Source organism: Daktulosphaira vitifoliae, unplaced genomic scaffold, assembly GCF_025091365.1.
Source record: "Daktulosphaira vitifoliae isolate Bord-2020 unplaced genomic scaffold, ASM2509136v1 Scaffold_5, whole genome shotgun sequence".
Classification (NCBI taxonomy): domain Eukaryota; kingdom Metazoa; phylum Arthropoda; class Insecta; order Hemiptera; family Phylloxeridae; genus Daktulosphaira; species Daktulosphaira vitifoliae.
Genome location: NW_026099576.1, coordinates 10,724,361 through 10,796,449, shown reverse-complemented (window position 1 = coordinate 10,796,449; position 72,089 = coordinate 10,724,361). Strand labels below are relative to the sequence as shown.

At 26.6% G+C, this 72,089-nt stretch overlaps 4 protein-coding genes across 6 annotated transcripts; 1 reads left to right on the top strand and 3 right to left on the bottom strand.

Annotated features, from left to right (window-relative positions):
- Window positions 1-621: 621 nt before the first annotated feature.
- LOC126907435 (uncharacterized) lies at window positions 622-5,597 on the bottom strand. Its single transcript, XM_050688713.1, has 7 exons — window positions 5,435-5,597; window positions 4,612-4,684; window positions 3,319-3,383; window positions 3,195-3,230; window positions 3,020-3,128; window positions 1,985-2,052; window positions 622-837 (listed from the first exon to the last, which is right to left on the bottom strand). The coding sequence occupies exons 1-7, from the start codon at window positions 5,498-5,500 to the stop codon at window positions 778-780; spliced, it is 477 nt and encodes a 158-aa protein (XP_050544670.1). The 5' UTR covers window positions 5,501-5,597; the 3' UTR covers window positions 622-777.
- Window positions 5,598-15,999: 10,402 nt separating this feature from the next.
- Window positions 16,000-29,104, bottom strand: LOC126907070 (BCL2/adenovirus E1B 19 kDa protein-interacting protein 3). Of its 2 annotated transcripts, none has more exons than XM_050688101.1 (6): window positions 28,814-29,104; window positions 19,216-19,396; window positions 18,991-19,069; window positions 18,405-18,484; window positions 17,073-17,216; window positions 16,000-17,008 (listed from the first exon to the last, which is right to left on the bottom strand). In XM_050688101.1, the coding sequence occupies exons 1-6, from the start codon at window positions 28,854-28,856 to the stop codon at window positions 16,954-16,956; spliced, it is 582 nt and encodes a 193-aa protein (XP_050544058.1). In that variant the 5' UTR covers window positions 28,857-29,104; the 3' UTR covers window positions 16,000-16,953. The 2 variants fall into 2 exon arrangements, with proteins under 2 accessions (XP_050544058.1, XP_050544057.1); XM_050688100.1 differs by lacking the exon at window positions 28,814-29,104 and adding an exon at window positions 22,139-22,287.
- Window positions 29,105-31,138: 2,034 nt separating this feature from the next.
- Window positions 31,139-32,528, top strand: LOC126907073 (uncharacterized). The gene is made up of 3 exons (XM_050688103.1): window positions 31,139-31,307; window positions 31,390-31,550; window positions 32,266-32,528. Exons 1-3 carry the CDS (start codon window positions 31,285-31,287, stop codon window positions 32,409-32,411), a joined length of 330 nt encoding a protein of 109 aa, XP_050544060.1. The 5' UTR covers window positions 31,139-31,284; the 3' UTR covers window positions 32,412-32,528.
- Window positions 32,529-34,617: 2,089 nt separating this feature from the next.
- Window positions 34,618-62,747, bottom strand: LOC126907057 (dual oxidase maturation factor 1). Of its 2 annotated transcripts, none has more exons than XM_050688077.1 (9): window positions 62,478-62,747; window positions 45,318-45,471; window positions 44,875-44,932; window positions 36,788-36,922; window positions 36,173-36,398; window positions 35,899-36,113; window positions 35,637-35,832; window positions 35,296-35,559; window positions 34,618-35,208 (listed from the first exon to the last, which is right to left on the bottom strand). In XM_050688077.1, the coding sequence occupies exons 2-9, from the start codon at window positions 45,468-45,470 to the stop codon at window positions 35,139-35,141; spliced, it is 1,317 nt and encodes a 438-aa protein (XP_050544034.1). In that variant the 5' UTR covers window position 45,471; window positions 62,478-62,747; the 3' UTR covers window positions 34,618-35,138. The 2 variants fall into 2 exon arrangements, with proteins under 2 accessions (XP_050544034.1, XP_050544033.1); XM_050688076.1 differs by lacking the exon at window positions 62,478-62,747 and adding an exon at window positions 50,451-50,723.
- Window positions 62,748-72,089: the final 9,342 nt, after the last annotated feature.

The following is a 72,089-nucleotide window of genomic DNA, read 5'->3' as shown; positions in this document are numbered from 1 at the left end:
GTTTAAGACAGAGTGCGTAAGTGATTGACTGATCGATTGATTGACTGGAGCGACGATCTTGCCCTTAAATAGTCAGAGAAATCTTCTAGAGGCGGCGGCGGCCGAACATTCTAGAACATTCGACCGCCACAAAATCATGAGAATAGCAATTGAATCTTCAAATATTTAGTTTATATTATTGTTATTATGAGTGTTATTTATTATTATACAAAGATGAAACAATTATTAAAATTGATGAAGTTAAAAAATATATATATATTTGTGATAACTCCCTGATAGTTTTTAGAATTTATTCTGCTTTTATGAATAAATAGTTTATTAAAGGTATTAATTTTATAATTGTAACAATGAAAATATTTATTACTATTTATAGAAATGAATGTTTAATGAAGATGAGATAGAGGAAGACCAAAAAAGAGATGGAGGGATATTATTGAATGTGATATGAGGACAGCTGATGTGAGCGTAGATGATGTGGGAGATCGTGTCAAGTGGAAGTTTAGGATAAGGGTGGCCGACCCCAAATAGTTGTGATTAAGGCGAGGAAGAAGAAAAAGATTGTAACAATGAAAATGGCGAATTTTCTATGTACAAAAGATTTTGATCAAGAAAAAGTTTAACTAGTTTTACATAGTTCTATAATTTTATTGTTTGCAACACATTTTTACATTTGTTTATCAAACTTTATACTTAAATAATTTTGTTACATAAATATTTTAAATAATTAATTTAAGTTAATGAATTTAGAAATGCTCTGAAACCAAAAGTATTTGGAATTTATCTTTGTTTTGATTTACCAGTCACTGCATGCATTAATGAAGTTATGCGTTCTTTTATCTAAAAAAAAAAAAGTTAAAAAAAAATCAGAGAATCTTGAAAAAATATTATTTAAATCAAATGTCCGTTACTTGATTATGTAAAAATTATATATTATTTATTTGAATTATTATAAAAATATATTGTCTTTCTAGAAAAAATTCTGAATCTATTTAAAAAAAATCAATCAACTAAAAGTCTTGTAAACATTTAATTGATATTAAAAAAATTAGATAGAAAAATTGTCCTATAATTTAATTTTAATAAAGGTTGCTAAATTCAGGTCAGGATTAAGGGTCACGTCATGGGATTTTCAGATCTAAAGGACCTACTCAAAATCTTCTTCTTGTGGTTTCTATACATTTCGGATGCTGACATCAAATCAATCGAAAGGTTAGTTTGACAACAGCCCATTATATTTGAATTGACGACAAAAAATTAAGTAGAGCGAGTTCTCGTTGTTTTTAGCACTGAGAACTTTTTTTTTTTTCATTATTTTAATTTTTGGGCAAAGATATTTATTATTCTGGGACTTCCGCCTTGTGACACAACTATTTTGAGTGATTAGAGAAATAATAATTAAAAAAATATAAATAAAAGTTTATCATACATAAAATATAAAATCTGAAAATATTAAACAATTTTTTAATTTTTATTTAATCATGACTGAGACTTAAAATTTTAAAATTTGTTTGTGCCATTTCCGAGACACTCAATTTTGAGAAAATATTTTAAGTATTTACAGTACCACAATAACACTTTTTTACTCTAGTGTAGAGTAAAACACCCTTTAATCAAATTCCTATTTAACATACTTTTTTATTGTTAAAAAAAATCAATTTGTCATTGATGTACTCGGTTAAAAACAATCGGTTGATAAAAACAATTTTTATAAATGCCTTAAGTCCCAAGCGCTAGTTATATTTTTTACGTTTCGCCAAAAATATCTTAAAAGCTTATATTTTCTTCAGACGAATCAATTAATGAATATTTTAAATATTTAAATAATTATAATCAGTGGCGTACATAACGAAGTATCTTGTCTCACAGTATTTTTTATTTATTACCCTATTTCAAAAATAAAAACAAAAAATCGTCCATTCTGAGTAATAAATAAGTGTAAAACGCCACTGGTTATAACTTTTATTTATAGTTCAATATTCGTTACCGCAGGAGAGTTCTTTAATGCGCAGTTCATAAAATTTCCGGCCATAATGCATTCATCAGCGCCTTCAGCTAAAAAAAAATGTTTCATAATATAAATTTTATCTAAAAAGTTATTTACAAAAAATGTAAATGTTTATAATTTAAAAATGTATAAAAAATAGTATCACTAGCAGATTTTTCTAATAAAAACCATGTATTACTAAAACTAGTTATTTGATGGCAAATCCATCAGGTGTTTTTCGAAATTCTTTGATTGGTGTCACACTTAAAGGTTGATACCGTATGTTTTGTTTTTCATAGCCCGATTCGTTGAGTTTTAGTACACCCAATACTGATTATAAAGTTAAGTTTTAGAAGTAATTAAATATTTTGCAAGAAGTTAACAAATGGGCGGTAGAGTTATTTGCATAATTCAATTGAAATTCAATAATCCCCTTGCTATAAAGAATCTATATTCTCCAATTTTAAAAGTAAATTTTTGTTTATTTTCCTATTAAATACTCGATGTTTAATCAAGTTCAACCCTATTAAAGAATTAAAAATAAAATTATATCAATTGTTTTACTTAAATATTTTTAGTGCAAAGAGAAAATTAGTTAGTATTCCGAAATATTTCATTCTAGTTAAACCAAAATTTAAATTGAGTTAATGATTATATTTATAAAATTATAATAATTATATTATAAAAATAAACATTAAAACATACAAACATTTATTTCGATTTTATTGTGTTCACCAAATGTTCCATTGTGAAACTTAAACGTACTACTTTTAGTCCCATATTATAAAAACAAAATAAAAATAGTTATTTTAATGGAAATCAGACAATTTTTTTTTATAAATTTTCTAACAATGCTAATTTTTTTTTAGTATCAGCGTTAGAGAGACATACGAAAATGTGGCACGTAGCAAGTGCTCTTAAAACCCTCCGACAAATTCAAACCTGGCGTGGGTACACGATTAGATGAGTAAAATATGTTGCAACTGAAATGATTATCTATCTATAATATATTCAAGTTGTTTTTTCTATACGTACGATCAGGACAGGAGTCATGAATATTTTTCATCATAGCTTTGACTGTAGCGTTCTGAATCTCATCCATTATTTTAACATAGTTTTCTCGCTTTGCTTTACCTTCCTCTAACTATAAATTTGAGAAAAAAATTTATGGAAAAGTTAAAGTGAGTATATTTTTTTTAGTATTACTTACTAAGTTAAAGTCTTTTCCTACACACGCCAAGGCACACTAAAAAAAAATTAAAAATAGAAGAAATATTTATTTTATTTAAAAATAGAACGGCTAACTTATGATAGTTAATTTATATAAAACTTACTTTGCAATCTATATATTTTTGTTGTGTTTTATCATAGTCAATTTCTAGCATCTCGGCACAAGCATCTGAAATTTCATTTAATTAATGTATCACAACTTAAATAATTCATTATAAAATTATTAATAAGATTTCATAATAGAATTAATTTTAGCATTAGAACAAATATGGTGAAAATAAATGTGTTGTTTTAAATGAATTTGATACTAATAAAATAAATATTTCAATTTTAAACCTTCTTTAGTATCATTTATCGTTCTATCACGAGGTTGTTAAGAATTGAAACACTTGGTTACATTTTTTAACTTAGTGACTTTTGACATGAAAGCAACTATATCGCACTATGAGAATAATGGGACCGTATGTCAAAATTTGTGGAAGGACCAAGTGAAATATTGAAAATACAAAAAACGAATTCTATTACATCAAATTAATCTGTATACTAATGCTAATGCTGTAAAAAAAATTCAATTTCAATAACCATTTTTAAATTTAAAAAATGAGTACCTAATGATAGAATTGCTAATCACTTCTTATGGGAAAACGGAATAGTTTTTGTTAATTTTCCGAAAAAAAAAAACTTTTAGATACTTAGATTACTTGGCGTGCTAAATAAAAAATAATGGTTGAGATTTATTTATTAGTTACATGTTTTTCTTAATTTATTAACCATGAAATATAAAATATAGGTAGAGGGTAAAAACACGGTTGTTTATTTTTATCATATGAGCGTATGCTAGTGCGCTAAACCAATGCTAATGTATCTTTACACAAAACAATTTTCCCGATTTTTCTTACCCCCATATCTCTGTTTCTTCTTCAGATAGGTTTTTGAAATTAGGTTCTTGAGGATTAGAACACTATAAATAAATGAGCCTTAATATTAAGCAATTTAATTAAGAATTTTCAAAGTTTTACCGTAATTATTTTTATTCTGTAAGTAATTAAGTGGGTTATGATGAACAGATCACTCTATACATTCTTACATTCTATACATATATGAGGGTATCAAATTTAATTTTTTAAACGGTAAAAAGCATATATATATAACTAGCTTATTTATTAGATAAAGAATTAATTTAGTTATACCCTCGTTTCACTCCATATCCAAATTATAAAATAGTATTAATTTAAAAAAAAATGGAAATACTAAAAATAATTAATTTTTTTATAGTAAAAAGGTTATAACAAAATAATTAAAATAATATTTTAATACATTTAAAAAATTTAGAAATATTAATATTGTTTGAAGTATACTTAATATACTTCATAATACATTAATAATTATTTAATTACCGATGTTAACATTGCTGAAGCATTTCATTCCACTAGAGATAAATTTTGCTAACTTTTCTTTGTCATCTGAGGCCTAATAAAATTGATCAAAAATTAAAAATATTGTAAGTTGATTTAACGTTAAACACTCGATGTCTTTTAAAATAATAGTTTTGTTAAAAAAAATTATTTTTAAAAATATCGACAAACCTGCGCCTTCAGTCTATGTTTTAAAATAGCCATTTCCTAAGTACTGGTTCAGAAATTGTTATCGACCAGTAATTTTCTTAAATAGATATTTATTTATTAAATAATTGTGTATGTTGCCATTTAAAAAAATAGTTTTACATTTTTATAAGATATATATTTATAAGAAGTACATGAAATATAAAATATCAAAACGTTTGAAGTATTATACTAATAACATTTTTAATATTTGATTTGTAATGTCATGTTTAATTTAATGTTGAACATTTTTTTTCCTTGGACGCAGTTTCTATAAAACCTTAAAAGTACCCTAAAAACAAAATCTGGGACGGAATTCGGATGAATTTTTTGCCGCGCGCATCAACTAGTTTGCAGCGAAAACTATTACCGAACGATAACCTCTCTTAACTGGTTCATATTTTATAGATGATTTAAAGGACTTTCAAAGCGTTTAACTTTAAAAATCCATCATGTATAATCAGTTAAAAAATATTTAATAATGAAATATGGCATTCTTCTCTTTAAATATAAGTTTTAAATTTTTTTTTAATTATAAATATTTTGAGTGAAAATTATTTCAAAGTTAATAATAATTATCATAATATTGTACATAATTATACGAAGAAAAGACACTTACTTTTGAATAAAACATAGATCCTAGAATTACGAAAACTGCAACCAAAAATACTTTTTTAATAAACATAGTTTGTAGTTTTACTATTAATTAATGCAAAAAATAAAGTATTGCCTTTGATGTGGTATTCGTCAACAATGGAAAACTATTGTTAAGTTTTATGAGATTAGGTAGATTTATACGAAAATTTAAACGAATTTTAGTCCTTGACTTTTTGAGAATATCCGGCAATTTAACATTATTATTTTATATTGTTAACTGTAATAATGTTGTTTTTAATTTATAAAAAAAATCATTTTGATCGCTAATGAGAGATTTATCATAACTAATAAGAGTTATTAACTTATCTACTTTTTAAATCTTCATTTTTATACGAAGGACAAAATTTCCACAAGGTTCGGTTGGGTTTCTTCTAAATATAATGTAAAAATGAGTGATACAATTGAAAGCCGTGACTTTTTATCATATTAAAAAGTTGTTAAATTATCATTTTTGAATAATAGGAAAGAGTTGATATTATTATCACTCATATAATTTATAGGGTAAAGCGGAACGAGTTGTTATAGTTTGTATATTTTTATATTTATTTATTATTCCTTAAAGGTTACCAACATTTTTATGAACATATGTTATTCTATACGTTACAAACATTCATTAAAGTATAATTTACTCCGTGAATTCATATTTTTAATTAAAAAAAAATGTTTTACTGGATTACTGGTCTAAATATATCAACTCACTTCAGAACACAAATTTGGGATCTTTTGTCTACTATCAACTCTAAAAATGTTAATATCTATTTCAATAAATATTTTCAAAGGGAAGAGCAAAACATTTTTAATATTTCAAAACTAATTTTTTCCCAATTTTATCGTTTAAAATATCTCTTTTTTAGTGTTTAAAATTAAACACTATCTACAAATTTGCATCTAGGCGTTATTTTATGATAATGATTTTAATCTTTGTCACATATCATCTATACTGCACCCAATTATACCCACTGTGCCGGGACACTGCTGGTTTTTTTTTAAATAGCGATTAGTTGAAATAGTAGCAATGGGTTTACTTTAATTATTTCATTATTAAATTATGAATAGAAGTTATTGAAGATAGAGTTATAACTTTATTTGACCTTATAAGTTTTATATCATGAAAGTTATTATCCACCATTGAGTTTACTAGAACAAGACCAATTAATAAATAAAGGCTTAATACCTGCGAACATCGTCATAAAAAAAAAATTAGATACCTGTATTTGAAATCCCTCATGTGTCATACATGTATATTAATTCAAAAAAATTTGAACCTTTAAATGTTTATATCTCATAATAAACAATAACAGTTTGTTTATATATATATACAGGGTGTTCAGTAAATAAGGAAACGAATTTCTATTGTACTCATTGTTTGTAACAATTTAACTGTTTCCTAACTTACTGAACACTCTGTATATATATAATATTGATGACAAGCGCGCATGTACAGGTACGAAAACCAAAAATAAAATTTCACAGGAATAGTGTTTCCGGAGTTTGGTGTGCGGGGTGGGGTGAATGCGTTACGACGGTCTAGTCTCAAGGTCATAGACGACGAGATACGCGAGAAATTGGCGCGTGCAGAGTTACAAACAAACATACACACAGGTGAAACTAATATAAGCGTGTTAATAAGGTGATTGATTATTTTGTATTGGGTGTATAAACATCTATTATTTATTGTCAATTAAATAATTTATTATTTTCGTTATAAAAAAACAAGCACAAAGAATCGTCATTGTACGTGGATAGTTTTAAAATTTAGACGATGTCAGTACAATAATGTAGTAGCTTCATCATACTTTTAAACTTCTCAAGAGAGTAAAAACTGTTCATTTTCTTCTGTAATTCATTTTCAATACAGATAGCTAAAATTGTTTCGTATAAGTAAAAATATATTTATTTTTTACATAAAGTTTCATTATGACTTTCTTAACACGCTTATATTAGTTTCACCTGTATGTATGTTTGTAACTCTCCAAGCGTTCCGCGTTATCGCATATTCCGTCGTCTATGGCCTTGAGACTAGACTGTCAACGCATTCACCCCACGCCGTTTATACCTCAGATATAACATTAGTCCGACCCGCCCGCTCACAAAACGCGGCTATACCTAGTGAATGATACGTTTACGTACTTAAGTCGCTTTACTTGTATATATATATATTCTAATTACTATTAAAATTTTTATATTAACACGCTTTATTCTAATTAAGAGATGTAAAGTATTCATTCCGATTACGAGGGATGATTTCCTTATCGTCATTTTTCGTCACTACCTCCACGTTCCGGGAGTGAGTAATTTGCGCGCCTGCTGCTTTCCTTGGATGTGGTAGCCGTTTCTCTGACTCCCTCTCCGATATCGAACTCTGATTTCCCGTTACCCCTAACAACCAAGATATTGATAGTAACTACTATCATAACATGAAACTAAAAAGTGAAAAATAAATATTGTTTAAAAAAACTAAAAAAACACGCTTTTAAAGCACATCGAACTAAAAAGTTAAAAATAATTTTTTAAATAATTATGAACAAAAAACACTAGTATTATTGTGATAAAAGCGTGGGTGCTTTGTGCCATATTTTTCNCACTAGTATTATTGTGATAAAAGCATGGGTGCTTTGTGCCATATTTTTCGTATATTGAGCGCCCGACAAAGCTGCTACATAATTGCATTGACGTAATTTTTTGTTTATTAAATTTTGTAAATAATTCCCTATACTATAAAATAATAATTCTAATCAAAATTTCAAAATTTACATTAATCTTATGAAATATTTTAAACAGTTTACTTATCTTTTAAACAACCTAACGCAATTTATTTAATAATTAACAGCTGAATATTTTGCATTAAAATTATAATCGATTTTAAAATTAATTTAAATATTTTATAAATAATTACTGTACTGTTTTCATATATAAAAAATGGTCAATCACAGTAACTTTAATTCCCAAGCTTTACTAAAAACCTATGTTTTATCTATTATATACCTATAATAATTATAAGATCTAATGATAAAAATTGCTTGTATTGACAAATAAAATTCAATAAAAAAAAAATGCCTCATCATTACTTTAATCAAATAAAATAGTAATTGTGGAATTCTATAGTTAATGTTTAATGTATTATGATTATAATAAATAATATTCAAATTACATCAAGTATACAAATAATAATTAGTAGGTTTTGAAAAGAACTGTTTTATCTCAAAAGCACTTTAAAGGTGAAAAAAATGTACCAAAAATATGGACGAAAAATTGAATTACATTTATCCAAGGTTTAATTTAGCTTTTACTTTATTTACATAAAAAAACTTACTTTAGCGTACTACTTATTTTATCACAATTTCGCAATTCATTATAAATTGAGGCTTCTTTTGCAATAGCTCAACTTGGATTTTTTGTTAACTTTAAAATATGCTTCAATACATAATATTGAATATAATCATATAACATTTAGTTTTAGCTTCGACGTAAAGCTAAGAAGGTATTCATTTTTTAATAGTGTTGTTTTTTATTTTGTCTATCGCCACTTTTTCTCAGCTCTCACCGAACGGATTTCTTTCAACGATACGTCAAAAGATCACAAATCGTATCTAGTCGAAGACATTACCCTCAAAAATTGAAAAAAATTACCTCGTTTCCTCGTAAATGGGGGAAAACTCCAAAAAAATTACAAATTTAAAAATCGCTAATCATTTTCGACATTTTTTCAATTTTTTTCATATAGATGCTTAATGTCTTTACCTACCATTTGATGTATTCTTTTATAAATTTGACCCTTTACCTGCCCACAGGGAGGGATTGAAAATGACAATTTTTTCACAAAAAATTAACTTTTGAAAGTGTTCTGGAAAGCCTGACACTTTTATGTAAATCTTAAATTACAGCAAATATAATATTCTTTATCATGGAAAAAAAAATCGGACTTTATTTAATGAAAATAGTTACCAAATGCTATTTTTGTGTGAAAATTCTTGATTTTGTATTTAAAATGTTTAACATTCATACAATTTTTTTATGAGAAATAATATTTATATACCTCTTTCATTCGACATACTTTATCTTAATCAGGATATAAGTAAGGAAATAGCAGATCATGTAGCTTTTGGAATAATCCAACAATTTTTTTTTAATTAAACACTATATAAAGATTTGCATTGAAGCGTTTTTTATGATAGTGATTTTAATCACTGTAGGATATAATACTTAACCATGTCACGTCACCACTGTGACATGACCCCCCTGTACTGGGTTTTTATAATACGAATCAATTGATTCATATTAATCTTATCTAAATTTAATTTATATTATTTCAATATAAAACATTGTTATTTATTAATTTTTCTAATTTATTTGGAATAACCATAATATATGTATATATATATATATATTAAGGTGGTCTAAAAGTGACAAAAAAAAATTTTTTTTTTTTATGTTATACTCCTACACTTGAAAATTGTTCTACCTGGTTTTATATACAATTCTCAAGAAAAAAAACACGAAAAATTAATTTTTGAGCCATCCCAAGCTATTTGAAAATTTTTAACTTAAAAAAATAATAATGAAAACTATTTTATGTATACGTTCTTATATTTTTTTATCAATAAGTCAAGCTATATTATATAAATCATTTTTAACATTTCTAATTTTACTTACTAAAGAATTAAAAAATTATATAAAAGTTGAATTGCTTTTTTTTAAAGTGTGTTTGCTGCAATCAGGGTAAATCTTCCGATGCTCAGAAACTACTTGTAAGAGAAACTGAAGTTGATCCTCATCATGGGTAATTTTGCGATTAAGGTCTTGGATCAATGAAACTCCTCTTTCTGCCACGTCATTGGTAACTCGAAGATTCTTAAAAACTTCCTCTGCTTTTAAGTAGCTTTTAGACTCGGTCCAGTTTACCACGTCATTTTTCAAAAATTCATCGACACCAAATTCTGTGAAAATTTGTATTGTATTTTTGTTAGCTAAATCATGAAGCTGTAAATTTTCTACATCGTGTTGGTCAATTTTCGGTCTTACATTGGGAACTTCTGGAGAGGGGTTATTATTTATGGCGTAAATTATCGTATATTCTCTGTAATCCTTTGAATAATAGCCGAGTTTGCTATAACGTATGCAGAATGATCAATTTTAGACCAAGAAGATCGAAATCGTACAAACATTCGGTTATCAGGGCCTGTTGTCGCTGAAGGTAACACTGCTTGAAATGCTGCTCCAATGACTAATTCAAAAATATGATATCTGCATGCAAGCCAAAATAAGTTTTTTCCAAGTTTACGTTCTAATAGTACACATGACCCATTGTTTTTACCAGTATTCGAAAATGTTGTATCAAAACACATTGCAACGATATTTTTGTATAAATTCCATTCTTTTTCACTCAAACAATCGAAAACGGTTTGTGCCTGCATTTCTCCTGTTGAACAAGATAATTTTTTAATACTCAGTAATTTAATTTCATCTCCACCTGACACCAATACTGGGAGACAGTCCACATATTGTAAATGAGTGAGGTCCAACATCAGTTTTCCATCCCAGTGAACTGTTAATTTGCTGTTTATTGTAAATGATTCTTTAATAAAACTAGCCATTTCTTGCCTTAATTTCTTACGATGTAGTTTTATCGTACTTTGACTACATGCAAACGTATCAATATTCTCTCCAAGACTTTTTAGTGTAGCTCCAATGATAAAGGTGGCTTGCCGATCACTGACCTTAGTTCTATCTAGCACAGCTGATAATTCTGATGTGATCAAAGGTTTCAATTTCTTTTTACTTTTTGAACTTTTTTTGATTTTTTTTCATTGACAATAAAATCATCGTCGGAATTAGTATTATCACTAGAATGGTTTTCTTCTGTACTTAATGATGTAAAATCATAAAAATTACTCAAATTTTGATTAGTAACTTTTTCTTTATAGAGTTGTTGTTTTTCTTTTCGTTTATCTTTACGATTCTCTTTTTGCGTGGTAAAAACGTCCACTGTAGACATAAAACCTCTTCTCCCTGGCATCCGTTGTGCCAGTAAAAACTGTCTATCTTCATCAATTTTAATTTTTTTTAAAGCATCAGCATCAGCGATATCGAAGAGATTGGTCAATTTTATATGAAACCCACATTCGTGTTGTCGGTGAAGCTCTGTTTTTCTATTTTTATGTTTGAAAAGATTTAGCCATTGATTATAAAGTTTTTTAAACTTATTTATAGCATTATCTTTTCGAGTTGTCGGTATTCTTGCTTTATTCCAAACAAATGTAACTTCTTCGATCACTTTATTGCATGCATATTTAAACAAATTTTTTCAATACGATAAATATGAAAGAAAAACCGTAATACTTCACCATTAGACGGCAAACGATTACTTGGTACAGTTGAAATAGGCTGACCAATTAAATAAATATAAGTATTACTTCGCGTTGTCATTTTTAATTTACTGAATAAATATATGTATAATTAAATTAGCACTGATTCACATTTAAAGCACACTGACAATTAACAATTAGAGTGACACGAACATCAAAACAGCGCACTGTCAACTAAAATATAATTCTACAATGATAATAGACGTATATCAACCTTTAATATATAGTCATAGTATAATAAGTTATACACTGTACAATACATAGGAATAACCCTGTCAGAAGTATAGATAAAATGTTTTATTTATTGATATAGTAATAATACAGTCGTATAAGAAAATATTACAATTGCAATAATACTAATATTTATAAGTATAGTATAGGAAAAATACCGTAGGTTATTCTGTACAATAAAAACTTTAAATTGCTTGGGATGGCTCAAAAATAATTTTTTTTCATAAGTATAAATGTGGAAACTATTTTTAAACTCTAGAAAACAAATTTAGATGGTAGGAAGACAAAATTTTTTTAAGTAATTTTTTTAGACCACCCTAATATATATATATATATATTATATCTTTATTAATCTTAAAGAATGATAATTTTTATTAGAGAATTTCACTTATATTTTATAGTTATAAATTTAGATTTCAACATTGTGACAAAACAGTAAGGATGTAAAAGTTACTTAAGTGTAAATTTTAAATAAAAGCTTATAAACTATAATAAATTATTTTTTTTTTTAATTTTTTAGTTATTTTATAATTTATAATATGCTCAGATATTTTATTTTTAGTCATTTATTGAAGATTAAGAATCAGGGTTGTTAAAAGACACGTTTTTTTTAAAAATCTACTTAAAATATAAATAAACAATTTAAAACGTATCAACTCTTCTAAGAATTATAACACCCCCGTGGAAAAGTAACGTGTCAATATTTCAATAAGTATCAAATAAAAGTAAAATACCTATGATTTCTATTAAAAAAAACTATTTTGGTCAATTCATTTTTTAAAAAGTTATGGAAGTTTTAATAGAAAAAAAAGTTAAAATTTACTGATTATAAAAATTGAAGGATTTTCTCCATTTACAGGAAACAAGGGGAAATTTGTTCAATTTTTAAGGATAATGTCTTCAACTAGATACGATTTCTGATCTTTTGGCGTATCCTTGAAAGAAATCACCATGGTGAAAGCTGAGAAAAAGTGACAACATAAAAAAAAAAACCCAGCACAGGGGGGTCGCGGCACAGTGGTGACGTGGCATAGTTGGATCTAGTATAATGATATCTGACAGTGATTAAAATCACTATCATAAGAAACGCTTCGATGCAAATCTGTAGATAGTGTTTCATTTAGAGAAATTGATGGATTATTCCAAAAGCATCATCAACTCTTATTTCTTTAATTATATCCTGATTAGTAGTTCTTTGATTTTAAAATATAATATATGAATAAATACAAATTATAATTATTAAATTTAGTATGATATTGATATTCAATAATTTAATATAGTAATTTATACGAAGAAATTATAAAAATAATAAAAAAGTTATATTTTGCTTTACTTTTACGTGTATAAAAATTTAAAGGGCTTGATACAATATTTTTCAATAAAAACTGTTTGTTACTATAAATAAATGCACTGTACTACAAGGAACTTTCATCAGAAGCAAAAATATACTTCTCTAAATCAATTTTTGGCATTGTTTTGAAATCTGAAATTACACTTTTTCTATCACTTCTAATTTTTTATATTATTACTAATTACATATAAAAATATAATTAAAAGAAAAAAAAATTGTTTTTCAAATTATTACTGATTTGATTTTTAATATGTTAAAAATAATCAGTCCAAATTTTCATTTTTAACGTTTTTTTTGGTTCTTTAAAGTTGATGAAAAATTTTTGATAAAGTTTACAGTAAAAAAAATTGAATATGTTACCATAACTTTTAGCTCAATTACAAGTTTGAAATTGACATCATTAAAGCTATTTAAGCTAGTTCAAATTTCAAAGTTATTTTTATCGACTTAAAAGAAGCAAACAAATTTAAATAAGTTTAACTTTCTATGCTATTTTAATTTTAATTTGTATATTTATGAAAATCTGTACTCCCCTTGTCAGGTATTTTAAAATAAAATAAAATACAAAACCCAGAATTTTAACACAAAAATAGCATATTTTTGCATACGGTACTCATTTTTACAATGAAGACAAATCCAGAGGTCAAATTTTTTTTTTTCAAATTAAAGTATATTACATAAGCTTTAATTTAGTATATATATAAAAGTGTCAGTATTTTCGGAATACTTTCAAAAATTAAATTGAAAATGTCCTAGTTTCAATACACATGTTTAAAGTTTTGACCCCCTTTGTATAAAGGGGTATGATCCGATTTTCAAAAAAAGCGTGTCAGATGAAAGGGGTTATAAAAATTTATTATAAAAAAATAATAATATTGATCCATATATTTTTCCAAAAGTTATATAAAATATATATTAAATATAAAATCGAGAATTTTTTCACGAAATCGTACGTTTTTCTTAACTTTCTTTGATGTCTGTTTTCACCATGAAGATAAAATAAAGTCCGAAATTTTTTTACCATAATACTTTATTATGGTAAAAATTACTATATTACATTAGTTTTAATTTAAGATATATATAAAAGTGTCAAACTTTCCGGAACACTTTCAAAATTTAAGTTGAAAAAGTTCTACTTTCTACATGCATTTTTTAGATTTCAACCCCCCTCGTATATAGGGAAATGGTATGATTTAAAAAAACAGTATGTCGAATGAAAGATGTATATAAATACTATTTCTCATGAAAAAATTGTATTGATCCATACATTTTTAAAAAAGTTATAGCTTAATAATGTTAAAAATATAAAATACAAAATCGAAAATTTTCATACAAAAATAGCATTCGGTAACCATTTTCACAGTGAAGATAAAATAAAGTACAAAATTTTTTTTTTTCATGATAAAGTATATTACATTAGCTTTAATTTAAGATATATATAAAATTGTCAGACTTTCCGGAAAATTTTCAAAAGTCAAGTTGAAAAAATTAATTTTTTGTGAAAAAGTTGTCATTTTAAATCCCCCCCTGTGGGCAGGTAAAGGGTCAGATATAAAAAAAAAATATACCAAATGAAAGTTAATAATATCATGCATCTATATAAAAAAAAATTATATTGGTTTGGTTTTTAAAAAAGTTATGGCACTTTTAAGTAAAAAAAATTTAAAAAATTTCGAAAATTAGCGATTTTTAAATTTGTAATTTTTTTGGAGGTTTCCCCCATTTACGAGGAAACGAGGTAATATTTTACAATTTTTGAGGGTAATGTCTTCGACTAGATACAATTTGTGATCTTTTGACGTATCGTTGAAAGAAATTCGTTCGGTGAGAACTGAGAAAAAGTGGTAACAGACAAAAAAAAATATAAAAAACACATCATAGTAAAACCAATACCTTCTCAGCTTCGCATCAAAACTGAGAAGTAATAAAAAAATTACTACGACTCATATTATTTTTAAAATTATCGATGTAGTTCATGATAAATATGCCTTATAATCCCCCAATTTTAAATTTTTCATATGTCTATGTAAAGAAAAACAGTTAAAACCAAATAAATATTATTTACATGTTAATATTATTACCAAGTCATATTTCTCAACTAGGGGGTAAAACCATTCTTTATAAGTTACTCGAAATATAGCTTTTGAAGTATTCTTGTTATGAACAAATTAGATATGTTATAAATACATTTATTAATATAAAAACAAATTAATTTATGAACTTTTAAATGATAAAACTAAGTTTATTATATGTGTGACATATTTACGAAAGTAATAAATAAATGAACAATTAAAAGTAAAAATTTCAAATAATTATCTAGATAATGGGATTTTTAAAATATATATATATAAAATTTATAAAACTAATAGAACAAGTAATAATTTACACAATTACATTTGTAATAAAAAATTTTTGTTTAATTATTACATAAAGATTGTATAGTGTATTATAGATTATATATGAAGATAATTTAAAATTTGTAATTGAAAATGTGAAAATAACCCTAAAAATGTTTGTTTTGAGTTCGATGGAATGATTCAAGATACAACAGTGAGTAAATTTTTTTTCTTAAATCTTAAATATATAAACAACTTAAAATTTATTGAATTTAATAGCAAAGCATTAACATAGTGATTTGATGAATTATTTCACAGTTATTTTCATTAACATATTAATGTTTGATTGATTTTTAGCTGTCTGATTTAAATTAATTTACAATGAAAAATAATATTATGAGTGTCCATGGTTAACTAGTCAAACTATAAATTACCATTGAACATATAATGCAAATCAGCAAGTAATTTTCCATACACAATAAAAAATCTATATCTACAGTATTAAAAAACATACAAGTATATAATATTTTGTTGTAAAAATACATAGTAGTTGAAGATAATAAAAAAGTCTAAGAAAAATTAACAAAAATAAATTTCAGATACTATATACTTATCACATAGCTAATAAAAAAAAATAGTTCCATACAATATAAGTAAACTAATTTTATTTTTACAGCTTTTATTTATGACTGGATTTATTGGTCCCATGGACGTACAATTGTTTTAATTTTCAGCTTTCTGATTTTACAAAAAGTTCATATATAAATGATATTAGGAACTAAAAAATTATTTTATTTATTTATATAAGAATTTAATGATGATTAATTATGAACATAGCTATGGAAAGTTGAAGTTTGTAAAATTTATAATATTTAATTATAGGAAAAAATAATAATAATTTGAGTTATCATCAACAGAAAGCAATTTATTAAAAATAAATAATAATATTGAGTACTTGAATTATAATATTTAATAAATATTGTTATAGTACACCACATTGCTTATACTAATTATTCTTTAGGTAATATTAATAATTACATGAAATAAAAAATTATTCTATAAAATAGACTTACAAAAAAAAAAGGAATTTATACTTATGAATTCTTAAAAAATTGATATCCTGATTTAATTATCAGATTCAAAAATAAATTGACTGATTTTTAAAAAATGTATTTATTTAGATTATATAGTAACACAATTAATCCAAAGTTACTCTAGACATCATGATGCCACCTCTTTTATACAGCCATGCCCTGAAAGCAATATAAAAAAAATTACAATTAAAAATAAATAATTTTAATAAGAAATCTATCATACCCAACACCAGCTCCTAAAATCATGGAGAGGATATTTGTCAGAAATAAAGTATATAAAACTTCTTTAGAAAATAGTCTGTCCTTTCCAACCTTTGCATTGCGCATACTAAATGTTTTCCTTTTAGGATGAATAAATTTCCAATTTCTATAAATCATAAAATAAATAAGTTTTGTTTGATTATTTAAAACATTAACTATAATGTTTATACAAATAGTCTCATTATTAAGATAATTCCTATGTAACAAAAAAGTAAGTTCTATAAAACTGTAGTGAGATCAGCTATAATGTATGGTTCAGAGTGTTAAGAGATTGATAAGAAAGTAGAGCAGAGAATGAGTGTAGCCGAGATGAGAATGCTGAAATGAGTGAATGGAGTGAATAGACAAAAAAAAAAAGATAAGGAACGAACATATAAGAGGGAGTATAGGAATAGTATCTATTGTGTATAAGATGAGAGAAAATAGACTTAGATGGATTGGTCATGTTATGAGGAGAAAGGAATCGGAAGCTGTAAGAACAGTTATAGAAATGAATGTTGAAGGAAGAAGAGGTAGAGGAAGACCAAAAGAGATGGAGGAATGTTATTGAATGAGATATGAAGATGGTTAATGTGAGTGTAGATGATGTGGGAGATCTTGTCAAGTGGATGTTTAAGACAAAATGGCCAGCTCCAAGTAATTAGGAATAAGGTGAGCAAACGGAACTTAAATGTTTATACAAATAAAGTAGGTAATTTTTGTTTTATTTAACTATTACTTTTAATAAAGAATGACAGAAAATAGTATAAAATGTTTTTTGGATATCTAGAGATCAAACTTAAGACAAGACAGTCACAGAAAAAAATTACAACAATAAAAAAAAATCAACTTAAAAACATCTTTATATTGATACCATGTAATGTTTTTATATAATAAAAATACTAACCATTTTGATACTGGTAAGTTATTCAGGAAGGGTAAAAACAATTAAATGGGTTGAATTTTATTTTAAGTTAACATAAAAACATTTAATCAAATTATGATCATAATGGTGGTTATCATACAGTGTAAATATAGAAAATTAGTCTAAATCATATTAAATATTTATGACAAGAATATTTGTTTTTGATTTTAGTTAGATGTTAAACTGAATGCAAAATGACCAAGGTTAAAAATTTATTATTATAATCACATAATCATTATTTTAAAAACAAAAATTTATATCTATCTTTAATAAAAAATTGTACATTTGTGCAATTCATCACCATTAACTAATAAAATTGTAAAATATCCATCAGTTTAGTCTATTAAAAAAAAATCTTATTAGTCAAGTATTATGTGTTTAAGTTATTACTTTGGGGGTGCTTGGTCAGGCCGGCTACTCCAATCCCATATCCAATCAGTACTTTTGTCTAAATTATATAGCTCTCCACCCTAACACATATATAAATAAATATATTAGTATGTAACATACATTTTTTAATATTGCTACAAATTTATCTGTTGTACTTTTATTTTGAAATATTCCAATTATTGAATAAATAAAATTTTAATTCACAAGATTTTAAGTTGTTTTTAATTAATATAATAAACAATATAGTGCAAGTAAATGTAAAAAAAAAAATCAGAATAATTATTTTAATGTATTACAAATTAAAATTATTAACAAAAAGTCACATTTAATTTTCTTAAAAAAAAAAAAAAAAAAAAAATATATTTCAGTAATTCACTAGAATACATATAATTTTAACAAAGGAAAATACACTTGTGTTAAGGACATTAAAAAATAAAAAAAAAACGTGTAAATTAAAAGATATGCAACTACAAGTTGCAGATATTTTATTATAGAATGTTAAGTTTTTAACATTTCGTGGTAAGGTTTATATATTTCAATTTCATAAAATTAAAAATCCAAACAACAATAAAGTAATCAAACTTACCTTGTTCGAGTAGTTAATGTACACACCACCGAGATCATCTTCCAGCTCATTATTTGGACTATTGGGTGGCGATTTAGGACTAAAAATAATTAAATAAATTAATAACAATGAACTCCACTTTAAAATCAATATATTTAACATAAGGTTATCTTATGGAGATAATTTTTTTTATTAAAAAGCTTACAGCTTACAGCTATACCTTTTAGAATAGTGTTATAAACTAACCTTCCTCTTCGCGAAGATTCTTTGGACAATACTCTTGATGAAGAATTGCTTTCTCTTTGGGCTTCTTTCAATAGTCTAAGATATTCTTCACCAGATGATATAAAAGGAATCGGAGTTACTCTTTCTGAGCTATGAAATGATATTGGGGAGGCCCATCCGCCAGATACATCTACCCAGGATTCTGCAAGTTAAAAATAATTTTAAATAATTATAAAATAACACTTTTATTTTCAATTAAAAAACTAACTTGATTCACCTCTAACTATTAAAATTCAAGTCATTTATTTTTAAATAAATACTTGAAATTAAATTACATTTTATTTAAAGGTATAAATTTTGATACATTTATTAAGTGATTTTATTAACATAATAGTTTTCACGATTTTTTTTAAATGTAGTAAGGATGGCTGTATGGTGTTATATCGGAAGAGTAGAATATTTTAAATGTGTACAAACAAAGGTACTCATAATTTGCCAGCGTTAAATAATATAAAAGACGCATCAATTTCAAACAAAACAATTATCACCCACTCAGATGTAATTCAATCAGACGAAACCTCTACTACTTTGTTCTTATAATTAGTAATTGCGTCTTGGTCATACATTTCTTCACAATGATGATACATAATATTCGTATAGTTGATAATACCTAACGAAAAATACAAACTACTGCAATTGAATATTTGTCCTTGAATTTAGTCAACATGATCATTACCTACGTTTATCTATATCTTAAAACGACGAAGTGAGTGAAAATGACAACAGTTATCCCCTCTTCAAATTAAAATGCACTTAAATAATTTATTTCCTTAAGAAAAATTTGGTAATACTGTAAATTATAATTAAAATTTGAATAAAAATTAATATGTATATAAAAAATTAAGAAAATGGAGTAAAAAAATAATAATAATATTTCATCAGTTAGTTTGATAGTGATGTACTACAAATATTTCATTTCAATGTATAAAACTATAAAATTTTAAAATTGTTTAAAAAAAAAATTCAAACAAAACTCATGAATAAATTAAAAATAAATCTGAAAATAAGAATTATTTTAATTTGTAGAGAAATCAAAGTTGTTTAGTGTTACAACATAACAATAAATTGCAAAATAAAAATGCACCTAGAATAGTATGGAAATAATATACAAGGTATAAATAAATGTACGATATTAATTCTCTTACAATGATATACATTAATAATTTTATAAAATATATGTATATTGGAAATAAAAATAAAGAAATTAAATTAAAAGATTACTAAATTAAACCATTTATAAAAAACACTTTAAATAATTAATTTGAATCATGTGTACGATTGTAAATTAAAAAAAATTGAATGATAGATAAAATATTTGATATACTGTAATGTCATTATAAAACAAAAGGTAGATAAATAAACAAAGAGACATTAGAAGTATCTTTGCCAATAAGTTAAAGGTCAACTACCGTAAAGATATACGCGAAACAATAAGAATTTTCGCACTGATTATCACATTTAAACAGAATTCTATCTATTCATTTTTCAACTTGTTAATCTATTTCCTTTTCAAACATCAACTTTGAATTACATAATATTATTTGTATAAATTTAAGACAAAAATTTGTTTACAATTGACAAAGAATTTTTTTTATAACTATAAAATTAAACATTTTTTTAAAATAAAAAAATCTTTATTGTATTACCTATTAGATAGTGATTTAAATTCTGATTGATTATATTTTTAATAATATTATTTTATATATATTTAATTTTCAACAAATTTTTTAGCTTCGATGCGAAGCTGAGAAGGTATTGGTTTTACTAAGATGTGTTTTTTTTTTATTTTTTTATTTTTTGTGTCTGTTACCACTTTTTCTCAGCTCTCACCGAACGGATTTCTTTCAACGATACGTCAAAAGATCACAAATCGTATCTAGTCGAAGACATTACCCTTCAAAATTGAAAAAAATCCCCTCGTTCCCTATAAATGGGGGAAACCTCCAAAAAAATTACAAATTTAAAAATCGCTAATTTTCGAAATTTTTTCAATTTTTTTTACTAAAAACTGCCGTAACTTTTTCAAAAATGAACATATCAATATAATTTTTTTTTATATAGATGCTTGATGTCTTTACCTATCATTTGGTATATTTTTTTTGTAAATCTGACACTTAATCTGCCCACAGGGGGGGATTTAAAATGACAACTTTTTCACAAAAAATTAACTTTTTCAACTTAACTTTTGAAAATGTTCCGGAAGGTCTGACACTTTTATATATATCTTAAATTAAAGCTAATGTAATATACTTTAATTTGAAAAAAAAAAATTTGACCTCTGGACTTGTCTTCACGGCGAAAATGGCTACCGAATGCTATTTTCGTGTGAAAATTCTCGATTTTATGATTTATATTATATTTAACTTTATAATGCTATAACTTATTGAAAAGTTTATGGATCCACACAATTTTTTTATGAGAAATAATATTTTTTAATAAACCCTTTTTCATTCGACATACTTTATCTTAATCGAGATATTAATAAGGAACCAGCAGATCAAGTAGCTTTTGGAATAAAACACCAATTTTTTTAAAATTAAACACTATCTAAAGATTTGCATCGAAGCGTTTATTTTTGATAGTGATTTTAATCACCGTCAGATATCATTATACTTGATCCAACTATACCACGTCACAACTGTGCCGCGACCCCCCTGTGCTGGGTTTTTTTTAATAAATAAATATAAGATTTCCTCTAATTTTAATATATCATTAATAATAGATACTCGTCAGTTATTCTACACTATTAAGAATTGAAATTCTATTTTACACATTGAATAGCGAATAAGCTTAATGTATTGAATATGCTCATCGTCATTAAATAATTTATATATACACGATTAATATAATATATTATATAATAGTCTTTCTAATGTTTCATTACTTGGTTTTTCGACGATGCGATTTTTGACTGAACTAGATGCTGAGTCTCTTGCTTGCTTCATGTTATAAGTTGATATGATACGAGAGACAGAACAAATTCACTACACAATTAAGTATGAGCGCACTTGGCATACGAACATTTGGATGGGATTGTTGTTAACAGGTAAAAATGATGATATATGATTTTATTTTCTTTATATAGGGATAACAATGTTAATATAAATAAGAGTTGCATGTGGTTCACTGTTCAAAATAATGGCCTATTTATAAAATGTATAAACATGGGCCGGTTTATGCAACTGAAGTGGCAAAGTATCGACCATATAGTTGCCAAGTCACCACGTGCGTTGTACCTACGAGTTCAAAATTTTGGCATCAGTTTAATGAAACAGATGACGTCCGTTATTATTATAGTAATATATAACCCGAACCATGAATATTAAGACTTTGGAGTCAGTCGGACTTTTTTATTCATAAGTTTGATTGGCCATAAAATAACGCGTAGACAATTCAAGGTTTCTCTGAAAAATTCTACGACTGCTACCGGTACAGGTTAGGAACAAGGTAAATAAAAACAAAGGTTGCTTTATTTTTTATATAGTAAAAAGCTATATATTTATAAACTATGATTCACTGTAAAAAGACCATTTAGAAAACTTAACATATAAAAATCAATTGGAAAACTGACAATTTTAATAACAACTACGTCAAATAAATAAATGAATTATGGGATCAGGTATTTTCTACAGGATTTTATTCTAATGAGGAGTACGAAATTAAGTAATTTTTGTTTTTATTTCAGGGGCGAAAGGTTCAGATTTTTATGGACTTGGATTTTGGTTACATAGCTATTTTCTATGAATTATGAAGTTCAAGAAGAATTTAAAAGTGGGTTATAGTAAATAACAAGTCAGCATATAAAATCATGAACTGTATGCTATCAACTATTACAATTTTGCATGTTTCATATAAATAAATGTATTATATTATTATTTAATGAATTAAATTATTGTTGTAAATAAAACTAACTTAAAAAAATGTATAGGAGTTAATTTGTCGAATATATTTTGTTTTATAAATAATTTGTCTACGTCATGGACATGGTCTTAAAAACATTTTTATTATCAAACGTTATTTACATATGAGATAAGTCAACAGCAATGCGTTTTTAATTAAAAATTTCTTCTTGTCTATATTATATACGCGACGAATACATTGTAGTAATTATCTTATATGCATGATATGCACTTTTAGATTAATCGCTATTGGATTAAAATGAACTACAAAGAGACGCATTATTATAATTGTTGTTAATTTTTGTCAAAAAAGTCTCGCATGGGCGTACATTTTTTTGACGGTTTACAATTTTTAAAATTGTAAGCTGAGGAATGCTAAACCCTTAGTCACTAATCCTATTCCTTAAGCCGTATTGGTTCTGCTTTTGTTAAGTAATTTAGTACAAGTAGTTTAAATACATTATTGGACGTTCAATACTATTTAAATATATTCAAAAAGTATTCCTAATTTTATTTGTAACAAATGATTTTTTTAATTTCTAAATTGCTGCAGATGTATAAAAACATCAATTAGTTATATGATGTGATAATGTTAACAATAATTTTGGTTTGATTGCTCAATATATCCAAAATTCATTTTGTAGCGATTTGCATTAATTTTTGTTTTAAAAAAATTATACGAAAACTTTTTATTTTACAGATTAATTTAATAATAAAAAAAGAAAAATTCTTATCGTGATTTTGGAAGCATAAATTTTGTAACCGAATTTTAAAAAAACTTTAATAAATATTACTACAAAAATATATTGTAATAATCAAAAAGCCTGTTCACAAAATGACAAACAACGAAATTTGATACAGTAACATTTTCATGAATATATAATTTGTTTAAAATATATACTTAAAATATTAATAAACAATAAAAAAAATAGTTGTAATAGTTATTATACCAATGTAAGCTATCAGCATTGTATTTATCTACGAATAATTACTAATTTTAAACACCACGCTTATTACAAACCTAATACGCAGATACTAGATGGATGTTTGTTTAGAGAAATAAGAAAGCAAAATTTGCATAGCTAACGACTAATGTTATACTAGAGAGAATTTGCAATTATTTATAATTGAAAATAAACAATACACCCCTCCTAATATAGCATAAAACTAAATTAATAAAAGTAATAACGATTTCATTATAATGCATCAGAGAAGACCTACTAACAACACGCTTTAAAACATAATTAAAATGAACCCACTGAAATTAAATATATTTATTATTTATTTAAATAGAAGTCGTTTTTGATATTTGAGTTAGTATAATAATAATAATATCGATGAATTTTTTTTTATTTAATCAATAGTTGATTAATATTACTTGGGTTAGAAACAAATAATACAGTTTGCACAATTTTGTTACAATGGCCATATGAAAATTACTTTAAAAATTACCAATACAAAAAGGAAATACTCAATAGTTTAGTAATTATTGTAACAGCAGAATTATTTTCATAACAGCGTAGGTCTCATATAGTAAGATATAAAAAAAGAACTGTGTTCTTAAATAAGGTGTGTTGAAAATTGAGTCGTAGGTAGGAACGAGTGATGGGGTTGATGACGCTTTCACTGATATTTCTGCGGTAATCGAGTATATACAACACATTACCATCTGGCGAACCACACAACTTTCAAACGAAGCCTACGTGACCAAATGCACGAGATCAGCGAATGAAAGCCATAGATTATACTAAACAAAGGAGAGAACCGACGACATTGAACAACAACGCCATACCCTGACATGATTTATAAGCAAATCGAAAAATTGAAAACAGATCATTCAATAAAAATCGTCATCAATTGAAATATTTTTAACTTGCATAAAGACTAAATCTGTAATGCTGGACATTTTTTTTTATTAAAATTTATTGGACTAGTTTAGCAAAAAAATTACATTTAGTTTAAAATAGTAATGATGGAATATTCAAAACACTAAAAAATGTAAATCATCAAAATGAAAACAAAATTTTTACGTAAACGTACATTTTTATAATTATCTAGAATTTAAACTCTCCATAAATTTTAGATATTATCGGTACAGTAACAACAAAATCAGAAATGTAACCAATATTATTTTTATGTTTCAGTGTACTAAAATATTTATAAGCTAACTGCATTTGTGGGCGAACCGGTTTTGGTGTATTATGAATATAGTGTTCTACGTGTTGTGATTCAGTTACAATGCAATAAGAATAAAAGAAAATTATGCAACTGGTAGTCTAATTTTTCTCTATAGTAATATCTATCAAAAGAATATAAATCTAAAGAAATCAAACTAGTCAATAATACGAAATACACTAAGATAAATCTAGAATATTAAAACTAAGAAAAATAAATAGGTTATAGCAAATAGTTCATCAGTAGCGTAATTGGGATTTGTGTTGGCGACTACAAAAGAAAAATTTTCACTTCCCCCTCCAAAAAAAATTGTATCTTCGTTATATGATTACTTTTGTTGCAGTTGGTTACCCATATTCTACAATACATTTTACGCCATGCAGTTGGGCGGTAGGCAGATTAGACAGAAAATACTATTTGGTGAGACGATTCGCAGTTATATTTTTCCCTAATAATTAAATATAAAAAACTTTTCCTTAAATAATACAATACTTCGTTTGATTTTTTTTTATTAAATTATGATTTTTAATATATTTTTCTAATTAAACTTTTGCGCCCCTTTAAATGTTTCACCTTTTGTCCCCCCTCCCTTGATACATATTCCCGAGTAAAAATATACATCATTGCTTCGGTACAATACTAAAATAGTTTTTAATAAAAAAAAATGATTCCAANTCCCGAAGCATCATTGCTTCGGTACAATACTAAAATAGTTTTTAATAAAAAAAAATGATTCCAATGAAGTGTATGAGAGGTTATTTAAACAATTGAAACTGTAAATAGTTATCATTCAATTAAAAGGACGTACGAGATAAAGTTTATACAATAAAATATTTATTAATAAATCATCATTATTGAACGATCTTTCAAATAATATAATTATACTGAAATTGCTGAATAATTGTGAATGTTAGTTGGTCACTTATCACATAATACATGTATATGAAAGGAATAGCAAAAAGTGATAAATAAATGAGAAATAGGCAGAATATATTAAATCAAATAGTATTTGCGATTGCTTTCAAATAGCCATACTGCGAAGACGTTATCTATACTGATATTAACTTAAAAAATGTTTAGGAATAATTAAAATGGGTATTAATAATTTGTTAGACTATTAATAAGTTATTCATTTAAAAAAAATTAGATAACTCAGCCGTCAAATCCGTTTTATATAACTATATAATAATGACATCAAAATTAATAAAATTGATTTAATGGTGGATTTAAATTACCAAACTTGACGCTCAATTAAATTTAATCTCGAAGACAAATATATTACAATTACAATAATAATAATATACAAAGGAATTGTGATTACTATATACGCAACCAAAAATTAAGTATTAAAAAAGTAACTCATCAATCAATCGGATATCAATAAAATAGTGATATTTATTGTTTGACTAAAATGTTTATAATTAAAAAAAAATTGTCTATTAAGAAGAAGTTGGCTTTAGAATATGGACACATCGTAATACGTTATTGTCAACAAACAACATATATCAAAACGTAACATAATAATTACTGATCATTTGCCCATGAACTTATTTACTAACCGAGGTGAAATTTTACAATTATATGCGTGTATAAATTCATTAACGGAATAATAAAAAATCTAGAAAAAAAATACATAGGTACTAAAAGATTAATTCAGAATGCATGATGATAAATATATCAACAACTGAATCAGCAATAACAACAGAGATAGCAAAAATATCAACATACGGGAACGACCCGAATATTATGATGAAACTGTGTACTAAACAGCTAATAGGTTATACAAAAAAAAAAACTAATTTAATATTGCGCATTTGTGCAAAACAGTAAACAAAGATATTAGCATAAGGATAGAGGCAAATTTACTCTTAAATATTTGGTAAATACATTATATTGAATAAGAAAAATAGAATGTATATTTTTTAATTATTTTGAAATACAAATTAATACAATTCACAATAAATAAGTAAAAATATAATTTTGGTTATATAAAATTTTTCTTTAAGTTGGTGTATATGTACATTGATAAAACAAATGTTAACGACCTGTATTTTTAGTAAAGAATTGTCATGAACGATAATTTGACCTAATATATGTGTTAACACGGGCAAAAGAAGTTTGAAACGTGACCTTGAAGAATAAGCGCGTGCAAAATAAAATTGAAAGCTAAAAATGAACATACGCGGTAACTGACCTTTAACTTTAATACACACGGGCGACAATTCAGAAGTGTTTAATTAATATATACTATTACAGTATGAATATAATAATTTTCAAAAATATTCAAGTAATTACAAAGGTAAAATGACATTAGTTATTTATTATATAAAACAATTGTAAAAAGACAAGATAATGGTACTATAAATATTTCTACAATAATTGGTAACAATAGACGAAAAGAAGAAAATACTATTACTAATACTTAATGATTATTTACGTCAAAAAACTGTCAAGCTATAATCACAACAAAAATAAACTCGAACAATATAATCATGATTGTTTCAAATTGTAAACAAAAACATAACATATAGTAAAAATTTTAAATTGTAAATATCTTGCGGTCAAACGGATGCTTTATTCTGTGGTGCCGGGTACAGGGCACAAGTACAAAAATTGCGTTAATACATAACATGTAAAAAGAAATACTCTTTTTTGTGGTATAAACATCTTTGAAATGATTAATTTTGAACTTAAGGCCTTTTTACTAATGTACCACAATATTATAAATATAATAATCTATTTTTAGAAAATTTGTTATTATTATATAGCACATTAAACTTTTAACTAATTAGACTAAAATAGAGTACTGGATTGCTATATACAAGCTAGCCCGAAACTAAAAATATATAGAATAAAATTTATTTATTTTTTTAATTGTGTATCCTTTCTTTTAAATATTATTTTGTGATAGCATTACCTTATATTGAAAATTTTCGTACTAAAATAATTAAACATTGACAAGTGAAGAGTGTGACATAACTCTCTAGTGACGACCCTGTCTATGTAACTTAAAAGTTATTTGAACATCATTAAATCAAGAAAAAAAAAGGTTCAACATAAAAATCTGAGGCCCCTATAAACGGAGGAACAGGCAGCTGATTATTGTACCTAATAGAAAATATGGTATATGCCATTTTGTAACTAAGAAAATTAAAAATAATTTATCTGCCATTTGTAATAATGGTTAGCAGTAAAAAGTGATCTATATTAGTTATAATTATAATTGAAATTTAGAGCGTTATAACATCGTACAATATCATCGAATAAAGTAATAATATTAATAGTCGTAAAACCATTCTTTAATTACAAATATATGGTACAACTTATGAGAAAAACAACTTTTAATTTCCTATTACGCTGTGTAACAGGTACTGTGCAGTTAACACAGTCAATACGCACACGTATGCATTGTATACATTAAACAGCTGTACTATACAGATATTGATAGTCGAGGGGGTTACAATTCGTAATAAATTTATACTTACCGCCAAGCGATTCTTCTGGGAGAGATTTTGGTGTAGTAGTCATGATTAGCGTTTAAAACGCTCAAAAGAAAAAAGTACTTCCACAGAACTTACTACTTTCTTCGATGGAGTTTATAGACACAAAGAATCACTACTGATAATACTAACAAAAAACGAAACGACTTTTATCGATTTTCACAGTGATACCAAAATTAACAGTTGAATAAGCACGTACGCACACACCGAAGTTTTGCGTACGAATGAACAACCGACGGCGCGCACAAAGAGGACGGAGGATCGAATCGTCCGTTGTTTTTGTTATGATTTCGACGGTGGAAGGGAAGTGAGACACGCTTCTAACATCGTGTGTTGAGCGAGTCAACAAACTTGATGACGTCATTTTTTCGCTCCTGCGCCCTACCCATCACTAGTAACGAACAATTGGTTCGGCTTGTTACGACTGAACAATAAGAAGATATTTGCGACGCAGAGTTACCTGAATATACTAGTTGTTGTACGCGGCTTCAGGCACGTACCCAGTGGTATCAAAATAGTTTTTCTATACTGCCTTAAAATATATCATTTTTTTATTGACTAATGTTTAATAAATGTAGGTTTATGAAAAATTTATTTAAAATGTTAATTAATAAAATCTTTTACTATCTGGTTAAAAACGTAATTAGAATATCAAGATAAAATAATCTCTTCACGCTTAATAATTATTTTAATTAAGCTCTGTGGATACAAACGATTACTATTTACTACGATTTACATTTCCTTCGCTACTTATAATACTGCAAGAAGTAAAACGCACTTATAAATTGTATATTACTGTTTTATGCCCATTAGTGTGATGAAAGAAGTTAAGAAATTCTTTAACTTAATTTGTAGGTATAAGTGATATTGATTAAATTGTATATCAACACAATGTTTAAAAAATTATAGTAATTCAAATTTTGACTTGTGTTGCGCACGAACTTATAACAATAAAATTCTTAAAAAAATATTGTCAATGTTTATTTTTATTTATTAAAAAAAAAAAATTTAAGGAGATAAGAATCTAGCTTAATTATTAACAATCACTGGTATAATTATAAGGGTATAGGTGTCATATTTCCCCAAGGCGAAACTTTTATTATGCCAATGCTTCCAATACAGAATAGTACTTGTAGAGTTTAATTTTACAAAAAAATTTTGTAGATGAAGATGTATTTTGTCAAATATGTTTTGTAAAATTAAACTATCAATATAGAAAATTATTTTTATAAATTAAGTATTCATAATATAGATCACTTAATATTTTTTAGAGTAGCCCAACATTTCATGTCCTTGAAATTGGTGATGGGAAACATAGGCATTTATTTTGTTTTGTTAATTATACTACAACATTTTTAATTAAATAAATCGTTTGTGAAAGTACTAAATTTTCATAGTTAAATTTTTCGATGTTGCTATTGTTATAATTTTTTTATTTGTATAATCAAATATAACTATATGCTTCTCGTTTTTTATAATTGTCAAACAACTAAAATTTGTTTTTCTCTTAAAAATTATCAATATTTTTATTATGTCGTTTTTTTTTTTTGTTATTATAATAACATTAAACATGATACCGCACTGTGTTTCGCAAAGTCCTACATCACATCACATTAATAAAAATAAAATAAAATTACGTTATCAACCAATATGGAAGTGTTTCGGGATCTGAATCATATATGGTAGGCTAATAGTAAGGTTTCTCTAGTACACCTTAGATCGAGGATTCTAATTCTATATTGTATCTCTCTTTATATGATTTTCAGTAAACTTTCAATGACCTGTCGTCAATCTTAGTCGGCTATGTCAATCACGTATACTTTTATCCATAATATTTGTCATGTTATTTTGGTGAATTAAACAGAACAGCTGAATGTGATTTGTGATAACACATGAGTTATCATAATCATGTAGACAGATTATATATAACAGAACAGCGAGAAAGGAAAGTAATTTGAATTAAAATTCTTCCTCTGGAGGATGGAAAAAGTACGTCAGACATTTTTTGAAATTAAACGTACTGTCATTTAGTGAAAAAACTTTATATTTTGTAATACTGATAATACTTTTATTATTTAATTTTTAATTATCAACCTTATATCTTACAAAATCTACATTAATTAATATTTTACTATAAACCCACAAACCACATAAAACTTAACAATTAAACAATATCTATTTTCTAGTATAACTGCTAATTTAAGATATGGCGGTTGTATTTTTTGACGTGCCTCAAATTTCACTTCTGATAGTTATCTGTGTATATTATCTATTACTGATAATAAATGTTTTTTTTTTGATAACATTTATATGATTTACATTAATTATTGTCGTCATTACTAAAAAAAATGTATGGAACTTATCTAAACAATAGCGTAAAAATACATATTTATTATCATTTAACTACATTTTAATTTTATGACTTCTAGTTCTTATATCACGTTTTATCCTTCATTATGTCTACTGATTATGAAAAACTGTAAGTTAGTTTCATTAAGTATTGCCAATTACATTTTTATATGGTTAAATGTCTATTTATTTACTATTTTTCTTACATGTAGCGTAAAAGATCATTTACGTATGAGATTAATAGAATCTGGCTGGAGTGAAAATCTCAATGAAATTATCAAAAACTCTGTCAAAGAACGTTTAGCTGGTGGACAATTTATAAATGCTATAAAATTTGAACAACTGTATCAAGATGTAGCTCTTAAAGCTCGTGGTAAGTTTTAAGTACTAATTGAATTCTTTAATCATTACTTACATACTTACTCACTTGAAAATTTTCTACTAGATAAATTTGTAAGATATAATTTTTCAAGATATTATAAAATATAATATGCAGACAGCACAATAATTTGTAAATTAAATGAATTATATTATTCTTTATAAGAAATCTTTTATTTCAAAAACAAAAAAATATCATTGTAGGCCTTTGTAATTGTAAATATGTAAGTGAAAATTTGCGATAATTCCAGAGTCGCTTAATTTGTATGTTATTTTTTTTTTTATTATGTTTAAGCTGCTGTTGTTGTTTGTAATTTTGTTATACTTAAAATTTCTAACTTTAGAACTTATAATTTAAATTTAATATTAAAAAAATTGTTTTAATTTTAACAAGGACATAAATAGTTAAATTACAATTTTTAATTTAATGCTTATAACTTTTACAAAATAATAACAAAGAAATGAATTTAAACCTTAATATAAAATAATTTAATATTATTTTATCGTCCTAATTAATATATATACGATACAAATAATATAGCTATATAATTTCCAAATAAAATAATTTGAGTGCATTAGTTTAAAATTAGAAAACTAAGGGTCATATTCATAGTTAATTTTTATTAATAAAATTTACTTAACATATTATTAAGATAGCTTATACTAATTAATTATAAATATGGCTCTCATTTTTAAGTATAATATTTTAGATTTAATTTCACCTAACATGGAACTAGAAATTCATACAAAATTAAACGAGTACTTATCTCTAAACCTCGAGAATGAAGAAGATGAAGATGATGACAATTTATTCTCTTCTGATGAAGATACAAGATCAATGGATGTTGATAAATAAATATTGATAAAATGTTATTTTTAATTATTATTGAAGTCTGATATAATTTAATAAATATTTTTATAAAAAAAAAAAACCAATGGTTAATATTAAAAACCGTTAAAATAACTAAATAAAGAGTTTGGTTAAATTAATATTCATTTATTCCAACTGTCTTAATTGCAGTTATCACTATATTAACTATATATATGGTTATTCTAATAATACTTTTTTTCTTTGTGCAAGGTTGATCTGATTGTTAAGTTAAAATTATTTCTGATCAAGTAGAATGTTTTATATTACATATATAAACCTTTTAAAAGAAGTCTCGAAATAAATACTAAAAAATAGTATCAACATAATTATTATTCATTTACTCCCTTAAATATCACCTGTGCAAACAGAGACATAAGTTGCTAAAGAAAGGGGTTAAGTAGAATGTATATAAAAAGAATTTTATATGTGTCATTCATGTAAATTAAGTGTACTCCTTTGATTAATGCTGATACAGCATATAAAGTGGAAATATAGGGAGTCGATTAAAAAGAAAAACCCAGCACAGTAGGGACGTGGCATAGTTGGGTTAAGTATAGATGATATCTGACAGTGATTAAAATCACTATCATAAAAAACACTTACATGCAAATCTGTAAATAGTGTTTAATTTTAAAAAATTGGTGGCTTATTCCAAAAGCTACATGATCTCCTATTTCCTTTTTTTAATATTCTGATTACAAGTTTTATGATTTATAAGTGTAATATATGATTCAATAAATAAATATATATATATTAATAATATATAAATATAAATAGTACTTATCTTAAAAAATATATAATGATCCATACATTTTTGAATACATATACATATATAATAAATATATATATATTTATAATATATTAATATATAAAGAGAAATGGTTTTATTAAAAAAAAAACCCAGCACAGTGGGGTTATTTTTTAAAAAGTTATAGCATTAGACAATTAAAAATATAAATAAAAATTTTTTTGCTAATATATTTTTTTTTTTTATTAATTTTGATATTCATTTTCACTATATTTTAAATATATAAAAAATTTTATTTTTTATTTATTAAAAATATTTAAACATTTTGAATATTAATATATTTAATGTATTAGTTTACTGCAGGGAACTGGAGTATACACAATAAAAATATTATAATTAATAAATATATGAGTTATTGCAAGACATTTCAATTGGACATCATAGACATATAATACAGGATGATTTTTTTTATCATAACCCACTCAATTACTTGCAGAATATATATAATTTAAACATTTTTTTTTTTTTGTTATCTTTAGTTATACATTATTCTTGAATTATTAACTATGTAATACTTTTTAAGTTCATCCCTTATACCTTGTAAGGGTGTCAACTTGTATTGTATGTATTATACATGTATATTAACTCAAAATTTGAAACTTAAAAATGTTATATCTAATAAACAAATAGTTATATTAAAAATTCAAAATATTTGTTCCTATTTGAAAAAGTAAAGTTATCACTTTTACAAGGCATAAGGGGGATAATCTTAAAAAGCAGTACAAAGCTAATAATTCAAAAATAATGTGTAACTAAAGAAAACCAAAAAAATATGTTTAAATTATATATATGTATATTCTGCAAGTAATTGAGTGGGTTATGATAAAAAGATCACTCTATATATATGAGTATTCGATAAGTAAAGAATCGCGTTTCTATTCTCGTTGTTAGTAACAATGAACTTTTTCCTTACTTACTGATTACCTGTATATACTAAAGTAGAAACTTGGTCGTTGCCCACAATATCCTATACAATTTTTGTATTGCCTTTTAAAAATTGCATTTTTTATTGTTATAATAAAAACATAATTGTTGGTCAAATATTACATTAAAAATAATTTTTTTTATACAAAAAGTATTAAATATGAGTGTTTTGATTTTATTTAAAAAGTGTGTAAAGCATAAATTGAACTATCTTGGAACATTTACCTGATAACTATTCATTTATTTCTGAAAACGCTAATGTCTCAATTAAGTCAATAACTAAAAATCCTATGAATACTTAAACACAAATTCTGACAAATATTGTACATCGATCAAACTAAGTTTTAAGATAATCACTGGAGTAAATTATATCATAAAGCTATGAAATAGTTTTTGAAGGCTGATATCTCAGCGAATCGAATTCTTATGATAAATCTATAATGATATTTTATAAAACAATTTATTATGAAATATATTTTTTTTATTTTATTTTGATTCAAAAAGCAAATATTATATCACAATTATAGTAATTGCAAACATTCAATTTATAAAAAATTTACTTAATACTAATAATAAATAAATAGGTTTAGGTAACAAATAAACACTAGTACCTAAGTATAATAAAAAAATTATCCACATCTAATTGGCATTACCTTGGCTTATTTCTCTACATTTATTTTATTTATATTTTGATCTTAATAAATATGAAATACATATTTGAAATTGTATTAATTTTTTTTGTAATCCGGTTTTTTATCACAGAAACCTGATTACATAATTAGTAATATTTAAAGAAACGTATTAATATCTAAAATTGTCGTGTTGCGTATAATTTATGATATGACTTTCATCGTTAATACTAATTATTATTATACAAATATATATATTTATATATTATATCTATGTCTATGTTCAGACTTGAGTTGAGTTTTCACAAATCAATTTGCGTGGCACTTCATATTTTACTCGGATTATTGTGTTCACCACATCGACACTTCTTTTGCTCTGTCAACAACAGTTGTTGCTTGTTGTGGATTACTGGACATAGGTCTATTCATCCGAACAAGTTATAAACAAACAAAAAAGTAGCGGTATTTAACTAATGCAAATTTTTTATCATTTAATATTGAAGTTTACCTTATAGAAGACGATGAATTTTTCAGTATCGATAATCGACTTTTGTCACGATTATTAAATGATACTGCTAAATTGGAAACTTGGCTAGTTATGGAGTCTTGTGACATACTGCGATTGAACTTGACACCTTGCAAAGCCGGTCTGTTGTATGGAAATCTCCATGGAGAATTTGGTGGTGGTGGGTCCAGCTCGAATCCTCGATTTTCCATACCAGAAAGTTTAGGAGGACCATTGGTCTCATCGTCTTTTTTGGATGATAAGCGTCTAAAAAAAATATAAAAGTATTTCAAAATTGATGAAGCTTTAATAAGTAGTTGATATTGCAGAAGATTTTTTTTAACCTTAAGATTCTGCGACCTAGTCCCTCAGGTTCTTCTAAACTTTTACCCACTCGTTTTTTTCGAGTACTACTATCTTCAATTATGATATGTCGATCGTAGGGCGTGTCAAAGTCAACTTCTAGTATAGTTGAGAACTTGTGTGGATAAACACAATCCACCGCCACAATTATCAGTCCAATGCCTATGCATAGTAGACCTATAACAAAAATGGATCGTTACGGAAGATTTATTAAGTTAAGAAACTGTTTTTAATGTATTATACCTGTTAACAAAGTCAACCAAAAACACCAGCCTAATTTAAAAATTAAAAACGTATCATCTTGAAAACGTATGACTAGTGGAACCCACGGAAGCATGCAATGGTAAGCAACTGCTGCAGCAACCATAAAACTACCAGTGGCTATCATAGTGTAAGCCCCATATCGAGGGACTACCACTAGAAGAACGTTCATTAAGAACCATAACACGAAAGCCGTCCTGTAACATCCAAGAAAATATATTAGTTTTTGTTTGCGAGATATCTTATTATATGTTACCATAAGAATATGGTTCCATAGTAGCCAGCAGCTCTGTACTGTCCTCCCCAGGCAAAACCTTCTTGACCAAGACTAAAGTATTCAGCAACGGTCAATATGGGGAAAGGAAGACCTCGATACAATGCTGCTTGATAACTCTCGCCCATTTCATGAGCTCCTAACCACGAAAAACGTTCATTGAAATTGATATCTTCTATTGGAACGAAAGTATTATCGCTCGGAAGTGCTACAAAAAATATATAATTTAATAACATTTATTGAATAATTATTATTGTTTATTTAACAGTTGTTAATTAAATTAATTATTTATTACAAATAGATTTAATTATCTTGAGGGACGGTGAAGCCGAGTTGGTAACGCGGCAGTGTTTAACGCGCACTGCCTCGAGTTCGAAACTCGGACACATGCGGCTTCATTTGCCGAACGAGAGATCAGTTTGGTAATTGGAGTTACCATCCCTCTCTCCGGCGATGGAATAACCACCCGTCACGGAATATAAATGTTTAAGAAACCTTCTCTTTTGGGGGAGGCTGCTATGGTCCTTAATGGGCTGATTAAGCGATAAAAAAAAATTAAAAAAAACTTAATTATCTAATAAAACATAAAGTATGTACCGCTAAGTGTTATGTTAATATGACTCAGTCCAACATAAGCGCCTAGTTCGGCAGTAATTAGTTCCTTGGATAAGGCTCTGTATGTACTAGTGATCACTGTTCTAGCTACATGCCAACTGGATCCTAAAATAGATACTGAAAAAGAAAAAGAAAACTTTAAATTATTTTTTTTTTGTTCAGTAAAGTCAAAAATGATGATTTTAGTGTTATACAATTGTTTTTCCGGGAGACCTCGAAAAAGCGAAAGTGCGTTTTAATAATTTGTAGGTTACAAAATTGCTGAACCGTAAAGGCACTAGAAATGATAGTTTTCTGACAGACCTTGTCACGCCCCTGGAATCATCATTTAACCTAATTAATTGTTCCGATTTTGTTCACACTTAATGGCATTCTTATATGTATAAAAAATAGCAGTCCTCTCCTTTTTATACTTATAAATACTATGGAAAACCCCAATTTTAAACATTTTTCTAATGTAGGAACGATACGCATTATTATCGATTTTTCATCCATATATAGATTTTATTTAGTCACCATAGTCAAATATAATAATAGAATACTGTTAAAATTTTAAGTAATTTCTTAGGTTAATATTTTCTAAGGTTATACATCCATATCTAATCAATTATTTGAATTTTTTTATCAATATAATATACTATTGCAAAATTATTAAATAAAATTATTTTTGGGTAAAATTTAAAATGTACTGCAATAAGCTTACAGATGATACATGTGTATTGATGGGTAATAATAAATTATTTGATAATTTATTTACAAATATAAATTATTCCATTTTTTGTAAGATAGTAAAGTTTCTAAGAGTAAGGACATCATTTAGAAATAGATATAGTTGGTAATAATTAACTTGAATAACAAACGTTCTTGTTCTAGAGACGTTAACTCTTTCAGTCGAAATCATTCAAGAAAAAGCGTATTATAATTATTTGATTTTCTAATAATGTTATGAAATATAGTATATAATATATCCATCAGAAATTTAACAATTAAAAAAAATGTATATTTATTTTAACTTTGAGATAACGTACATTTTTTATACTATATCACAATAATAAAATAATTTTTAGTATACCGTCAAATGGGACAATTTGGGTCAGTTAAATATCTATTATCACTTTAGTCGTATTAATCTGCAGTATTAGTAAAAAGTTTACATGTATTGTTACAAAACAAAAAATATTTGTTTATAAAAATTAAGTGATGAAATCTGTAAAATATTTAACTACCTTAAGTTTTAACATCGCTCAAGTTGGCACATTTGATGGTACGAATTATCATTTAATAATTTAATCAACATGAACATAACAATAGATTTCATCTATATAAAATTTCATAGTAATTATTTAGATATTTACATTAAATCATGCACGAAGTATTAAATTTAAATTTAATTGTTGTTATTCTATTAAAAAATGTAAGAGGTAATCAAGGGTAATTATTTTACCTCATTATTTAATATATAATATGAATGAAACATTTAGTTATGATTGCTTTTATAAAGCAGTTTATTTAGTTCGAAGAAAGAATACGATTTTCTATTATTATTATTATTTTGTAATATTCCCAAAGAAAATTGAATTACATGTAATCAGTAAAAAAAAACTTAGTCTCGCAGCGTATTGACTGATTTAAAGAATAATAACTAGTTATTTTTAAACCGTTTATTAAATAGTAACACTTATTAGATACATTATTATATATTTACTGCATGTCATGTAATAGAAAAGACAAAAATATGCTAACATAACGTGATAAAATAACAAGAGTGTAACACTAGTGAAAAAATAAAAATAAAACTAAAATCTTTGTCTTTGTCTTTAAACAAAACTATTAGTTGAAGAGCAGGAGTGAAATATTTTTGAGTTAGTTCGAGTTGATTAAGCAGGCTGACGTATTATGAAATGTCTTTTCTTTTAGTTGATTGAAACTTGATAACTCAATAATGAAATTTTTGATAAAATTTGTACAGGAAATGTTTCATTCCTAAATATATTTCAATATTGTATTTGAATACTAAAATATTAAATATCTAAATTTAAACATTGTAGTATCAAGTAATTACCTATTGTATGACGACAATCAATTAAAATCTTTCATTATTTCAGTAAATACTTGAAAAAGGACCCGTATTGGGATATAGATAGCTTCATTGTTTTAATTTAAGTGCAATGGTATCGTGCTATTTACTTCTATTTAGTCGATTTTATAATTAATATGCAAATGCATCAAGGGTTGTTTAAAAATAACTTCTTAAAATATATGGTATAAAATGCATTGACTGGTAAGTCCTGTCGCGAATGATTAAACTCCCACACCTGAGCTCCGGTTAACCGTCATAGTGTAATATGACTTATATTAAGACAGTATACAATAACACAGAAGTCAAAACTCGAGTACTGAAACTCTCAGGTAGAAAGCTTTAAGGAATTTCTGGCGTTAAAATTATTCTTTAAAAATTATTTATTAGTTTATCTGTTATTAAATCTTTAGTATAAGGTTATTGATTAAACAAATAAATCATCGAAGTAAACAGAATTGAAAAATCGCAAGCGTAAATGACGTTAGAAAATTGCGAAGGGCGCTTCTTAAAGTATAATTTATGACATGTGAATAATTATGCGTTTATTTTACATAAAATAATTTTAACAAGTGTACTGTTATTTTTTTAACTTCTAGAATTATTTTTGTTCAGCCATAAGAGACATTGCAAGGATAAATGTCCATTTAAGGACGGATGTAGAAGTTATTAAACGTGGGTGTCACATTTACGTGTTTGAAGTTAATGCATCAATGGAATATCAAGACAAAATCATACCATTATCACGTATTATCAGCTCAAAATGTCTACCATTTAGAATAGGAAGTTATTTGATTTTAAAATACAAATGTATGTCGCGGTTGCTCTTTAATTTCATAGCTAGACAATTCTTCTTGTGATGTTGTATTGTAATAGGGTTATTTGAAAATTCTCAACTTTTATAATTTGTTGAACACAAAGTAAACGCTTTAAAGTATTTTTTCTTCAAACAACGCTTTGATGGCGGTTGTAAGTGATATTTATACATCATCATAATTTCATTACGGCTACTTTTTGAAAAAAAAATCATTATGTGAATACTACGATTTTTGTTTCGAAATGAAGATGAAAACAAAAGAAGACCCCATAGGTTTAATGGGTTCTGATCTCTGTTGTTGCGAAAACATTATCTCCACCGCAAATTGCTTAGGTTGGTCGTGACAAAACGGTCGCTGCCCCCACGCAGCGATGGCGGACAATTGACGATGGACCCTCGGGGCGTTTACGGAATTACTTGTTTTATTATCTTCGACTGAATATAGTCAATAGCCATGCACGTCGATTTCAGCAATCATTGGTGAATTCATAGAAGAAGATAATGCAATTCGTTATGATAATGTCTTAATGTACAAAAGTATGACATTTGTTAGCCTATGTGTGTGGAGTATTGAAAGGTCGTCATCCAAGAAGCACTGTGGATTTCCCGAATTGATAAAACGAACATGTTTGGTCGTAAGGTCTGACATACATGGAAATGATTTAGAGTAATTGAGTGCGAGATTTTTCACCTTTTTTATCGTTTATTTGACATTAATCACCATTATTACCTCGTCGCTTTTCACTAAAACCTTAAAATACTTAACAGAATAGTTNTACGCAACACGATGCGAGATTTTTCACCTTTTTTTTATCGTTTATTTGACATTAATCACCATTATTACCTCGTCGCTTTTCACTAAAACCTTAAAATACTTAACAGAATAGTTAACACTGTCGATCCTTGAAATTATCATGTTGTATCCTTGAGGATCAATCGGGAGAAAAACAATCATGTACAGCATTCGTACATACAAAAAGCAGCAAGCTATTGTTCGCAGTAATCAGCACGGGCGAAATGGTTTCACAAGAGCTCACATAATTACACATACATGTATCTATGATTGCATTTTTTTCATTGATGACCATAAATACCATTAATACTCATATAATGTTGATGAATTTATTTTGATTTTAGAATAAACGCATAAATATGTTTGCATTACTTCATCGCTGTATATACCTGTTGCCGAATTTTATTACCAAAAAACTTCAGAAATAAGATCATTTTCAAGGGTTAAGTTATTCGGACCTTGCAGATTTTATTAATTATACAGTTTGTCATAGTCATTTAATCTCTGTACATTATTTTCTTGAACAATTAATCGTAAAGTCATTGCGATGTTTCACAAGAATTGCGCCACTTCTTTATTTATTGGGTAGAATGTTTTTGTTTAACATACAATATCAAATATATATAGGCATTAGCGAAAGCTAACCTCGAACGGTTTCGCGACACTGTTGTGTGCCCGAAAGCTGTATTGCCTGTAATAAAAAACGTTTAACGAACTAAGGTCTATTACAAACTGTTATTAAGAGATAGAATTTGTATTTTCTCGGAAGTCAAATTATCCAATAAATATGTTACGCGATATTTTGTAATAGGCAATTAAGATATGAAACGTTGCCTCTGGATGAATGTAAAAAGATATCAAGTTTCATTGTAAAATGGTTATTCATCAGTTAGTTCATGTATTTTGTAATAGTCTAAATACGGTCTATATGCCTAGACCGTTAAAACGTTATTGGCTTTAAAAGATTTGTATTTTTTATTGTAAAATTATAGTATTTTAAGTTCCCTTTTGCTTTACTCTCGACGACAATTATACATACACCGGTTAACTAGACTGCTTCTATCTCCAATAAGAATAGTTCCTTTACTAAAAGTTATATTGCTATTTCTTACTTTACATTCTGTACGAAATAAACTCCTCAATTACTATAAACAATACTTTTAGTTTATTGAACTTTATTTTAGTTTTTGAAATAATTCGAGTAAATAGATCATTTAACAAAACGTTGACAAAACTAACGAAATAATTTTGTTTATAACAGTTTTTATCGATGAGTAAACACATCATATTAACATTTCGTTGTGCTCCAATTATCAACTACGGTATAATTACCAAAATTCTTGGATTTTTCTCCTATAAATGTAAACACGTAGAAGTTTAAATTCTTCGTAGACCTTCGAGCCAGATAAATGTAATATTCGTTTTGAAGGTGATACAGATTTTATAGAATCATTTTTATATCGTGATGTGGTGTATAACTTTTCAAATTCATATCATTTTCGACATAATATAAATAAATCTGATCCATATTTGTTAAGTCAGCGATTGCACCTTTAACGTGAAGGACGAGTTGGACAATATATGACAGTAGAAAATCGTAATTTGTATTATAATGATTTGACAAATGAATAGCCTAAGAATTATTAGCACTAGGCCAAATGGCTAATGAACCGAGCTAAATAACTACACACGTTGTGAATAACAAAACTAGTTAATGTATAACATGGTTTTTCATTATTTAGTGTAAATCTTAAAAATACGAAGCGAAGTGAATCGTTAAAGGTCACAGTGTCATAATGATCGTACTCGTCACTCGTAGCCAAAAACACGCAATACATATACACTATTTGTAACATTTTACTAATAAGCTATTACCGCTTTGAACAAACGTTACCACACTGCATTTGTAAAGAGGTCGAAAATTAAAAGAAAAAATTAAGAAATTAATGCGAAAATTTGATTTTCTAATAAATCTGAAATATATAAATGAATATTTTTTATTGAAACTAAAATATATCGACTCGTATTCATTTGGACTCGAGACTGTTTAAGCGGTGCTTGGACATGCTACACAAAATAGTTCACAGTATTGTCGGTGTCATTAAATGAGTCAATGAATAAAATATGATTTCAATTCTAAATATTGTTAAAGTTAAAAAATGATTTTTTTTATGAATATAGTAGAAAATCTCAAATATAACTTTAGTAGCGTAGACAGAGGCTAATTTGATGATAGCAAGAAGATGACTCCCACGCATATTTATTTTATAAGCCTACATCCCTTAGATTATTATTGAAATAATACGAAATGAAAAATAAACTCCGACTACAGTATTTCATGGGTCTGATAAAAAATCCTGAGTAAAGGGTTTAATTTATGCAGAACTTACACTGTGTTAAAAGAATATTTTATTGAACAACATTGCATTTTTAAAACCGACTGATAGAAGTCAAAACATAAACATTTATTTTTATATGGAAGCACATTTTTAGTGAGAGCGAATTATCTTTTTGATGTACAATTATTCGATTAAGATACATTTTGTGTTTAAACGTCTCAAATGATTAATGTTGCTTATGTTTGAAAAGGTCGAATTAGTTGCGCGACATGATGTACATTATTTTAACAAGGTTAACTCAGATTCGGCGTGTGAACAATGTTGGCGAGAACATGTTTTTATTGTTATAACTTGAGTCTATTAATGTATCAACTCGTACGCATACACATGTTTAATTATGAACTATAGGAAGTAGTGTTTTACTATAAGACTACTAATGCATCCGACTGTCAAGGTAACCGAACTCCGCGACGATCTCCTTGACTTTCCGTTGCCAATCTAATAATTTATAAGTGCGGTATTTCGAGTACTTTGTTGGTAAATGGATGAATGATTATTGCCCGAAGACACGGTAGTAACTGAAGTGCACGAACCACTCCTTCCATTAATGCGGCAAATTTCAAGATCATTTTGTTGTTATACTAAACTAGAAATAGATTCCGATTGTTTTCAACCGCTATCCGTGTCACTGTCATCGAAAGACTGAAGACAAACTAAATTTAAAAACGACGCCGCCATTGAATTGTTTAACGCTGTTCCAATTAATAAAATATATATTTAATTCTACTTGATTGTTAAAAAAAAATATATTTATTTATATATTAACTAATTAACCCCAATTAAAATGAATCATCCAATGTTTTATATGAATTATTTTAGGAAAAATCTTAGTTATCAGTGCTCTATATTTAAAGTATTAACATGGCTCGATAATTTTATACTCTCAAAGATGTTCATAATTTTTATTCAGACTCATGAAGAAATCTGTTAACGTTTATAACAAGGTTGAATAACGATCGATTTCATGGCCGAGAAATATTATAAATTCTATTGCAATTGATCGCGTAAAACTGAAACCAGCTAACTATTTCTATTATAGGAAAATAATTACAGGTTGATAATCTTTTTTATGGTATCTTAACTACGAGGATGATATTTTACCTAAATAATAACGTACATACAAATATTTAAATGACTCATACCTAACATTTCAGGATTCAGTACACACACATGCAAAGGAAATGATCTAAATCGTTAAAACTGTTTATGGTAAATTATCAAATAATAATAATAATTTTAAAAGTATTTTATTGATGTTAGTTTACATTTCAAATCATCCGAATTTAAACAAGTTAATAATTTTAAACTGAAAAATTTAAAAGTATTTAAAATTTATACAACTTATAGGAGGCTTGGATTGGTCAGGTGAACCAAAAATAAATCTCGGTGGGCGTAATTAACTAGAAACGGGTTATAAATATTTGGGTATATTATATGATACTATTAAGGATTGTGGTTGTTTTTTGAAAACTGATGTCAATGTACTTAAAAGTGTAAGATATAAGCTAATCGAGAAGGCTCCTAATGAGGTACAGAATTTTTAAGTTATTCATACATTAAGAACCACTAAAACTATTTGCAAAGATCGATATAAAAACATCAGCTCAATTCGTACACCATAATATTACTTGTTACACGGTGATTAAAAATGTAAATCCAGATGTTATAATTGCTTATTATAAAACAAAATATGTAAAAAATCGGATTAGCTGTTCGGACTTTTATCTGTGATGTTGTTAATTCTGATCAAAAATGACCTTGACAAAACTAATGTAGTTGAACGTTTGGATTGCGCCAAAGCAATCGTTCCGCCCAAAACATTTTTGGGATACCGGTACTGAGTTATATTTGGCTGTTGTACTTTGGCTAGTCATTGTTTTACCTCTTATAGCCAATCAATGGTTTGCATCGACTAACGGCGCACTATTCGCAGTACTTTGCAGACAAACAATGAACTCAAAGGTATTTATAGTCTACACTCACCCATTATAGCATTGCCGACGAACAGACTCAAGGTGACAGTCATGAAGGTGGTGAACCTCTGAAAAACAATAAAATAAAATCCATTACTGCGGTGATGCCGTTCGCGGCAAGGTTGCCGTTAATTATGAAACTTTCGTTCCCGGAAGACCTACGCGACTCTGCCCGTTATTACGGCGGCGTCAGATTCGTTTTAAAAAATCTTAATCGATTAATACACTTGCAAGTTGAAACGAATCGGTCGATTGTCAAGGATGAATGTATCATGGTTGTGTGTTATTAAAACGTTCACGTGCGTTTTATTCTACACGGATCAGCTTATTGATTACGAGCTACTACTACTTTTGTGATGCAACGGACAGAGCATTTGAGCAACATTTGAATAGTTGTTGCACGAAATCACCCGGTCGTACACGCGACGACGTTAACACTAAATGCATACTCACTTCCTTTCGGACTCCCGGGAAAATGATGAGGAAAGCGGCGAAAATCGTGCCGAACACCAAACAGGTGGTTATGATTTGCACGTCGCCCGTGACAGATGTGCGGTTGCTGTAACCGTAAAACACGGGCCCTCCGTCGCTTCTCAGCCACGTCATTCTGAAAAAATCGTATACAATTAAGTTCTGTAATGATTCTATATAAAAAAATAGCATTTATTGAAATAAATACAATGCAGTTTTGGAGAAAAAAAAACCAACTATTGGCTAAACGACTGTTAAAACCTACTGTTCGCCAAGTGGTCAAGCACGATTTAGAAAGTACATTTTTATGTTACCATAGTTAGTTACTTTATAGACTCTGGCTTTCAAATGAATAAGTATTATAGCTGTTATGTTACACTGAAATTGGAACTTCTGCGTAGGATTGCATAACGCTTAGTATTTACAGTGATCCAAATTAAGTTTTACAAAGTAATAATTATGTACGCCAGTATAATAATTGGAAACGTTTGTCGAGTATCAAACATTTTTCACGTTATCACTCCCTCTTTTTTAGAACAATTTCAAGCGTTTCTAATGTTTTTTTGTGCGTTCCGATTGCCATTTATGATACCACAAGGTTTTTCTTAAAAAAATCATTAAGCATTACACATATGTATATGATTTCCTTATTGTCCCACGTTCAACTTGTAGTCTTATCAAGAACTAACGAACAGTTTCAAAAAATGTTTACACGATCAATGTCACGAGTACGAACGCGTAGGTGTGTGTAAATATAGTACAGACGCTTTAAATTTTAAGTCAAATAATTGTCAAGTAGTTTATTTTAACTACTCCACAAATATTTTACAATAGTTGACATAAACCAATATTAGCGTTCTAATGAAAACCGTTCATATGGAAATGTTGAATTTTATCCAGTATAATTTAAAAATAATTAATAAGCGGTGCGAAAATTTTTATTTTTTTAGAGTAAACTCGTTTTTTTAATAAGGCGTTACCCAAGGTTGCCTTGACGGATTAGCGTTTACAATTTAATAAAAAATTGTCGGTTTGATATCATATAATTTACTATATCAGAGTACGTTCTAAGTAGTAATGACAATCTATTCAAGAAATACTTTTTTTTAGACTCTAATAAATTGATACACTTAGCTAGTAGTAAGTGTAATTAAATCTCTACTAATAAAAAAAATCATTGGCGTTTGTGTTGCATACGTCTGGAAACACTCCAAAATAAACATAATTTCATTTGAATAAATTATTCAGTAGAAAAATAACTATTATCAGATCGATCTCCCTTTGTTACGTATACATTTTAGAATAATGATTCTTTTATTATGATTAATTGTGCATAGACTTTCATGTAACCGAAGAAAATATTAATAATATGAACTATGCATGAATTTGACCAATAAAATATATTTGATGAATAACTTAATTATAAAACTAAAGTTTATTTTTGTATAATCTATTCGAAAAAGATAATTTGTACTTTAAAGCATAACACTATTATTATTGAAGTCTTATTTTTATATCGTAATCAATAAAATAAATTAAAAATTACATTATTTGGAATATTTCGATTTCTCATGGTCGTTATATTGCCAAGATAACACATCGATGCCCCCGGGCTAATGTGTGCAACGTAAATGTCTTAAGTAAATTATACTTGTCAAAAACTTTGAAGTTACATCAAATTATCTTGTTGCATAATGAAAAGAACTTATTGACTAAGTTACATATTGTACCGATAAAAAGTATTATTTAAAATTGTTTTTTTAACGGTTTTAGCTCATTAACTGAATACAAGAGTTTTAGTAACTAGTTAATTGTATCCACTTCATAAAAAATTTGAATAAAATCAATTAAAAACTAGCAAATCACCATTTCTGACCAAAAATGTTTCTCAGAAAGAAGAATTAATTTGATTTATGAGATTTTTCATACTATAATCATCAAAAAATATCATATAGCCATTCATTTTATTCGAAAAAACAAATTTATTGGAATATTTTGATAATTAATTGCTTAGTAAATTTCAATGAAATAACAGCCTAAAAATATTCTTAGTAATATGGATAGGCAATTATGTACAATTTTTCGAAACATTAAAAGTTGTTTTAACGCTCATTAAGATTATGAAAATTAACAAAGCGTTTGGTTTATATATATATATACATCTTATAAATATTATAATCTTGTAAATATTGTCTTGATATATTGGTTAAATAAATAAAGTTAATTAATCATGAATAGACTACTTTATAAGTGGGTCAGAGTCATAATTTAATATCAGCATTGAAATATAAAATATTTGATAAAAATAAATAGTCATTAACAATTTATAACATTAATTATAATGTTATTATATTTTTACTTCCCATGAATAATTATGAAGTTAGTCATTTGCATTTAAGTTCAATCTTAAAAGATTGAAAAATAAAGATTGTTAAAACAAGATTGTTTATGTTGTATTTTTGACAATATTTTCATCATTTAATTTTAAAAAATTGTTAGTTTAGTCAAGTACTTAAATTAAGAATAAATCATACGCAAAGCAATAACGTTATTAGGATCAGTAGACTAACATAGCTAGAGATATATCGGTGGGTAATTATTTCAAAAAAACATTTTTGTCAGTTACTTGTCAAGTGAAGAGAAAAAAAATCTTCTCAGAAGATCAAAAATATGGTGATTTAGCAAGCAAAATACTCATTGGGGATGTCCCTACCCTTACTTTTATCCAGGTTGAACCATTGTGTTTAGATATAGGAAAACAAAGTATCATTCGCAAATCTAGTTTTTAAAAGTAATGTAATTAATCATTATTGATTTACAAGTCCCAACTTTCTGAATCATTCATCTTTTTAGATAGCAAGAACCAAAATTTTCTTATCGATTTTTTATCTATCTATTCGATGTCACTAGAGTTGTGGGGAAGTAGAAAGAGCATAACAAAATTTCATTGTATAAAAATGTTTTATCTTATAGCAAATATCTTAGCAAGTAGGACGCCAATCTTCCTCTACCGAAATTCAATTCTGAATTAATTTTAAATAATAATATTTTATATTATAACAATAATATTTTTCTCTTTGTTTGGCTTTAAGTAAAAGTATGGATACCATAAATACTAATATAATCAATTTATATAAGGAGTGATTTTACATAATTTATTTATAATATATAGTTAGTTCATACAAAAAAAAAAAATATCGTGAGTGAAAATATATTGTAAAACGGAATACTCAATAATTATTTTTCATAAATTTAATCTAAAGTTGTCGGGTGGCTCCACTAAGTGTTTTTTCTCAATAATGTCATTGTTAATAAATTTGTTATAAAAATTATTTATTGTAAAACAGATTTGAAATATTAGCGTTAAAAACTGAGGTAAATTTTTAATATGACTTTCATACGATTTGCCAATTCGATTTTGCATCAATGAGATTCTATAGAGTAAAGTTATAATGCAACAAAAAACAGTGAATCTACGACATGTACACAGTAATACAATTTTTCATTAAGTAAAAAACTAAATAATTGTCCATTATTAAAAACTATGTGTAGCAAATTGCATCACATAGTTGCATATTGTAAAAATGACTATTTATTTTATGATATTTATAAATTTAGAAAAATGTTTACTTCTTACCAATTAATTAATTAATCAATTACGTTTTTATAAGTTACATAGTTCATATTATCTAGCTTATTAAGGTTTACTACATATTAAATTATCATTTTTATTGATCTTTTTGTATTCTTTACACTACGCTATTTCATGAAATCCAATAACATAACTAGGGGTTGCAGTTTGCCCTTTCCTGAATATATAAAAATTATAGTTATGTTCTATGAAAACACCTGATTAAGTCCTAAAATATATTCAATTAATTTTTAACTATTCTTCGATTTGCTAGTTTATATTTTCTTTATCTCAGTTATAGAATGCTAAACTTATGAGAGATTCTAATGAAATTCCTATATGTTAAAAACAAACGCCCCCCTAAAAAAAAATTCTGACTTGGTCACTGATGTAATTTTTAATACGTACAGAAAATTTATTTGTGTAGTTTTTTTAATTGTTTGAATAAAGTTCAATTTATACTTTTTGAGTTTTTACAATTTTCGAAAATTTCAGTGACATATGACGTTTTATTTAAATTTAAATCTCCTTAGCCTCTATTCGATCTGATTGGGGTCGGCTCTACCTTACAATGATTTGGTAGGAATTTTACATAACCTGTCGCTTGATGCGACATTATTATGTCTGAGAAAGCTAATAAGACAAATTGTGTGTCACTGTCAAAGTTCTTGTATTATCACCCATTTGGGAACCAATAGCAAACAGCGCAACATTAAAGCTAAGGTGGTGACTGGCAGAGTGGTCATTAATTCCCCACCTTTTTTTAATTTAGTTGTGAACACTTATTCAAATTTAACGTTTTTATACAAATATATTTTTAAAAATTAAATCAAAACTAAACTAAATCAATTTTTACCATAAGAGAATTAACAAACTAAGACTAGGATATAAAATAATTTTAATAAGATATAAATTGATCAACTCGGTAAAATATTGATTAATCAAACATTAAAGATAGGGGAGATCTGCTTAATATGATATATTGGCGATTTTGATAAAATTAAAAACTATTGCGAACCAAAGGCTCTTTAAATAAATAACTTAAACCTCTTACTAAAATTTAGAATAGTTTCCTCATTTTAACATTTATCATAAAATTTAACACCAAAATTATGTTTCATGAGTTACAACTTATTTTTAACAATTTATCTGGTAAAATGACATAGTAGTCACATTTTTAAAATTGTAAATTTTTGCTTAATTTATCAATTGATAGGCAAAATCTGTAATTAATACAATTAAAAATGAGCTATTAAAGTTTCAAAAGTTAATAAACAAGTTTCCCCTCCAAATTCTTCATTCAACAAAAAAAGTGTCGTATTAGGACAATTTTCCTACAATCACCTAAAATTTGTCGCAGCTATTTAATTTTTAAATATAAAATTTTCTTAATATCTTTAAGAAAGCGTTGAATTTTTAAAATGATAGTCGCCTCTTTTTGATAAAGATAAATTAACAAATGGTAATATAAAGTCATCAATTACCTGATCCTATAAAATTGACAATATCCAAGAAAGTTTTTGTCTCACGATGATAAAATTAATTTAAATTAAAAGAAACTTTTTAATAAATAAATTTAATAGATTAAAATTTTAACACTTCACATAACAAACTAATGGCTTAACATTAGCGTATCGAGTATGAATGTTTTACCGGCTACTGTTGATAACGTACAGCTTGGCATGATGGTCACTGAGTATTTTAACGCGCGCGACGATTGGATCCCGAGCGGATACTGATGAGGCTGACTCGGAGCAGCCGGTCTGAGGTTATAAAAAAAAAAAGTTAGTGATAATAATAATTGTCGAAATAATGAGGCGACTGCGGATATCGAGAAAAAAAACGTGTGAGCTATGTGGTAGGGAGCACTCAGATGGCAAGGTCACCGTAGACGACGTTGGCCTCTAATGTAAACGAAAAACATTACATATTTTTAATATATAATATTTCGATTTACATTAGTTGATGTCCTGCCACTTTACTTCCGAGCTTTCACTCGAACAAGACATAAGCACCTGAACATAACAACAGATGGATATTATCAATAGTAATGATCTAATTTGTGGAGGAGATTTATTAGCAAGGACGACAAGAATGATTAGGTACAAAGAACGAAATGTCCAAACAGGAAGTGTAGTGTGACGGAGCGAAAAAATAATAAACGATTGTCGATCAAATTCCTATGAACTAGTTACTTTTATTAATCACGACAAGGTTTATTATTGGTTTACTTCGTGAAATTGAGCGATAACTCATGAATCATTTATAATTAAAATAATTGTCAGGATTAACTATTAATAATTTCTGTTTTATATAAGTAAATTATTTACTGGAAGATCCCTCAACTACGCCTCATTAAATATATTTATAAATATAAGAATTATTTTTAATAATTATTATTTTAATAAAAATTGGTTATTTGTTGAGCTTCTCTACGGAAAAAATCAAATTTCTGCTACCACACCATATATCCTAAACTCTTATCAACATTTAATTTACAAAGGTTACTCGATTTTTTTTATATCAGCAGGTTAATCAAATTGAAAAAATGATTTTTACTAAATAAAAAATTGTACATTGTTTGACTTTCCACGTTTAAAGTTTAGGGCCGATCAGGAAAAGGTGTACTTATTTTTAAAAGACGATATATTTATTTAGCCGTTAATTGATAATTACTACCAGTTCATTACATGATAGGTTGCACAGTTTATCGTATTTCTTTGCAATGGTGCTGTTTATCAATATGCGACATGATAATGCTGCAGTTTTATTTTTAAAAAATAAATACGCTTTTTTTTGCTAACTATTAAATTTTAAACATCTGTACTCGTTGGAAATCAAATAATATAAACCGTAATAGTCATAACAAAATTATTAAAACTATATTGTTTATACAGTTTGCCTATAGAGAAATTTTAAAGAAACCAAAAAAATTTCTCAATATTATTTCTTTATTTTTATTAACAGATGTAAATCCTATTTTATATACAAATCATATTATAATGATAACAATGACAGGATACATAAAAATTACTGTCTACAATTTTACAATTACTGTAATTCAATTTTGCATTATAAACATGATATAAGTATTACATATTCTATCCATTTAAGTTTTTAAGTCAAATATTTGAAGAATATTCTTACGATATAGATGAGGTTTTATGAAATATTACATTTATATGATATATAGCGAATATATAATAAAAATTGATCACTTGCGGCTGATATTATTTAAAACTATATTAAACTAGCTATATTAAAAATACTATTAATTTAAAACTAGAAATAAATGACGAATATTTTTGTTTCTTATGGACTTAATCTGAGTTGCTATGGATTAGAGTTTTGATTTCCCAAATAAAAATAGCGTATTCAAGATATGAGATTTAACAAGAGAGGAATAGACATTTGAATGTGATTCGATCATTAAATATAAGACAGCTCCATCTAACTGCACCAATTACTTAAAGGTTTTTTTTTGTTATTTCCAATATATGTATGTTTAAAAGTTTAGAATCAAAAATTACTCAAAGATATTTTATCGCAAGTTCAATATAAATTTTAATGATTTAAATTTCAGTTAAATGTTATTTAGTTGCATTTTTTAGAGAAAGAAATAATGCTACACTTATTTATTCCATTAGAGTTGAATTAATCGTATATATTATAAAAATCGATTTTATTATTTTTGCCATGAAAAATATGTTGCTAAACCATAAGGAAATTTTTCAATATTTTTATTTTTTAACTAGTTAAGTGTTTCATGATATATGAATCACTCTGTAGATGTTAATGGTATTTTTTGTGATTTTAAACAGCTATTATATTTTCAATATTTTTGTTAGTAAATTATAGGTTTTAAGTTATAATAAATTGCAGTTTCTGTTAAAAATAACTATTCACACAATTTTTTACATAATTCTGGGATTTTAAGTAAATTTCAAAAATATTTTTGTATGTTATATCTTATATGATATATATTTTTATATTATTAAATATTGATGTTGATCGGATACCCGCATAGTGGATAGTTTGCTCATATTATTGCATTTCTCCCTACACCATAATTATATAATATATTAACATATTATGTTAAAAACCACAATGCTTTGAATAGAATGAAAAAAACTCAAGTTCATTGTACCTACACGTCATTTCACATGTTTCGTATGCAAAGATATAATTATTAACAATTCCTCATGTAAAAAAACGTTTATAACATTATTTAGACAGTATGAAACTGTAAAAAAAAAAAATAATAAGTGCTCTACAATTCTACAAAAATTTGTTGTGAAGTGGGAAACTGCACATGTAGGAGGGCCCAAAGCTTATGCCCAGCTCTTATGATAAAATTATAATGTCTTTATTTAATCAGTTATAATTTAAAAAATTACAATATTTGTTTTATCTTATTTAATCCCCACATCTATATATGCATATAGTCTGGATTTACACTTCGTAATTTGTAGCATCATTTATTTTTTTTAGGACTGGTAAACTTTTAAACGGGTCACTTCACACTTAAAATTTTTCATTATTGCTAATTTTATTTTGCAAATTATCAGCATATTTTAAAGAAAAAATATTAACTTTTCATGGATCACTAAAAATCAGGGCCACTGTCCACTTTGGTATTTCCCGAATTACCTCCCTACATACAATTAAATACTCTTTTTGACGAAAAAAGTTTTATTATGCTTAAAAAGATAGTACCACTGCATATTATGATGCAATTATATTATCTTATTGTTGATTGTTATGACTAGATGGAAATCCTGCAACCTTTTTAACCATAGGTCAGGTTTTTCCCCGTTATTCATCGTATTTAATGTTCCTTTAACATATGTGTAAACATTTTTGCACAAAAACTATTTAAATAATTGTAATTATAACTGAACTCAATGTTATCTTATTGAATACATGTGAATACAATAAACGCGTATAAACCCGACGGCCAGCCATGTGATCGTGGAAACCCGACCGCTCATAATATATGAAATTATAGATGAATAGATTTAATCCATGAATGATATTATAGTATGGTCTTTATTCAATCACATTTGTAAAACAAAACATAAATTATGTGTGTGTGACGCGTTTTCAATTTTCCAATTATTTTTTTAAGTTCGAAATCTGATAATGTTAAACAAGTGAAAATTTAGTAATTGATGGGCTTGGTGCAATAACCACTACAAGTCCATATTTTAAAAATATTTTAGGATAAGCAATTTTATTAACATTTTTTTATTAAAGACAATGGTAACATGTGTTTTCTAAATTAAATATCTCTACAAATAAGAAATTTTTATTTATCTATAGAAATATAGAATTTGTTTTTGTACTGATTAACGCAGAAAAATCAAGTTTATTCAAAATTAACAAAAAGTTATTTTCTGAAAAGTTGGATTTATCTGTTTGTTGCGCCATGCCCTTCAATTTCATTATAGTGGGAACATTTAGTAAATAATTTGTCAATATTTTTAAAAGCAGACTCTATGATTATATTACCCACAAATATTTAAACAATTATTTACAGTGTAACAAATATTTGAAACAGAAATGGAAACTAGAGTTGTTTATTAGTATTTTCTATTCTCTTTATAAAAAATTCATTATGCAAAAGTATTGTTAATATCTAAAACAATTTTATTTTTTTATTATTTTAGTTTTCTCTAAATTTTTTTAATTTATTGAACTATTTATACATATTAATACAGTGTATAAGTAATGCGTAATTGCAAAATACAATTTTAAATCGATACTTAAGGATAAATGTGATTAAATAACTAGTGTATGTATTCAAAGCGTTTAGTATAGTCAGGATATACTGATATGTATGTTATTTAATACAAGTGTGATAAATTTAATATTAGTAGCAAGGTCATTAAACATTTTTATCTTAACGAGTGCATGGTCTTGGTTATACGAAAGATCTGTAATCAAATACATCTAATTAAAACTATTTTGCTGTAGACACGCCGTTTTCCATAAAATGACATGTATAATTAACAAGAATGAAAATAAAAAAACTTGGGCCATATAATGTATGTATTATAATGAAATTGTCCACAGTTTTGCAGTTATTTTTGAAAAAATATAATGTCGGTTTGATTAACTTTTTAGAAAAAATGCATTTTTAAATTTACGTGCGAGTTAATATAAAGCAATATTTTCATCGTTGTTTTACGTTACAATTGTGTTATGTTCAATGATATTTAACGTTTATTGATTTAACATAATTTAGTTTTTTGTTCTTTGATTACGTTTTGAAAAAAATGTTCATTTTAAACGTTATAATTACGTCATTCATCACGTAAACTTGTTCTTGTTAAAATTGACTTATAGGTTTAAAGTATATCTGAAACCTCAATCTTATGACCTATTAAATTTAAAAAAGGCTATCAAACTATTTATATTCATTTTTTTTCACTAACTTATTCTTTTTGTAATCGACGATTGACATACAGTGAAACACAGATCACTTCACTCTTTCCATCACCAAAATATACTAAATAGCCTTTGGATCGACCGATTTTACATCTTTCCTGATTTGGTTCTCCCATCATTGTTATTGTCGCCCAAAAGCTTTCTTTGATTTCTGTATTATCCACATGACACATTTGTACATTACCACTGGGCGAAAGGTATAGGTAACAATATAGCTGTTTTTTAAGGTTATTCGATATTTTTCTCGCCTTTAACAATCTATTTAGCCTTCAATTACCTATTTATAACCGGCTTAAAGTCTCGCTTTTATTTTTATAAGATCATCGTTTTTAAATGTTGATATCGATTCTAGATATTTGAACTCTTACAATCTCTAAAATACATACTGCTCAACTTATAAATGTGGATGAACAAGATTAACCACTTCTCCTCTCTGCAATATCTTATACTCAGTTTTTTAAGCATTTATTTCTATCTCTTTTGACTGTGTCTTCCGATGTTTAATGCTGGTGAAATATTAAAAGTCTATTAGGTTCCATTAAATACATCATTTGAAGTAACACATTTACTATTCAAAGTTTGAATTAAATAATATGTGCAATAAAAAATTTAAATTACATCTTAATTTTTAAGTTATATATTATATAAAACAAATTTTAAAATGCACATTTGAAACAAAAAAAAAACAGTAAAATCACAAGGACATTGAAATAAGTAAAGAACCAGAATGATAGAATCCCAGTCAGAAATTAAAAATTAGTCAACTTGTGGCTAAGTTAAAAGTGATGATGATTGAATATCAGAGTACTTACGATATCACTAAATAGATTTCAATAAAAATATTTCGAACAGCATGAAAAAATAATTTTTCAATAATTTATATTTAATATGTTTTAATAAAGAAAAAATAGATTATATACAGTATTTTTCTTGTTTTTATATAAAATAATGTATTATATTTGTTTTAATAATTATTAAAACAAATATAGCAATTATAATTTCTATATTATAGTGATTTTAATGTAAAACAATTAAGTTTCGAGGGTTAATGTATTTAGAATGTTTTTACAATACATAATTTATCATAAAAATTAAACCATGACAAAGATATTCTGTACGTGTATAGATATACAATATAATTATTCTAATAAATAGTTGTTTTAATTGATTAATGAGTATCTTGGCTTTAAAAATATTGAATCTTCGAAAACACATTTTTCCAAAAATCCAGACCGTCTTTTATTCAGTACAGGTTATATGTTAATTTTTCTAAATTAAACAAGATACGCGGAACGGTTTCGCCAACATCCTGGTGAATAGGTGTATACCTACACTTGCATACCATGGCGTATGTACATTTTAAAAAAATGTGTGGGAGATCGCAGAACTACTATGTGTTATGACTATATGTCATATATCTACTTTAAATCATGTTCTCCATTTTAAATCATATGCTAGACTTTAAACTTTTACCGGGACTGTAATAAATCATAGTAATATTTTATTGCTCTCAGCACTTAAAACATTAAAAAATTATAATGAATTTATAATTAAACGTTAGCCAATGTACACTATGTATGGCGCCGTCAAACCAACTCGTACAATCCCACTTTCCCTTTAGTACAACTGCTGCTAATAAACAACATAACTAACTGATATCATCAACCTATGATAATAAAAAGTCAGAATATCTTCAATTCATTTAGTGCTAATATCTATAAATTAGGGGTTTTTTCTCAGTTAAACAATTGTGATTACTAATGTTGATGGTCTATCATTAATTTACTACGTCATGTCATCGTCGAGTTGGTACTCTCTTTTTGAATAAATTTATGTTAAGATAATTTACTATAGTATGCGTTACTTAGAATTTTGTAACAACAGTGTATTTTATGAATCGTGTCCAATGAATTTTGTTCTTTTTTTTGTATTGCAATTTTTTTTTACTGTAATACTCATTTTACACAATACCGCGACCATTCCCATATGACTATTACATGTTTTTTGTTATCCATGTAAGTAATTACTGACGATAATTGCACATTATAATAATTTTACAGTTAACAAAATATTATGCATTTAAACAAATAATAATAATACACATTACTATAGTTTTTATTACATTCCAACAAGACGACTACTGTCATTGACCATAATCGTTGCATCATAGCTCATGTTTAGCCGAGGGGATAGATAGCTGTTAGGGTCAATATTGATCGTCATCTTTGGCGTGAACCTCTCTTGAAGAAAAACCGCATGATAAATATTTAACTTTTATGATTTTTAATTATTTAAGTTGTAACTTTGTAGAAACATAAGGTTTTGTTATAACAGTGTCCGCGTATACCGCACGGCCAAATTATTGTGATAATTATCCTTGGTCACGGATACTGCAACTTGTTCATAAAAAAACTAGTAAAAGCTGAAAAAATACACGCCGAAGAACGCCAAGGTTAGCTACATATTCTATCTTCGTACTACATAGAAATGCATACGTTACATTATATCTCATCGCGCATCGCTTACAGCTGGGTGAAGGCCTACTGACCCTTGGTACGCAATAGAATAATTATAAATATTACTATTTTAACTGAGCATCGGTACACGCAATTATTACATTACGTACATATTAACACAATGGCTACTGAAGTTTTGTTGGTTCTTATATGGCGTTGAGGAAACTATACGTAAAGGTCGTATGGAATTTCCGGTGAAATGAATACAGGAAAGAAATTAGATCACATAAAACGACCTTCGCCTTTCCATTGTTCCATTGTAATAGACTTTAGTTATATTTAATGCGGATTACGCGCACCTTCGAGGTTTGAGCAATTGATTAATTTGTCGTGACCAATAAAAGTTTAAAATAAAGATTCAAATGAATTATTATGCATTATAATTAAACATGTATATGAACGTTATGCAATCTAACGGGTTTTCAAGTTAGCAATTGATGAATGATTTTTTAATTTTTATAGTCGTTTGAAAATGGCCCAAATGCTATACACTTGTACATATTCTCGAGGTTTAACTGTGTATTAGGTAATTATACACAATTTTCTACTTAAATAAACAAATATATATTTAATTTATGACAGTTAAATTAATTTAATAAATTCCTAGCAAAGTTTTTTTCTTCTTTTGATTATACTAATTATTAAAAGTAATAAGTCAAATTTTTATCGAAGATATTGTAGTGAATAAATGCTATTAACGTTAGAGAATTTTTTGGATATTTATTGTCACAAAAAAATGATTATCCATTTCTACCACTTGAAATCCTACTAATACAAGATAACTGGTTTAATCTACACAGTTGTTATGATCAAGATAATTATTAAAAAAAAAGTTGATTTATTAAATAACGTTCCATTTTAATTTTAATTGTTTCATAAATTTAAAGATTTCAGTCAAGACATGTAAAATCCATACTAACAAGGAAAGTACACGATTATTACTACAACGCTATACTCTTCCCTACTTATATACTTCAGTAGCGAGGATAGTAAAAACATTACAATTCCTCAAAAGCAAATATCTAATTGTGGAACAAAATATACAAATATTTAGATTTCATATTTTCGACTCTTGTGCACACATAGTGAATGTAAATCTAAAGTTAGTTTTCGAGTAGTAGCATATTTACATACTGATTTATTTATTTGTTTAGTATACTATCACTTGACGTATATTCGCAAATTTGATTAGGTGTTTTTTTTTATGCAAATTCTGAATAAAAATTATCATGATTTGATATTATTGTTGTAAATATATTATTGTACTACATATTATAGTACATGTGCAGTTATTTGAAAATAACCCGATAAAATAATTAGCGCTAATTATGACATAAAAAACGAAGCCATCATACTATATGTTATAACTGAGTAATAAACGTCATTTATTCAACGAGGAAGTATCACATAATTGAACTTGTTGATAGTCATTTATTGATAAATTGACATACCTGTGTAAATGTACTTTTATCTGAGCCACAAAAGACTGTTCTTCTGATTTTATTAAAAATTAATGCGAAAAATTGTTTTGCTTTCGCAGGCCCATAAGGCCCATTGCAACTTTCCCAAAGGGTAAGTTTTTATTAACCATTCATATTCTGAGACGGTTGGTTAGTTCGTCACCGGAGGAAGAGTTCGATTACCAAATTGATCATTTGCTCAGCAATTGAAGCTACTAGTGACAAAGTTTTGAACTCGAGATAGTGCGTGTCAAGTATAGTGCTGCGATACCGAATTGGTCACACCAATGCGAGAAAATATGCTTAAAAAGTCTTAAAGTCTTAAAAAGATAAGCTAATTAAAAAGACTTCAACGCTAGCACATGATAGTAAATAATACACCGATATACGGGGAAGAAATACAGTCCACAAATATTTTTATTGTTATATCAGTCATATTTTTGTTAATGAAATAAAATATTTGTTTGGTTGATAATTTTTTTATTGTACTAACATATATCTTTGTTGGCTACATAGTAACAATAACTTTGTTGATTTTAATAAAGTTTTTTTTTTTTAGTGTACACTTTTTTACTGATTTAATTTGTATTTACATACTTATAAGTAATATTATATGTTTAAAAAATTTTATGGTGAGTCTATTTTTCAAATGTCCATTTAAAGAGAATGTTTATGAATTTTATGGGCTGTAGCCCATAAAAAATTGATCTGTCTCTTATATATGCGTTTGGAATTGATAAGGTTTCGATTGCGACAATTAATAAAATATGATCGCGTGCAGTACCCCAATAGAGTACATAGACTTCAGTAGAATAAATGACTACGTGTTCTGTTTAAGGGAAACAAATAAAAACGTCACGTGATTACGTCTATACGTGTATAAAACTAATCACAGTAACGAAAATATCACGATAAACCTTCGTGCGCGCCAAAATTTAAGAATATCGTGAACGAACGAGTAATTTAGAATAATTTTTTTTACCGCGTTGGTCGGCCGATAACTCTAGTAATATGTATCAATACATTCATGACGAAAGCACTCGATATGCCTAATGGATTGTCGAGATCCTTGTCGTCGTATAGGAGTGTTCGGACTGAACATCTGATAAAAATTGATTCGGTTATGTTACGATTAAAAAATAGTTTGACTTACGTAATTTAATTACACTTAATAGAATTAGGTACCGAGGCGTATGAAAAAATGCATTTTTATTATAGCGCAGTATTGGTGTGATATCACTGCAGACTATTGCGTGACTTGATAATGGGCGCGTAAATCGTGAAGCACGCAATTTTAAACGGTCGTACGTTGTTCTTATGGAACACGAGTGTACATAGTTAGTTGGCTGTTATAGGCCGTCTATGATTACAACGACGACAAGTGTAAAGAGTTTCAATCGCCAAGTTCGTCACGAAACCGAATTATTATTATCTTCAGTACGTTCGCGATTGTTATGCAAATATCAGCTGCTGTAAAATGTTATTGCCCCGACTTTTCGTTTTTTAGACTCAATGTGCGTACCAGTCAACGGACGGACGTTGGGCTTCAGACCGAATCAATTGCTGCGTATATTTTGACAAATAGGGAAATACTAAAATCAACACATGTCGGGTTTCATTTACTCTTGACCTTTCGGATAACGCGCCGAACCTTCCAAAATAAATTATAATTAATCAAAATTTCATGACAACTTTAACTCATGTTATTCAGCAGTATGTGATAAATATATTTTTATTGAAAATTCTTAGTCATAAATTATTTTGAAGATTTTCATTTATCGAGAAATACCTTTTTTTTAAAAAATGATTTGATGATTTACAAAACCGTCAACGTCCGATAACCATAAATTTTTATTTTATTATTTTACGTAAGAATGCCTGTGGGAAGGACGGTCAGAGTTGGAATTACATTATCAAGTACACTGTGTTATTTGCATTATTATGTGTATTATTATTATATTAGTATGATGCATATTACGCGGTTATTTTCTTATTATGAGTACATTAACAATTTTAATATATCTGTCTTTTAGTTCAGTAGTTAGAGACGGTGAAATAATCATTTTACACTTCCAATTCTATTTTGCAAAAAAAAAAAATCAGAAATCTCATTTTAATAAAATTTTATGTTATGTATAGTTTTTAAGTAGTTGATTCAATAATTGTGTTAAATATATTCACAAGAGGTATAGTTTATAAAAAGAATTAAATTTATTTTTGTTTAAGTATAGCATGAGCTTAAATCAAAAGTCAATGCTTTAAAACGAATGAAACAAGTCAATTTATACGGTTGTATAAAAAAAACTCAATCAATGTATGATTAATGATGTAGACTTTTACATTTTTGGCATATGTGAGCTTAAATTATATATATTTTTTAATGATTTATTTTATATTAGTCAGATATTTTGAGTGTTCGATTGTCGGCACTTACTAAAAAAACACAATCAAATTTAATTAAGAGATGACCATGAGGTCACCTCTAAAAATATACTAGATATGCCAAAANTAATAAAATTTTATGTTATGTATAGTTTTCAAGTAGTTGATTCAATAATTGTGTTAAATATATTCACAAGAGGTATAGTTTATAGAAAGAAGTAAATTTATTTTTGTTGAAGTATAGCATGAGCTTAAATCAAAAGTCAATGCTTTAAAATGAATGAAACAAGTCAATTTATACGGTTGTATAAAAAAAAACTCAATCAATGTATGATTAATGATGTAGACTTTTACATTTTTGGCATAAATTATATATATATTTTAATGATTTATTTTATATTAGTCAGATATTTTGAGTGTTCGATTGTTGGCACTTACTAAAAAAACACAATCAAATTTAATTAAGAGATGACCATGAGGTCACCTCTAAAAATATACTAGATATGCCAAAAATATGACATAATGTATACATTTTTAGTTTAACTATATCTTTGTTAATACATTAAAACAATCATGTGATACTATCGTTTTCCTTAACTAACCTCTTAGTATGGTTGTTGACAAAACCAGAATGGTTTATTGTCTCATAGTGGTCTACCAAGAAGAAAACAGTTAACATTCAGTTTCAGTGTATGGTACTTACTTAATGGAAATATGTTTTTCGCTATGATCTTAAAACGCAGTCTAATCCGGAATTTGGGAGGCTCTGCCATCTGCAGAAGTTTACTGACCCGAGCCATGTCATTACGAACGTGAGACGACGCGTCGTCGAGCACTTATACTCTCTTGACAGTTTGCTGAATCGTGTTTAAACAAAATTAAAAAGCCACACTTAGAGTACCACAAAGAATCCTTAAATCGTGTTCGCGTACACCACTTGCCGGCTCGTGAATCACCGGAACACTGCGGCGACGATAGACCGGGAAGTAATGACGAAAGGCGGACTGCACTCTCTAACGGTTGGTGAAAGTGGTCTGCTAGCAGATGTTTAGGACGTAATTGCACGTTATGCCGTACATATTATGTTATGATGTGATAACAGGACACTTGCTTTCAGTTGGCATACTGTACTTAAAGTATTAACATTTTGGTTTTTGCAATGTTACAATTGATAAGTCTATACATCGCATTAATAACTTGATCTCCCTGAATTCCTGTCATTTGCCTGGCGCCTAGACGTCATTGTAGAATGCTATGTGGTATTTACATATCGTGGGTATCATAAAATTCATCATTGTCGATGTACAACTGAATGGCGTTCAGTAATTTATTATAAATAATATTATTTAACGTTACTTACTCTAAACACTAATAAATGGCAACCTTGGCCATGTCTGTCGGGAATAGTATGTTTATGTTGTATAAGGGGTAAATTTTGTTTAATGAAATACACATTAATCAAAATAAATGTCGTAAGATTCATGATTTTAGAAGATAATTTTGTCTTATTGGTATACTTAGACAGAAAGCTTTCTTCTATACACTGGTAATACTTTTTGAAATTCTTACCTAACCTAAAAAAATTAATGGTAAATCTAAATTATACAATTTATATAGTCATCAATATTTGAGGATTTTGCCGTATGTACATTTATTCTAAATGCCATAATTTCAGTTTAAAAGTTAATTTTTAAGTATAAGTATATCTTTAGGAATACTTTGAAATACAATTGAATTTTACATTGCAAAATGTGAATATTTAAAATAATATATATATCGGATATCAAATTTGATCCTTTTGGGCTGAATAATGAATTTTATTTAACGAATAATGTTTCGTATGAGGCAACTAGACTGTAGGTGGGCTAGTTGTGCACCACACTAGAATGCCGTTTTACTTTAAGCCTGTTTAAAATTGCTTTTATTAAAACGGGAGAGGGGTCACCTGGGAGGATGACGGCTCACCGCACATTCAATAAGTAATGAGAGTAGACAATAATTAAATAACAAATAACCACGTATATTAAGAGTTCTTCAAAAAGCATCTTAAATTTAAGGGGTAACGGGGAGACCTTATATACTAATGGCCGGCGAAGCGGCATAAAACAAAATAGTTAAACTCAATTATTGAAACAAATAATAAATAACATTAAAAAATAATATAAAACTCAGCTGAATAGATGAAGTTGTTGATAGTGACGAGTCAACTGTATGAGATCTTGTGGTAATGGTGTCGAACATCTGAGTATCACTAGTCAGAGTGTAGATTCAGGCACGTAGTGGCAGATGAAAACAGACGGCGGAAAACTACGGCAATGAAGATTGTCAGGGGCCAATTACTGGTGGCGTGCAAAGGGCACAAGAACTTTGAGCACAAGGGTGCAATAAACAAATAATAAAAATAACGATGTACAATGGCCGAAAAATTTACCATTCAAGCGAAAGCGATTGCTACAAAAAAGAAGACGCATAAAATACTGACTTACTGACCTACAACGATGGACTGTACACGGATGACGATTGACACGGATGCCATGGCTTTGCTGTGCTAGGTGGATGAGGGGGTGAGTAAAGCAAAGACGCTAGAGATAAGCTGTCACATCATATAATATAATCAACGGTGTTTGTGACAACTGGTATACTAGATCTTTGCTAAAGGCGTTCTCTACCAAACAAATAAAATATAAAATAATTTTTACTTTTGTTATAATTATTCAAAAAAGTATTCCTAGAGATCTTCGAAAAAATATTCTACCCATGTATACTTGACAGGTAATGATAGTAGTTCATGATGAACAACTAAATAATTTTATATAATCAGTAAAAGTTTACTCCTTGTAAAATTATTATAATTTTTAGTGATAAAAAGTATTTTTTTTCTAGACGAATGAAAAATTCTTTCGAAGAAATAATAAAAAGATATAAATAAATAAAAAAACATTTTTTTTTATTTTTAGAGTAACATCTATGTATCTTAAATGTTATTATTAGATTTATGGAGTAGAGAATTTAAATCAATTATTTTTACTTGTATTATTTAATTTAGTTAATGATGGTTTTTTAAAGTTCGCAAAATATATTATAATTGATTATTAAAACTTTGTTAGATTACAATTTTTTAAAATATTACGTAGAGATAAATAATGACACACTGTTATTATTCGTGTAATTGAGAGATGAGATATTGATTTTGAATTTATTGCGACGTTTGAAAGTATATAAGATCTTAAATACTTTCAAGTTTCAGAATCAATGACATTAGGATACAACTCATGTTGTTTTTTAGTAGTAGTGTACTTAAAGGAAGCACGAGGTTCTGTATTACAATGGATGGTTATATAATTATACTTTTAGGGTTCAAAATTATGCTCTTGTTTGATCAGTGTCACTATCAAATATTAATATAGTCTTGTCTCAACTATTATACCCCCCCCCCCCCCTAAAATTGGATTTTTAGCTTCAATGCAAAGCTGAGAAGTTATTATTATGAATTATTTGTTTTTATTTGTTTGTTACTCACTTTTTTTCTGCTCTCGCCGAACAGATTTATTTTAACGATACGTTAAGAGATCACAAATCCGTATCTAGTCGAAGACATTACTCTTCAGAATTGAAAAAAAATCTCTTATTCTCCGTAAATAAGGGACATCTCCAAAAATCACCATTTAAAAGATCGATAACTTTCGACATTTTTTTAAACTTTTTTTACTTAAAACGTCCATAACTTGAAAATTAGAAGAATAAAAACAATTTTTTTTATAAATACTATAGGTATTTATCAATTATTGGATATATATTTTTTAAAAATGTGACCCTATACTTGCCCACAAGGGGAATTCAAATTAGCAACTTTACACAAAAAAAAACAAATTTTCAAAATGTTCTGGGAATACTGACTTCTGGACTTGCCTTTGTGGTAAAAATGGACATCAAAGTTAAACAAAAGTATGATTTTTGTTTAAAAATTGAAAAATTAAAAAAAAATTTAATAAATTATTGTAAAAACTTATTTGAAAGTGTTTTTAAGAAATTAATGTAATCTCCATTGGCATATTAAGAGAAGGAGGTTAAAATATCACTCTAATTCTTTTTGAAAAATAAAGAATATTAACTTAAACCTATTTAAAATTTTTTTCTTCATTTAAGTTGAAAAAAACAGCTTTAAACAAGCTTAAATTGATCTTTTATCTACCAACTAATATGATTTACAATTACCGTGGGTATAATGTACAGTTCTTTTATTATTACAATGATCGAATCCCGCCAGTCGTCATGACTTTTCATAATTATTTTTAAGTATAGAAAAAAATTCAAAATTAGTTTAATTTTTATGTTATTGAGATTGAATAACATCAATGAATATCAAGGACCCCATTAATTTAGTCTCTCCTCGTGAGAAGAAATTTCTAATTCATATTAAACTTATTTTATTAAGTATTTTAATTTTTTTTTGTGGTTGTCATTAATTTTTCTCAGCTCTCATTTAACCAATTTTTTAAACGATACATACACTAGAGTGAAACATTTTTTTAACTTATAGAGTTGCTATTAAAAGCAAATTTATAATAAAAGCTCAAAATTTTGTTAAAATTACTATTTTATTTTGCAATTTCATTGTAATAAATAATTTGAATAAAAATTTTAATAATCATTTCTATGTAACTTTTGGTCTTTCAATAGATGTTACCATTGATATTCAGAAATATTCTGGGCATTATTTGACTTATAATTTTGTCCGCTCATGTGTTGTTGAATTTCATTTTAACTTATATATTTTTTTCATATTTTATTACTCGTTTTCTAATAAGATATAACATAAAAAATTACAGATCATAGGAAAAATCAAATTACTAATTTTAATTCAGCGCAAAAATTGTTATAGAAAAAGTATATTTTTGTCACTAATGAAAATTCCTCTAAACCAATGTATTCATATTTAACAAAAAACTATTTTCTGAAAATGTTTGTATTAAGACTATTAATTTTTATACATAATTGTCACAGAAGTAATGAAATATAGAACAGCTTTATGATTTCTTACAATTACTCTGTAAAAATTAAATGATTAAATTATTGAGTATTAATTTCATACTAAATTTAATTACTATCATGAGTATTTATTTTTATATTAAATATATAAAAATATTTCTGCGCTACTATATATGTTAATAACAATTTTGGATCCTTATAAAATGACTTAAACAAAATTTAAAAATGCATATAAATCCGCTCTCTAGCTATCATCTACCAAAAAATAGTATGTCTATTTTTTGCACTTTAAAAATGTTGATTTGTCTATTATCTATAACTGTAATTTAAAAATCTATTCCCAAAAATCTTCAAGATTCAATGATTTAAAATAGCACATTAATCATAAAATTTGAACTCATTACAATAACAAGAACACTTTGGATATTTTTATAAGTAAAATTACTTGTTTATTATAAGTTTGAAATTTTATTTTTTTTAGAAGTAGAGCAAGATAGATTTAAATGAAATTATTTAGTATTGTATGCACAAATATATTCTACAATTTTTATATTTATTTTAGATAAAAATTATTGATAGTTCAAATATAGCATTATATAATTATCATAAAAACGCCTCAAAATTTGCCACAATTACTTCTTCATTAGCATAACTGTTAATGAAATGGTCTATAGTTTATATAAAATAATTAATTTTTATATAACAAATATTGCACAGTTTTTTAATATTTATTTATTAATTTTATGAAACGTCTTGTTAACTTAAATGAACAATCTATATACTAAAATAAAAAATATATTGTTAACATGTATGGATATATACCATAAAATAATCAATCAAATCTAACCAATAAAAAAATAATATTATAAGGAAAAATGATGCTTTTATTTATACAATAATTTTATGAAATATATTTCTTTGTACGAAAAATAAAACAAAACACCTTAATTTTTACATAAAAAATTCAATTGTAATAATTAAATTTTTATTTTTGTAAAATTGTAGTTTTGTTTGTGTGATATATGTTACTATAAAAACAAATTTGAAAAAACAAATAAATGGCTCAATGTAGAAACTCATTAAAGGCTATTTTTATAATTTTATTTTATTTGTTGTGTTCGCCATTTAATTTACATTCGTATGATATAAATTTTTTCAAAATGCCATAAAATATGGTATTTTTAATATCAAGTTCATATTTTATAATAAACAATCATGATGATAAATTAAATGGAGAAAAATTAGATTGCTTTATTAGGGGTCATCGCTATTTACAGATACTCAGCGTTTAACGTCTACTATGAATTTTCGACAAATATGTTTTAAGTATGATAGTTTATATATACCATAATTTACATATATATAATATAAATATATTTATATTATAAATACATTAACTGGCAGAACTGAAAGCATATTTGTCAATAAAGACATAGTTGACGATCGTTAAGATTATTAATGACAGATTCGACAATATTAAATTTTACTTTGATTTTTATTCATTACGCGTATTGTTCAAATTAAATATTACCTATGAGCTGATGTTACCGATTAACTTAAAATTTTACAATCATGTTTCAAAATTTATTGTCATTCAATTGTAATTAATTAATTTTAAATAATTAAAGAAGATTAAAAATAAATATTCCGTGCTTCAAACATTATGATAAAATTAGATAAAATTTTTGTTTACTTCTAAAGCGGAGACTGAAACTGGTTTTATAAAAACTGGTTATAACAGTTTTTTTCGGTTTTGTTAATCAAAACCAATAATTTTTAAAAACTGTGTCTATGAACAGAAAGCGATTATTATTTAAAACCGGTTTTAAAAATCGATACATAAAACCGGCGACTGGTAAACTCATAAAATAAATATATTCATGTTCATTATTCAATGAAAAAAATTAATTAAAATGCAAAAAAAATTATCCGACTAGGAGAATCGAAATCGCGTCCTCCCCGACCGCACATCCGCTGCGTTACCATTCGGACAATATTACGCCATCAGTTTAAAGTGAAAAAATACTTTGTTTCAATAACGTCTTATTTTTTTATAATTTAATTTATTTGTTTATTTTTTTTTAATACCCCAAACTATTCATAAAAAAATCATCCATATTGTTTATGCTAATATTAAGTTCTAACTTAAAAATCCTATGGCATATAAATTAAATTTGAATTTACAAACTGAAGTAGATAACTTCGTTATTTAAACCTTTTAAGTAGAAAATTTTTACAAATATAAATGAATGCAAGATTTTGCAAGAGTATTGTGACAAGACTCACAACAAGAACAAGATTTTATGGGCAAGACCAAGAACAAGAACAAGACTAAATAAGCAAGACCAAGAACAAGAACAAGACTAGATTTGCAAGACCAAAACCAAGACCAAGACTGAGTTAGCAAAGCAAGACCAAGACCAAGACTGAGCTATCAAGAACAAGACTATGACCAAGACTTTGACAGTCTTGGTCTTGTTCTTGTTTTGCTCATCACTAATTATGAATAAGAAATATCTTCAAACGAGGGGGACTACAGTGATGGGGTCCTTGATATTTATTAAAGTTATTGAATGAGATAAAAATAAAATGATTTAAATATTTTTTTTCTAATTTAAAACTTTTTGTAGGATATTTTAAAATAAACTAAAATATATAATCGAAAATATTAATACAAAAATAGCATACGGTAGTCATTTTCACCATGAAGACAAAATAACGTCCACCATTTTTTTTCCATAATAAAGTACATTACATTAGCTTTAATTTAAGATATATATAAAAGTGTCAAACTTTCCGGAACACTTTCAAAAGTTAAGTTGAAAAAGTAAATTTTTTGTGAAAAAGTTGTCATTTTAAATCCCCCCCTGTNATTTTTTGTGAAAAAGTTGTCATTTTAAATCCCCCTCTGTAGGCAGGTGAAGGGTTAAATTTATAAAAAAAATTATACCAATAGATAATTATTTATATAGATAATTATATCTACTTTTTTATAATACTTTTAGCTTCGATGCGAAGCTGAGAAGGTATTAATTTTACTATGATGTGTTTTTTTTTTTATTTTTTTTTTTGTGTCTGTGAACGCTCAATCTCAGCTCTCGCTGGACCGATTTTGATGAACAATATGTCAAAAGATCACAAATCGTATCTAGTCGAAGACATTACCCTCAAAAATTGAAAAAAATTCCCTCGTTCCCCGTAAACGGGGGAAATCCCCCAAAAAATTACAAATTTAAAAATCGCTAATTTTCGATATTTTTTCAATTTTTTTTACTTAAAATTGCCATAACTTTTTTAAAAATGACCGAATCAATATAATTTTTTTTTTTATAGATACCTTAGATAATTACCTATCATTTTATATATTTTTGTGAACATTTGACCCTTTAACAGCCCAAAGGATGGGGTTTCAAAATGGTAACTTTTTTACAAAAAATTAACTTTTTCAACTTAACTTTTGAAAATGTTCCGGAAAGACTGACAATTTTATATATACCTTAAATTAAAGCTAATGTAATATACTTTAATTTGAAAAAAAAAAATTTGACCTCTGGACTTGTCTTCATGGTGAAAATGACTACCGTATGCAAAAATATGCTATTTTTGTGAAAAAATTCTTGATATTATATTTTACATTTTTTAACATTATGTTGCTATAACTTTTTAAAAAATGCATGAATCAACTTTATTCTTTAATGATAAATACTTTATATATACTTCTTTCATTCGACATACTTTTTTTTAAAATCGGACCATTTCCCTTTATACAGGGGGGGTGCAAACCTTTTAAAATGCGTATAGAAAGTAGAACTTTTTCAACTTAACTTTTGAAAATGTTCCGGAAAGACTGACACTTTTATATATATCTTAAATTAAAGCTTATGTAATATACTTTAATTTGAAAAAAAAAAATTTGACCTCTGGACTTGTCTTCGTGGTGAAAACGGACATCAAAGTTAAAGAAAAACGTACGATTTCCGTGAAAAAAATCTCGATTTTATATGTTATATTATTTAATTTATATTTTATATAACTTTTGGAAAAATGTATGGATCAATATTATTATTTTTTTATAATAAATATTTATATACCCCTTTCATCTGGCACGCTTTTTTTGTAAATCGGATCATACCCCTTTAACAAGGGGGGTCAAAACTTTAAACATGCGTATTGTTACTACGATATTTTCAATTTAATTTTTGAAAGTATTCCGGAAATACTGACACTTTTAAATATATCTTAAATTAAAGCTTATGTAATATACTTTAATGTGAAAAAAAAAAATTTGACCTCTGGATTTGTCTTCATGGTAAAAATGACTACCGTATGCAAAAATATGCTATTTTTGTGTTAAAATTCTGGGTTTTGTATTTTATTTTATTTTAAAATACCTGACAAGGGGAGTACAGATTTTCATAAATATTATATAAATTAAAATTGATATAGTATAGATAGTTAAACTTATTTAAATATGTTTGTTTCTTTTAAGTCGAGAAAAATAACTTTGAAATTTGAACTAGCTTAAATAGCCAATTTTTCAACCGCCGGAAGCAACGTACGGTTGCCGAGTTGGTAAAATTTATGTTTTACACGCTTGGGGTACGAGGTTCCAACCCGCATATGGCAATGAATTTTTTGCATTTTTTCTTAATTCTTTTTAAGTTAGTATAAATTTTAACTCGTTTGATTTTTATCACATTTAGATTCAATAACTTCAATAAAGATCAAGGATCCCATCACTTTAGTCGCCCCTTGCAAGAAGAAATTTCTTATTCGTATTAAAATTATTTTACTATATTTTAAGTTTTCGCTTCGATGCAAAGCCGAGAAGATATTTTTTTGTGACTATCATTTATTTTCTCTGCTCTAACTTGACCTACTTTTTTCAACAATACGTCAAATTACTACAATTCGTATCTAGTTGAAGATATTACTCTCAAAAATTGAAAAAAAAATTCTAATTTATCAATTAAACAGTTAGTTATTACATCGTCTCCATAAAGACAATTAAAATCATTAATTTCTAATGTTTTCAAAATATTTATTAACGAATGAAGTTTGATATGATAGGTTTCAACTACAAAATTAAATCATTTTACTTTGTAATTTAATAATTTTATTACTCTGTTTGTGTGTGCTACTATTAGACTATAATATTCAAATTTTTTTCTAACGTGTTGCTATATAAATCATTTCTAAAAAAAATGATTGTTTTTTCTCCTGAATTAACAATTGATTTTTACAAATATAATCAAATTTTATAATAAACTCAATTGAGTAAATCTTTTTAACAACTTTGTTTTGATTGGTACATTTAGTTAAAGTA

Coding starts and splice junctions, on each gene's coding strand:
- LOC126907070 (XM_050688100.1), bottom strand. CDS start 22,199: ATGAAGCAAGCAAGAGACTCAGCATCTAGTTCAGTCAAAAATCGCATC. Junction 19,397..22,138: donor TCGCATCGTCGAAAAACCAA/GTAATGAAACAT, acceptor TTTAACTTGCAG/AATCCTGGGTAGATGTATCT. Junction 17,009..17,072: donor ATTTTAGGAGCTGGTGTTGG/GTATGATAGATT, acceptor TATTGCTTTCAG/GGCATGGCTGTATAAAAGAG.
- LOC126907435 (XM_050688713.1), bottom strand. CDS start 5,500: ATGTTTATTAAAAAAGTATTTTTGGTTGCAGTTTTCGTAATTCTAGGA. Junction 4,685..5,434: donor GATCTATGTTTTATTCAAAA/GTAAGTGTCTTT, acceptor CAATTTTATTAG/GCCTCAGATGACAAAGAAAA. Junction 3,384..4,611: donor CTTCAGCAATGTTAACATCG/GTAATTAAATAA, acceptor ATGAAATTTCAG/ATGCTTGTGCCGAGATGCTA.
- LOC126907073 (XM_050688103.1), top strand. CDS start 31,285: ATGTCTACTGATTATGAAAAACT. Junction 31,308..31,389: donor TCTACTGATTATGAAAAACT/GTAAGTTAGTTT, acceptor TCTTACATGTAG/CGTAAAAGATCATTTACGTA. Junction 31,551..32,265: donor TGTAGCTCTTAAAGCTCGTG/GTAAGTTTTAAG, acceptor ATAATATTTTAG/ATTTAATTTCACCTAACATG.
- LOC126907057 (XM_050688077.1), bottom strand. CDS start 45,470: ATGACGTGGCTGAGAAGCGACGGAGGGCCCGTGTTTTACGGTTACAGC. Junction 35,833..35,898: donor TTGGTTGACTTTGTTAACAG/GTATAATACATT, acceptor TTTTTGTTATAG/GTCTACTATGCATAGGCATT. Junction 35,209..35,295: donor AATTCATCGTCTTCTATAAG/GTAAACTTCAAT, acceptor TCGGATGAATAG/ACCTATGTCCAGTAATCCAC.